Below are 72089 nucleotides of genomic sequence, written 5' to 3'. Positions count from 1 at the left end.
CGGCTGCGCCTACATGAACTCCAAGAAGAGCTAAACCCAAACATAAAACTACTGTTCAATCTCAGCCTTACTAAAGGATATGTGCCCAAAGAGTGGCGTACAGCAACAGTGGTCCCTCTCCATAAAGGTGGTGCCTCAACGGATCCTGGAAACTATCACCCCATAAGCCTGACTAGCTTGGTCTGCAAAGCTATGGAAAGGATCATCATGGACCTCATAAATAAAGATATTGGGGACCTACAGACACTGGATCCTACCCAGTTCGGCTTTGTTAAGGGCAGATCCTGCCTCTTAAACCTGGTTGATTTCTTTGAAACAGTCACCAAGGCCATTGACGAGGGGAAGGTGGTCCACACAGCCTACCTGGACCTCGCAAAAGCCTTCGATACAATACCCCACTCGGGCATTATAGATAAGCTCACCAGCTTAAATATAAACCCCTATGTCACTAGATGGATTGCAAACTGGCTCAAGGACAGAACCCACATGGTTAGAATTGCTGGAGCCATGTCAGACTCCAAACTAGTTACAAGTGGTGTCTCACAAGGCTCAGTCCTGGGACCTCTCTTGTTCGGTTTATATTTCTCCAAGGTACAGGCCAACACGGAAGGACTGTGGCTGACCAAGTTCACAGATGACTGCAAACTAGGCGCCATAATCAACTCTCCAGCCGACACAAGCATCCTCCAAAAGGGCCTCATAGAAACAGACAACTGGTGCCAGAGCCATGGCCTCAAGCTAAATGCCAAAAAGTGTATAGTCATCCCCTTTTGCAAAAACAGTTCCCACAAATTACCACATAGGTGGTAATCCATTAAGTACAGAAGAAGTAATTAGGGACCTGGGGACCCAAGTTGATAGCAATCTCTCATTTGACAACCACATGGCCAAAGTGGTTAGAAAAACATTTTATATAGCCCACCTAATCATGAAGGGATTCACATCTAGATCAGGGGAGGTCATCGTGCCTCTTTACTCATCCCTCATCAGGCCCATCATTGAGTACAATGCCCCTTTTGGGATGTACCTTACCAGACACCTGCAGCAACTGGAAAGACCCCAAAAGTACCTCACCAAGAGGATCAAAGGGCTCAAACAGATGCCATATGCTGCCCTGTTAAAGAAACTCCAGCTCTACTCCGTGGCATACCGCCTGTTCAGAGGCGATCTGTGCCTGACGTATAAAGCCATGTCCAACCCAGAATTAATGGACATGCTGCACCTCAGAAAATCTAAATCCCATCGAGCTATGCGCCGAGACTTGAACCTCAGCACTGAAATAAATAGGACATGCTGGAGGGACAGATTCATAACCCAGAGGCTCCCTTCACTCTGGAATAAAATCCCAGTCCAGGTTAGGCAGAGTCCCTCATTGACTCTCTTCAAGAGGAATCTTGATGAGTGGATGGGAGATCGTAGGTTTACCCCGGGTATCACTTCTGTGTCACTGTTAGACAGAGGCACAGTATACTAACCTCGAAAAAGGGCATAGCAAAATAAATTTAAAATGGTTGGCGAAAGCCAAACACATTCTGGCTAGGCTTATAAATGCCCTAGGGCAGATAGCCTAGTATGAACCTATGAACCTATATACCCCACTTCCTTTATTTTGTAATTTATTTCACATACTATCACATTCAGAACTAATGCAAAGAGTATACAACTCATTAGAGATATCTTTTTATACCACTTTTCATATGTACCTATTGGCTTCACCAGTCACTTACAAGTATTTTTACTTTATTATTACTATACGCTGACATATATAATTTCTTAACTTTTCCACTTTCTTTCATTATTACTCATAAGATTTTATGTCCAATTATATAAAATGCCTCATTAAGGTCTCCTATCATGATTTTGGTTTCTTCCTTTCTATTCATAATATCATTCACAATTTCAATAACTATCATTACTAATTCTTGACGATCTTTATTCTTTATACTATATATAGTATCTTCCTGATGCTTTTCATTTTAGTTTCAAATCTCTTTTGTATTATTTCCATAAAGATCTTATAATCATTACTATTCAATAGTATGTGTCCAGTTTTTTTTAATTGTCTTCTGTCTTCTTTCTTCCATGTGAATTTAAGTATTCCACTGCATAAATTTTTATACATAAAACCTTCATTTAGCCATTCATTCAAAATATTCAGAAATACAGATTTTTTGCCAATTCCCTAAATTTTTATCCATCTCATACCCTGTTCTATCTGGTCCTGCAGCCAAGTCTATATTTACTTGCCTTAATAATTTATCTAGCTCATTTAAAGAAATCACCTTTTCCAACGTTTTATTCTCTTTATTTGTTAATGTTTTTACTTTCCATATTTTTTATACCTTCTTTTTTCTTTAAACATTTATTTTAATAATGTACTATACTATTTGTAATCTTTACTGAGTTCTTTCTATTTCTCCTTTTACATTTTTTATTTCACTCATCACACTACCGTCTTCCTTTACTAATCTGTTTAAGTAACTCAATACTTCTTTTTTTCTTGTAAAAAATATCTTTGCTTATAATTCTTTTATTTTTACTTGATTTCTTTCATATAATTCTTTTTCTTTGTCAAAATACTTTCTATCATTAAGTTCTAAATCGTCCAATGCATCATTATATGTTCTTTTATATTTTTCTTTCTCTAAGTTTCTCACATAATATTGCCCCCGTAAAAAACATTTTTTATATTTTTCCTTAAATATCCTTCACCATTCAGACCATTTTTATAAAATGTTCCTTAATAATAAGATCTTTCCTTAACTAGTCTCATTCCTTCTTCATTCCATGCTTTCTTTATTAGCCTTTTTATTCCTTCATCTATTTTTATATATTCTTTATTTTTAGCCAAGATGGTCAGAATATCCTGTTTCAAGTACCTCCCCTTCTCCTATAACTAAATCTTGTGATATGACAAAATAATTTATTTCAGTTCTACATATACCCCTTTTGTAAGTCCATGAATTTTTGTCCCAAAGTTACAAACTACCACATCTTATAACTTCTAAACATTTTCCTATAGTTTCCTTTCTTTTTATTTTTGCCTGTTAAATTGCAGTTAAAGTATCCTGTTATTATAATATTCATATTTATCACTGCATAGTCTAAAATCTGTTGAAATAAGTGTTCCATTTCTTTGCAGTTTGTATAAGCATATAATGCTATAATTATATATAGTTGCTCTTTCCATTTTAAATCCACAGTGGTAATCTTCCCAGTTTTGCTAAAGTTACAGCTAACATCTTTACTGCATTTCTACAGAATACAGCTATTCCAGAATATCTCTCATTTCCCAAATTCCAGATTGTCTTTCCCCCCATAGTTTCTCAATTCATAATCTTTCTTCATTTGTTAAAAATGGGTGTGTCTTCTAATATAGTTACATCTACATCACATGTATTACACCACTCCAAAATCCCCTTTCTTATTATTATAGTCTTAATACTATTCACATTTACAGAAAGTACTATAAAATTTTCATTTTCCTTTTTCCTTAGATTCATGGTTTCATAATTTCATTGCTAATACTAAGATAACTTTTTTAATAGGCCATTCTAAGCCTAGACAATATATATATATTCACGTTATATCCTCAAAATACTAAAATATCAAAATCCAGTATTTCGAAGCTATAAAGTCCAAACCTGAAAACTATGAAATCTCAGAAGCGTGAAATTCAAAATCTCGCACACCAAAGATTTTGAATTAGCGCTTCTACTCCACACACACACACACACACACACACCGTCCTCCCCACATACAAACACAAGCTCTCTACTACATAAAAGCCCCCTTACACCCCCCATGTGCTGCACCCCCCACACACCCCCTACTTAAATATTGTAACTCCGAGGTCACAATACATACAAACACACACAAAACACCACCATACAAGCTACATTCTCCTCGCACACACACATCACAGCAACAAAACACACTAACACATGCCACAGCCCTACCCAAAACCCTTAACAAATAAACACTTACCTGAATCCACAACCACAATGAAACACCAGAAGTGCTAATTCAAAATCTCCGCTGTGCGAGGTTTTGAATTTCACACTTCTGAGGTTTCGTTGTTTTCAGGATTCCACTTTATGGGCTCGAAATACTGCATTTCGATATTTCAGTATTTCGAGCTTCTAAAGTGAATCCATATATATATATATATATATATATATATATATATATATATATATAAATAAATATATGGGTACATGTCACTTCACCTATAACCCATTTCACCTGAACTCATTTCACTGAGACCAAATCACATAAAGTTAATTTCACCTAAAACTCATTTCACTGACAAGTAGTACTCTAATGCAATTGAAAGGTATATGTCCTTTTCCCCACTGTAGTGCAGTCCTGGAGTTAGTATATATATTAACGGGGGTATGGGGGCGTAGCCCCCCACCTAGTTGTCTTTTACCAAATAATGTAAAAAAAAAAAACAGACAACATAAAACCAAAATAAGTGGGGAGCTATGCCCCCCACACCCACCAATGTGGGGGTTGTGCCCCCCACACCCCCCTTAATATATATACTAACTCAAGGATCGCACTACAGTGGGGAAAAGGACATAAACCTTTGACTTGCCTTATTGCACTAGTTGTCAGTGAAATGAGCTTTAGGTGATTTGGTCTCAGTGAAATGAGTTTAGGTGAAATGGGTTTTAGGTGAAGTGACATGTACTCATATATATATATATATATATATATATATATATATATATATATATATATATATATATATTCTTTTTCATCTATTTCCTTTATTTTTTCTTTTGTACTTATCCCCTTAAATTTTCTTTTTCTCTTTTTCTCCCTTTCACCTTTTTACCAATATGACTGTTTTCTTCCTTTTACAATCTTCCTGTTTGTCGTCTTCATCACTTATTTCACAATCTTCTACTACGTCCTTTCTATGATTTTTCTCATCTAATTTTTCTTCTGTTTCTACTACTTTACATTTTTTGTTCATTTTCTTCTCTTTCTTTTTATTTTTCCTTACTCTTCTTTTCATTTTGCAACCTATCCATAAAATATTCAGAAGTCAGTTTATATTAGGTCTGTGAATATTCACCAATTATTAGATATTAGTTCTATGAATATTCTTCATTCATTAGATATTAGGTCATTAGGTATTAGATATTAGGTCTATGAATATTCACTAGTCATTCGATATTAGGTCATTAGGTATTAATATTGACAAGTAATTAGATATTAGGTCATTAGGTATTAGATATTAGGTCTATGAATATTCACTAGTCATTAGATATTAGGTCATTAGGTATTAGATATTAGGTCTATGAATATTCACCAGTCATTAGATAGTAGGTCATTAGGTATTAGATATTAGGTCTATGAATATTCACCAGTCATTAGATATTAGGAGAAGCACTGTGATAGGTAAGATTCAGGTATGACTTTGCTACATGTACAGCTGGAAAACATTTCTGCTAATTCAGTGCTGTATTTCCTTCAGGAAGGAACTAACAAAGTAGAGCAAATGTATTTTTGTCTTGCTTGAATGACCACAATAGGTCCTTAGAGTGGTGATGGTTCCCCCAGATATTTTTGGAGGAATATCTCACATGCTGAAGATGGCCTGATGTTTATCAGGCCTGCTTGTTATAGCTGCTGTGAGTAATTGTCATGAAAACTCTATGACCCAGCTCCTTAGGCAGTTTTTCATCAGCCACCTATGGCTCATGCTAACATATTTTGTTCCTGGTTACTATAACTATTTGCTTAGTTTTTAGTTATTTTGTATCCTGGTTTCTGAGTTTGACAGGAAAGACTCTGCATTATCTACTAATGTCATAGGATATCCTCATTTTAGGCATTCTGTCAGAGCAGCAGATGATTGATTCTGCCATGAAAATGATGCTGCTGCCAGTGTGGGCCCTGAAAGCAACACCTGTTGACTAACATTCTCTCAAAGAGATGAGAAAAACCCTAATATAAGCCTTCTGTCTCTTTGTGTATGCAACATATTTCTGGATGGCATAACATCTACTGAAGCACTGAAAACATTACATTAAATAGTTCCCTGCCAGAATAACAGGATCTTCTTCTTCTTTCGGCTTTTTTCCGGTTAGGGGTCACCACAGCGGATCATCTTGTCCGCTCATGATTGGCAGTGGAGTTTTACAGTGTTGAGTTGCCAGCCCGGTGCCCAACCTTCCACAGAAGGCACACATACACACGCACTCACACCAAGGGCCAATTTAGAGTGTCCAATCCACCTACAGCATGTCTTTGGGATGTAGGAGGAAACCGGAGCACCCGGAGAAAACCCACGCGACCACAGGGAGGACATGCAGACTCCGCACAGAAGGCATCCCAGCCGAGGATAGAACTGGAGAACCTCTTGCTGTGAGGCGATAACACTAACCGCTGCACCACCACGGCCGCCCACCAGAATAACAGGATATAGGTTTTAATATACTAAATTAATAAGCTTTTATGTCTAAATTCTGGATTACTGGAATTCATTTTAAAGTGTTGAGAAACACAATGTAAAGACTAGGTTTTGATGGTACTGTGGAAGCAAGGCTTTTTTTTATGCAAGAGATACTTAATGTGAAGTAGAACAAGCTAATCTGCATATCAGTAGAAAAGAGATCTTCATACATATGCAGATGAAAGGCTGAGGCAGTCAGACACTGCTCATGGCTTGGTAATGTATTTATTACCCTGACTCCCTAACAGGCTTTTGTAGAGTCATTTAAACTCTAGTATTTTGCATTTTAATTACACACTGACTCCACGCACCACTCTGCCATCTCTGTCTGAGAATAATGTTGCTGTTTACCACCTCCCGGCCCCATTACTATTTACCTTTGGATGTTGTGAAGTTTTATGTCTTGCATTCTTTTTAATGTTTACATTAAAGTACAGGGACAACCCTAAGAGATCCATAAATTATGACAGAACTTCCTATATGTATGTATATCTATATATATATATATATATATATATATATATATATATATATATATCTACATATAAAATTGATGGATGGGCAAGAAGTTGATATCTCTTAGCGGAAACGATTAATAATTATTTTGCTATAATCAAATCCAGAATATTAAAAGTTACCAACAAAAAAGGTACAGCTAAATGAAAGCTATTTTGCAGGGGGTCAAGCCTATCTGCTCTTATACTTCTTATTCATTACTTACTCACCTGAAGATTATACCCCAGGTAATAAGCAACCACCTAACAGATACACCCCACCCCCCATACCTCATTTTCAGCAAGCAGCTACAATAAAAAAAGAATAATAAATGCATACATAAATAAATAAATAAGCATGTGACAAAACTGAAACAAATTCAGTAGCTCTGCAAGAAATATTGCCAAAAGCTGATACAATACTTGCATCAAAACTGCACAAATTAGTACTAGAACAGAAAACTTCAAACTAAGCTTCTTTTGACAAAGTGGAATCTTGTCAGTCCCAGTTGGATAATACTGCATTCCTTTAAATTGTCATTGACTGACCTATTTGCTTCTCTTTAAAGAAAAAGAGATCAATGTGCTACCATTAACAGAAGCTGTGTCAGGGGAAACACTAAGTAATGAATAGTGAGTTGCAAAGGTCATGTTAGGGGCAGTTGCATTGCAAAATGGCACTGCACAAGGGTGTTAACACACCCTTGTTCACCTTGCAAAGGTCAGAAAAAGCTCATGGCTGTACTGCAGTTGAAATGCAGCTTCAAACTAGCACTGTGACATTGTACAAATATATGGAATGATCTACTAGGAAACATAAATTAAGCTGGAATCTCTCTAACAAAGAAGGTGAACATGAGTGTTATTAAGGGTGCATTCTGAAACTGATATTTATCAAACATTTTGTTATGAAAAGGTCACTGCAGCAGTTATGTACTTACCCCTAATGCCATGTGTAACCCTTTGTATACTGACCATCAGATGCTCCAGTTTAAGCCACAGAATTGGAACAGCAGTTGCCACTGTCCTACAAACATACTGTTAGATAGATAGGTGCTTGGCACGTAACTGCCATGTAGGCAGCCTTGAGGAAGCGAACAGATATCTTCTATTTAAAGCACAATGCTATCCCACAACACATTCTGCAATTCTACTGGAACCCACTCAGACCTCCTTTCAGGGGAGTAATGGTGTCCTGGATGTTTGTTCACTCCATATCCTGCTTGGTCATATTAGAGCATGTGCCCATTCCCAGACCTGAGTCAATTGTGGTGCAGGTGAGAATTCAGCCAACTGGACTAACATTTCAGCCACTGAAAAGTGAGTGTTGGGGAACACTGTTAAGAGGTATGGAAAAATAACTATAAGCACATTGATCTCTGAGCAAGTACCTTGCTTTGTGGGTGGAAGGAAAGGATTTATCTTGTGTAGTGTGCCTGACTTCAGAATGCCTGCTCAGTAATGACAGTAGCAATGGTAGAGTACTCTAGTCAGAATACTGTATATCCAGAGTGTAATAATCCATGTTTCATAAGGAGAGGTGTAGAGTGATGCATATCCTGCATGGCATAGTCCATATTCCATTAGGAGAGGTGTAGAGTGATGCATATCCTGCATGGCATAGTCCATATTCCATTAGGAGAGGTGTAGAGTGATGCATATCCTGCATGGCATAGTCCATATTCCATTAGGAGAGGTGTAGAGTGATGCATATCCTGCATGGCATAGTCCATATTCCAGTAGGAGAGGAGTAGAATGATGCGTATCTTTTATGGCATAGTCCATATTTCATAAGGAGAGGTGTAAAGTGATGCATATCCAGCATGGCATAGTCCAAACTCTGTACCTATGAACTACCATATAGGCAGCAATCTACTTAACACCAAATGCGTGATAAGAAACTTTGGGACCCAGGTGGACAGTAGTCTCTCCTTTGATAGTCACATCACCACAGTAGTCAGGAAGTCTTTCTACATGACATCATCATAAAAGGGTTCTCATCCAGGAAAAAAGAGGCCATTGTTCCCCTCTACTCGACACTCATTATACGCATTATAGAGTACAGCACCACTTTTGGAATGTACCTCACAAGACATCTGCAGCAGCTGGAAAGGCCACAGAAGTACTTCACAAAGAGGATTACTGGCATCAAACAAATGCCCTACACTGACCGCCTCAAAAAACTCCAGCTTTACTCTGTCGCATATCGCCTACTCAGAGGTGATCTCTGCCTAACATACAAAGCTATGTCAAACCCAGAGCTGTTGGATATGCTACACCTAAAGAAATCCCAATCCCTCCGAGCTACACGCTCTAGGGACCTAAACCTTGTCACCACAATAAACAGGACATGCTGGAGGCATAGATTTCTGTCCCAGAGACTTCCCATACTCTGGAACAGGCTACCCATCTATGTCAAGCAAAGTTCTTCATTAGCACTCTTCAAGAAAAATCTTGATGAGTGGATAGGAAATAGGAAATACACCCCGGGGATCACTTCTGTGTCTCTGCTCAACAGTGGCACAGGAAAATAACTTTCTTGGGTGGCGTAAGCCAGGGAACCTTGTTGGCTAGGCTTACGTAGGCCCTTGGGCCAATAGCCTAGTACCTACCTATGAACCTATGAACCATATTCCATAAGGAGAGGTGTAGAGTGATGCATATCCAAACAAAATTATCTCATATTCCATGAAGAGTGGTGTTCCACCACAGAATGATTTATATACAGCAGGGTATATCCCATATTCCATAAGGAGGGGTGTACTACACCAAAATTATCTGCATCTGCAGGACATATTCCATATGTCCTGATGGATGCACATCAGGATATATCCCCTATTGCATGAACAATGATGTTCCACTACAGAATAACTTATATCCATCAGGGCATGTCCTGCATTCCATAAGAAGGAATGTACTACACCAAAATGATGTGCATCCAGCAGGGCATATCTCATATTCAATAAGGAATAGTGTTCCACAGGAGAATGCAATATATCCAGCAGGGATATTCCATATTCCATAAGGAATGGTGTTCCACAGGAGGATGCTCTATATCCAGCAGGGCATATCCCATATTCCATAAGAAATAATGTTCCACAGGAGAATACTCTATATCTAGCAGGGCATATCTCATATTCAATAAGGAATGGTATTCTACAGGAGAATGCTCTATATCCAGAAGGGATATCCCATATTCCATAAGGAATTATATTACACAGGAGAATTTTCTATATCCAGCAGGGCATATCCCATATTCCATAAGGAATAGTGTTCCACAGGAGAATGCTCTATATCCAGCAGGACATATTTCATATCCAGCAGGGATATCCCATATTCCATAAGAAATGGTGTTCCACAGGAGAATGCTCTATATCCAGCAGGGCATATCCCATATTCCATAAGGAATGGTGTTCCACAGGAGAATTCTCTCTATCCAGCAGGGCATATCCCCTATGGAATAAGGAATAGTGTTCCACAGGAGAATACTCTATATCCAGCATGGCATATCCTATATTCCGTAATGAATGGTGTTACACAAGAGAATGCTCTATATCCAGCAGGGCATATCCCATATGCCATAAGGAATGGTGTTCCACAGGAGAATGCTTTAAATCCAGGAGAGATATCCCATATTCCATAAGGAATGGTGTTCCACAGGAGAATGCTGTATATCCAGCAGGGATATCCCATATTCCATAAGGGATGGTGTTACACAGGAGAATGCTCTATATCCAGCAGGGATATTCCATATGCCATAAGGAATGGTGTTCCACAAATGAATGATTTTGAAATTGGCTGAAAGGGAATTAATATGGCAATTGAGGTTTAATGCACATTGCCTTCCGGGGCTGAATGACAAGCTATCCATTAAATGTCTGTTAAAACTAAAATCATGTTTTAGATGGGTTGAATTTAATGTGAAGTTATTAATTTCACTAAAATGTAACTTGCTATGTGAGCATTGATGTTTGGATTTTTTATAGTAATGTGATATATATACTTTTTATGTTCATGTTTCTTTAAGGATAGTTTAAATGTGTAATTAATGTTTTAATTAATGTTTTATGGAGGGATATATAAGGGCTTGTTGTAATTAATTATTTGTCTGATGAAGTTTGCTTATGAAGTAAAGGAAAGCGCTAACATTATTTGCAGCTGGTTTGGTGTTTTTTTGGTCTTTTTTGGATTCATTAGTTGTGTTTTTTTGTTTTAATACAACAGAATGATGCATCTCTTTTTTAATTTCTTAAGTCTTTTGGGTTTCTAATACCATGACAGGAATGGACCCCCATTTCTAAATCAAAGTATGATTAAAGTTCATGAAATTAGTATTGTTTCAATCTTTGATGTCAGTGAGAAGTGCTGTTTGCAGCAGCCACAATGTGTCCAGTAATGACTCCTTCTGCAATTCCTATGGAATTACATGTACTGGTAACATATCTAAATATGATTGTAGATTCTTTTTTATAAGACCCATTGCTCGTACTACTATTGGAACTCTCTGAGTATCTTTCTTCCACATTGCTCTCATTTCAGCCTGCAAATCCAGATATTTTATGACTTTGTGTCTCTCTGTATGCAAGACACTGTAGTCACTGGGTGTAGCGATTTTAATGATCAATGCCACTTTTGTCTACTTTTCATGGACCGCTATATCATTTTTTTTTGCATCTATCTTATTGAACTGTTGGTAATGGGTGATCCCATGTGATGTATGCTTATCATTTTCTATGATGCTTTGTGGCTCATGTTTCCAGTGTTTAAGAAGTGTTGGAGAAGTATCTCCAGCAGGGAATGTCCTGTATTCCATAACAAGAGGTTTAGAATGATGGCTATCCAGCAGGGTATATCCCATATTCCATAAGAAATAGTGTAGATGATTTGTATCCAGCAGGGCATATTCCATAAATAGCAGTGCATCACAGTGCAATGGAGTTTAGCCTGCAGGACATATTCAAGAATGACTAATGGGTACCATGGCAGAAGGAAGTCCAACCTGTAGAGCATCTATACGTTCCTTATTATCCATTTAAATTCCATTTGGGCATAATCCATTTTCACCAGAGGTCTTAGGAAAATAGTTTCAACATATACATCACTAGATTTCTGTTGAACACCGAAAATACTATATAATGTCAGTTATATTTGATTATAACAATGATCTCAGCATTCATCTATATTTGAAAGGAAACTTGCCACATTAGGCAGTAAGTACAATAAAACAAGATGTCTACAATAACTTTTTTTTAACTTCAGAGAAGTGATGAGTTACAGACAGTTGTAGTTGAATATTTCTTTAATGACAGATTTAAACTGATGTGTGAAAGTTTTGGGACTAGCTTGGTCTTTTGAAAAATTTAGTGCAAAGTGGTATTGTTTATTAATTTATCATTTGTTAACTGGGAAAGTCCGACTTGGAACAAAGCCAATTTTCAGCGGAGACCCAGGGAGAAATACTCTAGATGCATGTCTTTGTAATGTGGGAGGAAACCGGAGCCCCCAGAGGAAACCCCAACAAATGCAAGGAGGACATGCAGACTCCACACAGAAAGCACCCCAGCCAATAATTGAACCAGAAAACCTCTTGCTGGGAGGTGACAATGCTACCGCTGCACCACTGCACCATCCCCCTTGATATTCCCAATTTTTTTTAATAGTATTACAGAAGGCAGATGGGTAATTTTTATTTTGGTATTGTAGCTGGATATAGTGATTGTTTCACCATGTGTATATGTTGTAAGAATCACTGGATTCACTTTATAATCTTGAAATACTGAAATATCGAATTTCAGTATTTCTAAACTATAAAGTTGAATCTGCAAAATACCGAAACCCCAAAACTGCGAAAGTAAAAATTACGAATGTAAACACACCATACACCACACAACACATACACTAGCCTACTCACACTACAACAAACAAAACACACACACAAACACAAAAACACAAATTAACAAACCTACACTAGAAATAAGCAGGGGGCAAGCCCCCCCTGCACCCCCCCATGTGGGGGGCTGTGCCCCCCCAGCCCTGCTACTTATATATACTAACTCCAAGATCACATCAAACAGAAAAAGACAGTAAACGCACCACTAGACACTCTACAGTCCCCCTCGCACACACACATCACATATATACAAACACCACCACTTTCAACACTTAAACACTCATACTTTTACATGCCTACCCTAACCCACACATACAATTTCCAAACACACTCACATACACTCAAACACCTACCCAAAACCCTTACAAAATAGTCACTTACCTTAAATTCCAGTTAAATCCACAGACTAAACTGTACATCATGTACACAGTACATTCCAAGTTACGTACTGGAACACCATAACTGCAAATTCAACATTTCCGGATTCGAGGTTATGCAGTTTCGCTATTTTGAAAATTTGACTTTATGGTCTTGAAATACTGAAATCTGATATTTCAGTATTTCGAGATTATAAAGTGAAACCGCAGGAACATATATTTGGCCAGGATGTGTATAAGTGTACCATTGTTAAAGTCCAAGGCAAAGTCTGAGGTGTAGATATAGTTAAGTATTATCCAATTAATTGATCGTAGACTGTTTAGGACCGACAATAGAAGTAGTCTATTCCAATTCATAATCAATAAACTGTTAGGTATAGTAGTCAGAGGACTATTTCTTCAGATATAGGACTGAAGTCAGTGAGTTCATTGGTAGCATTTCACTAGTAAGGAAATTTGATGAAGATTCTGTAATGATCTGTTCAAAAGTGCGATCAGTAGAGTTTTTTGGATCAATTCTGATTAAGCAGCTTATTAATTGTTAGTAGCCTAAAACCAGAAATATATAGTTTAGAAAAGATTCAAATGTATGGAGTACTGTATATTAAAAAAAAAAAGATTCAGTCCATATATTTCTAGTTAATCACTGTATATTAATCAGATCAGACAATAGTAGTAGAAGTAGTGAACGTAAACTCATCTTAAGTCAAAAAAAGTAATAAAAAATATATAATTGTACAGAATTACTAAGTATTCGAAAGTAATCCAAGCAAGGCAGGCAGTTTGTTTCCAGTTGAAAATCATTTATTAAGTACACAGACACGCAATCTAGGTAAAACAGAAATAGAGTAATAGTTTCTTCACAAGCTTTCTAAATATATATATATTTTTATCAGGCAAGGGAGTGATTTATTGGGGTCTATATCAGTCCATCGAAATGGCTGATGATCGAACACCACTTGTTCGGGCTGTTAAGTTCGAACACTGATTATCGCAAAGCCACAGAACACCAAATTATTTCCCAGGCAAAGAATTCAATGGGCTGTTTCTGTGGCTTTGCAATTATCAGGACTATGGTAGGAAGTTACAGGTTGGGTTCAGTTAAGTGTGCAATTGTGTGGATGTTAGGGTTAGGACGCGGGTTAGGTGAGTTAGGGTTAGGGAGCGGGTGAGGTGGGTGTGCGATAGTGACAGACTTTAGGGTTAGGGCAGGATAGGTGAGTTAGGGTTAGGACACAGGTCAGGTGAGTGTGCCATAGTGACGGACCTTAGGGTTAGGGTTTGGGTTAAGGTAAGTGGATAGATAGTAGTGTATGTATAGTTTAGTGTAGGGCTAGATGTAGGATTTTAAGTGTATGTGTGTGGATTGCTGGTTTTTTTGGTGTGCTTGTGTTGTATGTGTGTTTCTTGGAACAGCGATTTTTTTTCCCTGGGAAAAAAATCGCTGTTCTAAGACTTCAATGTTTTTGCACTTCGTGGTTAGAAGTTCGAACATATGGTGCTCGAACTTCAGCCATTTCGGTGAACTGATATAGACCCATTTATTGTTCTGTAAAACAAAGTGTTATTGGTAGACATGTTAGATTCACATCCCTTCCCCCATCAGTGTGACATTTGTGCTGGTCCTGCCCTACTTAGTAGATGTCATAATAATATATGCCTTATAGACCGGTGGTAGCAAGTGGAGGTTCCCTTACTGAAGCCACAGCCATTTACCTTTATTGCTTGCTGAAACCTTTAGCAGAAAATAAGTCATACATAAGAGAGTCAATGGATTTTTTTTGAAGAAAATAAAAAAACATTACAGTGGAAGCTGACAGTACTTTATTAACTATTGATGTGGAATCCTTGTACACAGTACTCCCTCACAATTACTGTATAACAGCAGTTATGGAGTCTTTTAAGAAACATAATCAAGGTACACAGGCATAACTGCAAAAGTTAAGCAAGCTAATTAATCTTGTACTGGACTTCAATTTCTTGACTTTTAATGGCAAACACTACAAACAAAAAACTGGTATAGCAATGGGGGCTGCCATGGCTCCCAGCATAGCTAAAATAGCCCTGGGCAAGTGGGAGGAGGACCTTGTGTTAAACAACACAGACTACATGCAGCATATCACATGCTATTTACGTTTTATTGATGACATATTTATTGTGTGGGAAGGTGACAGCTTGCAGCTTGGAGATTTTATCACTTACCTCAATCAAACAACCCCCTTCCTGAAGTTTACCTCTTCCCATAGCTATACTTCAACTACTTTCTTAGATATGCAGGTTTCCAAGGACACCAACAAGAACAAGATCACCACTGATCTAGTCAGAAAACCAATGAGGGTTAACCTATTACTCCACAGTAAAAGTCTACATCCTACAAAAAACAAGTATAATGTAGTGAAGCCCCAGGGCTATAGATTAGCTAGACTTACCACAGAGTTGGAACCATTTTTGAGAAACCTGAACAACTTAGAGAATTATTTTTCTAGTGAGAGGCTATGAATGTCAGATGCTAAAAAACATCCTGGAACCTGGAATAGAACCGAAAAGGACTGAAGCACCTTCACTCAACCTCCCCAGTAGGAGAATGTTAAGAAATTCCACAGAGAATAACAAATGCAAAAATAGCTGTATCCTGACATACACTTTGGATTATCACAGTATCAAAAATGTTATTGAAGAAAACTGGAACATTGTCACAGAAAATACTTTTTTGATTAACATCGTAGGTGAAATCTCATCCTTTGTTTATAAGAAGGCCAAGAACATTAGAAGTTTTGTTGAATTTAAACCTAGACCATATGAGTGAAGCACTAAAAGATGTGAAATCAGTTGTACATTTTGTATATTTATACAGCAAGGTGACAGTTTTTATTGCCCTTATTTAAAGAAAATCATTAAGACCAGTGCAGAGGGTGACTGTAACACTACAAAAGTAATTTACAGGGCACAGTGCAATGAATGTGATGCATTCTATGTGGGCAAGACTGAAATAAAATCAAGCATAGGATTTCATGTCATCTGTCAGAAATCCACTCTAGATGTAAAAATAATGCACTAGCCAAACACCTTTCTCTTCATAAAAGACACACAGGTTTTAAGTTTCTGATCCTGGATCGCATAGATATAGGTGATCTTGAAGGAGACATCCCGAATATTCTAGAGAAACATGAACTCATGTGGCAATTAAAGCTGAACTCTTTTAGGAAGCCTGCACTAAACTACTACTGTTCAATTAAAAGTGTACTGGAACTTAGAAAATTGGCACATTGTTTACATGACTAATTTTATTTTATTTTATTCTACTAGTTGGTTTTAAATACCATTTTAAATCAGTTGTAATTTAAGTGTATATTTTGTTTCCATCATCATACATTTTTTCTTATTATTTTTTTCTTTTTCTGGTTCTCTTTTTTCCTCTTTATTCAAAATGATGTGTAATAACAATACTAACTAATTATACAATAATATTTTTATAAATAGTTTTTAGGGTTCTTGTACACAGACCTGAAGAAGTCTAGAAAGACAAAAGAGATCTTTGTTAACAATAGCTTATGAAAATAGAATATGATTTTTACAATTGATTTTTTTTACATGCAAAGTGTATATGTATCTTCTTCTTCTTCTTCTTTCAGCTTTTGGGGTCGCCACAGTGGATCACCTGTCCGCTCATAATTGGCAGTGAAGTTTTACGGTGTCCAGATGCCAGCCCAGCACCCAACCTTCCACAGAAGACACACACATGAACACACTCATGCCTAGGGCCAATTTAGAGTGCCCAGTCCACCTACAGCATGTCTTTGGGATGTGGGAGGAAACCTGAACACCTGGAGGAAACCCACGCGACCACAGGGAGGACATGCAGACTCCACACAGAAGGCACCCCAGCCAAGGATCGAACTGGAGAACCTCTTGCTGTGAGGCAACAACACTAACCGCTGCACCACCATGGCCACCCAAAAAGTGTATATGTATATATTTTTTTTGATTGCCAAATGGACTAAGGTTGATATATTTCCAGCCATGTAATATATTGTCTTGGATAAAATCACAGACTTAATAATCTACTTAATAATCTGGTTAAATAAGAGGTACCACATCATTATAAATTTTATTTAAAGTACATAAGGGTTATATTATTATGACATCTACTAAGTAGGGCAGGACCAGCTCGAATGTCACACTGATGGGGGAAGGGATGTGAATCTAACATGTGTACCAATAACACTTTGTTTTGCAGCACAATAAACCACTTCCTTGCTTGATAAAAGGTATATATATATTTAGAAAGCTTGTGAGGAAACTATTACTCTACTTTTGTTTTACTTGGATCGCTTGTCTGTGTACTTAATAAAGGAATTTCAACTGGAAACAGACTGCCTGCCTTGCTTGGATTACTTTGGAATACTTAGTAATTCTGTACAATTATATATTTTTTATTACTTTTTTTGACTTAAGACAAGTTTAAGTTTGCTACTTGTACTACAATTGTATGATCTGATTACTATACAGTGATTAACTAGAAATATATGGACTGAAAATCAAATCTTCCACACAGAGAAGTTTCTTACACTGTTTTGTTTTTGGACCCACTATACTTATTTAGTGGGTTGTTTTGAGGTACCACGGAGATTACTTTTTTTTTGTTGTGACTAGTATATATTAAAGACACTTTGGACTATGAGCTCACAGTTTCAATTATCTTAACACCTGTCTAATGTGATTGGTTAAATCTTATTAGCAGATTTAGTAAATAGAGCCAACCAGTGTGAAAATGTTTGTTATCTGCAACCATAATTGTGATTCTGCTGCTGAGATATTTTGTGGTTGACTGGGGTGCATGATAGCAGTAATGGAAATTCTTAACACAATTAGGACACTGCCTGCTTTTTTCCTTTGTGTGATCTTGTCTAAACATGAGATAATTAGGTGTATTCAGATTAGTGTCGGATATATTAGGTTTTAGCTAAGTTTCAGTGATAGCTTATATGCCAGAAATCTATTGTTGCAGCTAGGCTTGCAGTAAGGCTGTTTTTAGTCAGAAGGTTCCATGTATTTCTATTCATATGCACGATGTTTAGCTCTTTAATATGGAAATGTAGAGTCCAGGACTTTTGTCAGGTTTTGACTAACTGACCAGAGATCTTCATTACCTATATAATTTCTTTGCCATTGTACAAGGATGGACATTTACTTACAGGATTGAATTAGGGAGCATATTTATAGTATAAACAACAAAATAATGTACAAGTGCATCAGCCATCAGCTAAACATGTCTTATAGTATGGGCCATCTCATAGTTTAAACATTTTTGGTAATTGAAACAATTCATTCTAGTGAACATGGGAACAGGACAGAAACATTAGAACTAAAATGGATCATTAGAATGAGGGCTAACGGAAGGAGAGGCTTGAATGATAAGATCTCATTTAAAACCTATCCTTAAAGCAAGATGTATTTATAGATAGTAGGAAAAAATCCTGAATTTTAAGTAGCCTTTCTATGTATCTTTTATATTTTATAAACTTTTTATATAATTTTTTATATATTTTTATATATGTTCATGTCTATATATTGATTGATTGCTTAACTGTGTTTGTGACCTCATTGGTTGAATGTGATATAAATGTTGAACTAATGAAGTGTAATTATGTCTGAGGAAGCAGTGTTTGTAACTGCGAAAGTGCTCACAAATAAACGTTTGAAATTACTTTGGAAGAGTGTTTTATGCTACCATCTTCTGCATTGGTTTGGTTCACTATATTGTTTGTTTTTGGATTATATGTTCCAAATTGTGTTTTGACTTTATATGTCAAATCTTGCAAAATCATTCAGGCTAACCTAATAATTTGAATAATATTCTTGGATGTGTGGCTGTTGTTGCATTAACCTAATAATTTGAATAATATTCTTGGATGTGTGGCTGTTGTTGCATTAACCTAATAACTTGAATAATATTCTTGGATATGTGGCTGTTGTTGCATTAACCTAATAATTTGAATAATATTCTTGGATGTGTGGCTGTTGTTGCATTAACCTAATAATGTGCCCTTTAACTAGTCTTTTCTTCATCGTAAAGGGATGTGAACTATTATAATATAAATAAGAATTACTAAGGGTGGATTTTCTGTAGGTGTTAGAATTAAATCCCCCTTAATGGTGGAGATATAAATATCCAAATAATTAATGCTTTCCCTTCCAAAACTGATAAAGAAACTTTAGAAACCCAGAAGTCTAGTCAAGGTATGAACCAAATTTCTCGATGTTCACTGGTTGACCATTCCATAAGACACAGATGTGATCCAAATACCTATAATAGGTCTTGCAGTACTTGTATAGTTCAGATATGAAAACAAAGTTTTTTCCCCAGCTTCACAAAACCAGGCTGGCAAACATGATTGCACCAACCACCCCACAGCCACTCCCTTCATCTGCATCTTTTACTCCTTAGGTTACACATATTGGCTAAAACTTTTATTACCTCCCATATTGGCCTTTTTAGCCAAATTCACCTGACAGACATACCGATATAGCAAACTCTAATCGAGATAATTTCAAGGAAGGAGTGCCTAATGCTAAAAGCCTACGCAACAGAGTCTCGGAAATGGAGGCCTTCTTTAACCTTAAATACATTTGCATTTGCTTAACTAGAGAAACCTGGTTCCATTGTAATAACATTCCTTGTATATCAGAGACGAACACCTATCATACATTCAGATCCACCAGCAATTTTAGGGAATTATCTGTATTTATTTGTAACCCTGTTGTCTCTCACTGATTATGCATGAGACAAATCTGGAAGTTGTTAAAGTCCTACATACAGTCATGAAAATTGCATCATAGCCAACTTTAGATTCTCATCAAAGACCCCTTCAGAACATGCAGAATACCTTAACCAGTTTGAAAAGTTAACAGTCAAGCCAAATACTGTTTCAAGGATTTACTACCAACAACAAATATGACGAGAGATTTCCGAACTTTGTAAATGACAATAGACACGATCAAATTGACCCCTTCCTATCAGAGGTGTTAATCGTCTTCATTTTTTTCTCATAAACATGTCTCCCAGTTACACTACCTTGCCTGTTACCTTTTCCCTAGTCACATCTCACCATTTTGCTGTGATCTCATGATCCTTCAGGCTTTTGGGGTTTTAAGCAGGAGGTGTCAGAAAAGTTACCACTGGGATACCTTGTGGCTCCTAATAACTCCTCTACATTCAGAAATGATTCCAAAACCAATTATTTACTATTTGCTGATTTTGATAATCACAAATCATATGGCTCCCAAGCAAATCTTTTTAAATGATGCTGCTGTCTACTGCTCTGAACTTTACTCCCTCTTGGATAGATACAGTGGGGTGTTCGTACCAATCCAGCACTGAAGTTTACTCCACCTTGGATTGATACACTGAGGCATCCATACCAGTCCAGTACTGAATTTTACTCCCTCTTGCATAGATACATTGGGGTGTCAGTACCAATCCAGTGTAAGTATAATGGCAAGTTTAATCCATGTGATGGAACCACCACATCAACAAACTCTATAATAATAAAAAAAAAAATCTCCTAGCCACCAATAAAAGATGCCCACTTCTTCATTACAAAGTGATTTAAAACTAAGCCTCTCAAACTTACCATTAGGAAATATAAGGCTGGTTAGGAACTTACAATTGCAAGTAATTCAAAAGATAACCATAAGGCATACTTACAAAGAAGCTTATAAGTAACGTATAATTCTGTGCTGGACTTATCTCCAATGGTACCTTATTCTTGTCCCAAGGACATTGCTAATACTCTTGTGCATATATTCTTTATCAACTTCACTGCACCCACCCTTGCCTCTCTTTCCTTTAGCCCCCCCCCCCACACACACACACATACACACACACATACCTCTCTTGAGATCAATTTAGACCAAGTCATTTTGGCTGTTTCCAAAATTAAAAAAAACACACTACTTCCATGAGTCCTGACAGTATCCCTGCATGCCTGCTGAGATGTGTAAAGTTCCATCTTGCAAAACCCCTCAGTCACCTCTACAACCTCAATCTTTTCTCTGGTAATGTCCCTTAGTTGTGCAGAATGGCAGTTGTGGTACCCTTACATAAAGGAGGCCCCTCTACTGACCCTGGGAATTAAAGGCCTGTTAACCTTACTGGTGTTATTTATAAGGCTTTAGAACGTGTTGCTGCTGAACTTATAAACAATGATAAATGTGACCTCATCCCTAAAATCACATCAGTTCAGCTTTGTAAAAGGCAGATCATACCTGTTTAACCTAGTTGAGTTATTTAAAAAGGTTACTGACGTCATGGATAAGGGGCATATAGTCCATGCTTAGCTGGACTATGCCAAAGCCATTGACACTATCCCACATGCTAGGATTATTGAAAACTCTCCCAACTCAGCATTAACCCATTCATAGGTCAGTGGATTGGTGTTTTTCTGACAGAACCCATACCATTAAGGTCAGGGGTATTTTCTGTAGAAGAAAAGTGCCACCAGCGTTGTCCCTCAGGGGTCTGTTCTAGGTCCCCTCCTGTTTGGTATATAATTTTATGATATAAAAGCTGATATCAAGATACTATGGCCAACCAAGTTTGTTGATGATTGCAAATTGGGGCGGTTATGAAATGTCATTCCGATCCTCAAATTCTCCAGCAGACAGTAGATCAAACAAATGCTTGTTATATTAGTCTTTGAGTTATTCTCAACACCAAGAACTGTAGCATCACAACTGCTTAACATACAAATGATATTTTACTGAATAGCCCCACTTTATTCATGGTTAAGATGTTTAACTCACATGCAAATGATACAGGGTTTGATTCTCACTAAAGGAAATTGGCTTGACTTAAAATGGCTCATAAAGGTAGTTAGCCTAGCTATTACCTATGAATCTAAGAATTTATGAAGGGGATAGAGATAATATTGGTAGTGGGGATAACTGAACTCTGTCTTAAGAAAATATTACTTCTCAGAAAGAGTGGTGCCCGAGACAGAGGTATAGTGTAGATCAACAGTAGAATGCAAGGATATATGGAAGAGAGAAAAGAAAAGAAATGGAGCAGGTGGAGATTTATTTATTTTTTAGTCTTTGATAACCAGGAAAGTCTGACTGGGCAAAGTCCAACTTTACATGATGTTAAATTCCATGTATAAACCATTTATAATGCAAACACTTCATGCACGATATTTCTACTTTAGATATAACTTGTAAGACATGGACAAGAAAGATTACAGTGTAGATGTTAGGAATGCTGGTCATGGCTGAAAAAGGTCTTTAGACCAGCCCACCTACCCAGTTAGCAAATAGCAAATAAAATAAATAAATACAATTTAAGCAGGGAGTGGGAAACATTAGTCAGTAGATAGACAACAGTTAAAGCTAAGAAAGGGAGAGATGCGTTGTATAGCTGATGAGTCAAGCTCAGCATGAGTAAGAATATCATGGCACATACTGACATAGAGTCTGCTTATACAAGACTGGTGGAAGGTATTTGAAGGAGACTAATATAATGGGAAGGTCAGAAAGAAAATGAAATGTAAAGTGGGGATCAAGATAGGAATGTAATTGAGGAGGAGTGGTAGAATGTTTTCATTGTTCTGTAGAAAGAATAGAGGTTAAGATCAGACAAAGGAACATGGAGTTACCCAGGTGAGAAACATGCTACTGACCACATGTGACTTAGTTTTAGTAATAATTTGAAGGTGGAAAGTTTTGTGGTCTGTTTTTGGTATGTGGGGATGGTGTTTTAGAGTTTAGACATGTAATAGGAGTATACTGAGTCCTGCCGAGTTATTATTGTTTGTTTTAATTACTAAGAGCTTATTGGTTGAGCTAGGGTATCTACCTGGAAATTCAGTCTCTATTTCAATAGTGTAGCTAGAATTTGGAATAAAATTTCTATATCAGTTATTTCTACCACACACCTTCATCTTTTCAAACCATAAAAGACTTCCTCTCTGCCTCCTGGCTTTACCTCTGTTCCTCATCTGGGATATAGCTCTCTAACACCCTTCATCACCTTTCTTATACCTCCTTTAAAGCAATAAAACCATTTAAATTGCTTATCCCATTCCAATACCTCACTTTATTGTACTTTTTAAACTACTGTGCCTTCTAATTAGGACAGCCAAATTAATGTTTCATCACTACATCTCTGTTAATACTCAGACTTGCTTATCTCCTCTAATACCATGCTCTACTGTATTTCTTAAATTACTCCCACCTATCTTGTACACCACTCTACTAAAGTCTCAGTACAAGGCTTGTAAATTTAACATTTGTGAATATTGATACAAATTTTATTAAAACTATTATGTTATGTATTCACTGAAACTGCATTATAAAATTTGTAATTGTATATATTGAGTGCATTAGATATGATACCTTGGAGCTGTTTTCCCTGTGCTTCTGGTAAAAAAGGTTACCTCTGCCCAGTTGGACTTTCCCTGTAAACATGTCAATAAACAAATAAATAGTGCTGCAGGGTATCTTTCAGTGCTGTTTTTTTTTTTTTTCTGGTGCATGTATGACATTGTCTGCGATACTAAGCTGTGAGTTTGAAAAAGCTGGGTAGACAAAGCCAGTTTACTTGTTTCATGGTTTGGCAATGATGAATTCTTTATACATAAGCCTGGTAGCAAATTTCTTTACTTTATTGTTACAGAGAGTTTAGCTTTATGTGTAATATTTAGGTTTGTAAGAATAGGTGTGCTATATTATATGGATGGAAGATGGTAGATAGATGTTATTTATTTATTTATTTATTTTACATCTGTTGACCGGGAATGTCTGACTGAGCCAAAGCCCTTTTTCAGTAGAGTCCCGGGGAGAAAAGCTCCAGTATTTTACAGATTACATTTAGTCATTATATAAATATTGTACAAACAAAAAGTGTCAAAGCAGTTTGATGTCAACATCAGCATGTTTTTAAGTAGTAGTAAATTTAAAAATCTTGGTAGAAGCTGTAGCATTTGAGTAAGGTATAATTTTTACAATTTGTCAATAGAGGATGACAGTACAGTATTTGAGTGAAGAAAGGAAAACATTCGTCTGCAGAGTGTAATCAAGGTGGGTTTGAGCAGTGGCAGATCCATTGCCCTTTGAGATGTTCTTTTAAAGTTAATTTAAATTGTTTAGAATGTTTGAGTGTTCGAATTTCAAGAGGAAGTTTGTTTCATTCAATAGAGGGATAGTAGCTATATTAGTTGTACCCTGCTTTAGACTTAGGCTTATAGATGTTTAACAGGTCTTGGGAAGAGCTGCGGAGGTTTCTTGAAGGGGCATAGTGTGAGATTACGGAGTGTAAGGCTGGACAGAAAGATGACTGGTATAGAACAGAGTGAATGGTTTGAAGCTGAGTGAGAAGAAGGAGGTTAGGCAGTTCAAGTCAGTTTAGATATTTAAGAGATAGACAGAGGTGAGATCTATAGGATTGTTGAGCTGCAAATCTAGCTACTTTGTGGTATGTAGTCTCAAGTCTAGTAAGGAGAGAGGAGTTAAGGTTTGTAAGGATTTGTGAGCAATATGTTAAGCAGGGGAGAAGGTAAGCATGTTCATAGGTTCATACTAGGCTATCTGCCCTGGGGGATTTATAAGCCTAGCCCGAGTGTGTTTGGCTTTTGCCACCCTTTGATTTGAGTTTGCGGTGCCCTTTTTAAGGTTAGGTTACTGTGCCTCGGTCTAGTAGTGACACAGAAGTAATCCCCGTGGTAAACCTACGATCTCCCATCCACTCATCAAGATTCCTCTTGAAGAGAGTCAGTGAGGTGCTCTGCCTAACATGGACTGGGATTCTATTCCAGAGCGAAGGGAGCCTCTGGGTTATGAATCTGTCCCTCCAGCATGTTCTATTTATTTCTGTGCTGAGGTTCAAGTCCTTCGAGCACGTGGTTTTGAGGGATTTAGATTTTCTGAGGTGGAGCATGTCCATTAATTCTGGGTTGGACATAGCTTTGTATGTCAGGCATAGATCGCCACGAAGTAGGTGGTATGCAACTGAGTAGAGCTGGAGTTTTTTTAACTGGGCACCATATGGGATCTGTTGGAGTCCCTTGATCCTCTTTGTGAGGTACTTTTGGGGTCTTTCTAGTTGCTGCAGGTGTCGGGTAAGGTACATCCCAAAAGGGTCATTGTATTCTATGATGGGCCTGATGAGGGATGAATAAAGGGGCACTATTACCTCACTTGATCTAGATGTGAATCCTTTCGTGATAAGGTGGGCTATGTAGAAGGTCTTTCTAACCACTTTGGTGATGTGGTTGTCGAAGGAGAGATTGCCATCAACTTGGGTCCTCAGGTCCCTAATTACTTCTTCCGTACTTAATGGGTTACCACCTATGTGGTAATTTGTGGGCACTTTGTTTTTGCCAAAGGGTATGACTATACACTTTTTGTCATTTAGCTTTAGGCCATGGCTCTGGCACCAGTTATCCGTCTCTGTGAGACCTTTTTGGAGGATGTTCATGTCAGCTAGAGAGTCAATTATGGCACCAAGTTTGCAGTCATCTGCGAACTTGGTCAGCCATAGTCCTCCCGTGTTGGCCTGTACCTCGGAAAAGTATATGCTGAACAAGAGAGTTCCCAGAACAGAGCCTTGTGGGACACCACTTGTAACCAGTTTCGAGTCTGACATGGCTCCAGCAATTCTGACTCTGTGGTTTCTGTCTTTGAGCCAGTTAGCAACCCATCTTGTGACATAGGGGTTTATATTTAAGCTGGATAACTTATCTATGATGCCCGAGTGGGGTATTGTGTCAAATGCCTTTGCGAGGTCAAGATAGGCTGTGTGGACTACCTTCCCTTCATCTATGGCCTTGGTGACTGTTTTGAAAAAGTCGACCAGGTTCAAGAGGCAGGATCTGCCCTTGACAAAGCTGAATTGGGTAGAATCTAGTGTCTGTAGTTCCCCAATGTCTTTGTTTATGAGTTCCATGATGATCCTCTCCATGGCCTTGCAAATAAGGCTAGTCAGGCTTATGGGGCGATAGTTACCAGGGTCCGTTGAGGCACCACCTTTGTGGAGTGGGACCACTGTTGCTGTACGCCATTCTTTTGGTACATATCCTGTAGTGAGGATGAGATTGTACAGCAGTTTTACATGAGGGTTTAGTTCTTGTTAGAGTTCATGTAGGACGCAACCCGGGACTCTGTCTGGTCCTATTGAAGGAGTGTTTTTGAAGAGGGCGGCTTTCACCTGAGCATCTGAGATGTTAGGGAGGCTGCACTCTGCTGGGATAGATATTTGCTCTTTTGGGGGGGGGAAGTTTGCACTGAACCTGTCTGCCAGGATGTTGGCAATGTCTGTGGGTTCAGTGTATTTTTTGCCGTTTAGAATCAACTCTGAGCATATCTGGGAGTTGCATCCCAGGTTCCTAACATAGCTAAAGAAAGCCTTGTGATTATCTTTAGTGTCCTGTGCAATTTTTCTCTCAAAGCTGGCCTTGGATGATTTTATGAGGGATTGTAATTTTTTGCTAGTACTGATCAGAGATGCCTTCCCTTTTAGGGATTTTGCTCTATCATGTAGTAGCTTCCTCCTTCTGTTGTACAACTTATTTATGGCTGGGGTCCACCAGACTGGACGCCTGCCTTTGGACGATTGGGTCTTGGTTTTGTTTGGGATAGCATGATCCATACATTCCTGGAGGTGTCCATAGAATGTGTTTATATAGGATTCTGTGGTTTGGGCTGTAGTTTCCACTGGCCCGGGGGGCTTGAAGGATTCCACCTCGGTTTTGAGAAGTGTGAAGTTCACTTTTGAGAAGTTTTTCACTGTGGTTTTCTGGGCTGGGGGTGGGGTTGGGTTTTGGATATCCAGTGAAATTAATTTATGGTCTGATCTTAATTCTTGCTTCCTGAGTGAGAAATTTTTTTATTTCTATATAATAGACCTAATTTAAGGTGAGTTTTCCCGATACAGTTATTTATATGGAGATCAAATTTTAGTCGATCATCAATAGTGATACCGAGGAGTTTTGAGCTAGAATCCACTACTATAGAAGTATTGTTAAGTGAATGGATAGTAAAAGAATTCTTTATGTGGTTGGCTGTTTTAGGGACGAATAGTAGGAGTTTTGTTTTTTTAGGGTTGAGGATGAGTTGGTTGTTGGGCAGCCATGGTTCCACTGAGTTAAAGGAAGACTGGGTAGCTGATAAGAGTTTGGCGGGAGAGTTTGCTATAGTTATGACTTTTGAGTCATCAGCATATTGGATAATAGAGGAAAGTGGACAGGAGGTATAGAGCAAGTTGGTGAAGATATTGAAGAGTAGTGGTCCTAATATGGATCCTTGAGGGACACCCATTTTTATTGGAAGGGGAGTAGATAAGGCAGTGTCCCATCTTACTGATTGGAATCTATCTTTTAGATAGCTTGAAAACCAAGCCACTGTATTTGGGGAGAAGTTGAGGTCAGACAGTATGTTTAATAGCAGAGAGTTGGAAACAGTATCAAAGGCCTTTGAGAGATCTGGGAAGAGACAGGAGACAAGTTTATGGTCATCTCTGGCCAGGGAGATAGTATTGAGAAAGGATAGAAGAGCAGTATAAGTGCTGTGTTTTGGTCGAAAACCATGTTGTGTAGGAGTGAGTAGGTTTTCCTTAGAGAAATGTTCCATGACTTGAGTATGTATGCATTTTTCTAGGATTTTTGACAGGGGAGAAAGGATGGCAATGGGCCTGAAATTAGAGATTTCAGTGGAGTTACCTCCTTTGTGGATAGGTAGGGTGTAGAATTGTTTCCAGATTGATGGTACTTTAGATTCAGAGATTGAGCAGTTTATAATGATGGAGATGGGGTAGGCTAGTGAGTGTGCAGCTATCTGGAGAAAGTATGATGGGATGTTATCAGTGGATACAGAGCATGGTTTAAGTTTAGAGAGCAGGGTTCTGATGTAAGTTGTAGAGACAGGCTTAAGGGAGAAGACTTTAGGTGGGGCAGTTGAGGAGGAAACTGGGCCTTTGGGGTTCTTTGTATTGGAGCTATTGGGGTTAAGAAGTTTGGATACTGATTCAACAAAGTAAGTATTGAAAGTGTTGGCAGTCTCCACTGGTGTTTTGTCTGGGCTAGGGTTGGGGGAGGTAGGGGTTCCAGGTTGAAGTATTTGGTTAATAGCATTCCAAAAATGTTTTGGGTCAGATTTTAGTGATGTAGGAGGGTTGTAATATAATGCTTTTTATCTTTAATGATAATTTTTTTGCCAGGTTTCTTTGTTCTTTATATCTTTGCAGGTCAGTTGGGACTTTTGTATGTATCCATGAGAGTTTGTGTCTTTTTTGTTACCCAAGGGGATATTTTTGCTTTTGTCCTAATTTTACAGGGAGGGGCTAATGAGTTTATGATGTTAAGAAAGGTAACGTTGAAGGCTATGACATCTTCGTCTAGGGGGAGCTGGGAGAGGAAGTCCCAGCATACTCTGGAGATGTGGGTGTTAAATGTGTCTGTGTTGAAGTTAGAGAGATTATGTCTAGTAATATATCTATGTGGTTTAGGGAGGTGGTTTGTATATCTGAGTACCTTTATGGGTGTGTGGTCACTTAGGGAATCAGGTTGAGTTTCTGGATTGTGATATTTAGAGGGAGCTGATACTAGTATCCAATCAATGAGGGTATTGTGGGAGTTATTTGAATGTGCTGGTTTGGTAATTAACTGAGTGAAACCATATAGATCTATATGGTATGGGGATCCTGGGTTATTGAGGGTTAGCCAATTAATATTTGTGTCCCCAAGGAGGATTGTTTTATTTGGGTTATTCAAGGAGAGATGGGAAAGAATGCTTTCCAGCAGTGGGATATTTTCACCGGGTGGAATGTAGGTGGCTACTATAGTAATTGTGGTGTAGTTATTGATTATGTGGTTAACTGCAAGTGTTTCTGCTGGGTGGAAAGATGGGATTGACTGTGTTAGGTGAGAGATAATAAGATTATTGGAATAGACTACAGTTACTCCCCTACCCTTTTTGTTTGTGCAGTCAAGACGAAGTATGTTATAGCCAGGGGGGAGAATTTCTTTATCAAGGTGGTGTGGTTTAAGCCAGGTTTCTGTAACTACAATAACATCTGGGGCATGATTTTCTATCCATGCATGAAACTGACTTACTTTGTTGAGGATGCTATGGGTGTTATTAGAATAGAAGAAGATTTGTTTATGATGTGAGGTTTGATGGGCTGGGGTGAGAGAGGGGGTTTTGGATGGAGCTGAGGTTAATACATGGACCAGGATTTAGGTGTATGTCACCAGATGTCAGTATTGTGGTGGGGGAGAATTTAGTCTTAGATGTAAGTGGGTAGTATCTAATATACTTTGTCCTGTTTTTTGAGGGTAGAGAGTAAGAAGGGGATATTTTAATTTTGGGAAGTTGTGTGTTAGAGGGTAGAATAGAAGGAGAGATAGTTATTGTATTTTTTGAGTGATTGTAATCATTTCAGATAGGGTTGGTGGGATGTTTATGGAAGGAGGGTAATGGACCATAGGGTGCAGTGAGAAGAAGTAAGAGGATTAGTGGAAATAGCAGGAGTTTAATGAGCAATAGGGTATGCATAGTGAAATTGGATATAAGAAAGGTTTGTGTTGGAGTGGGTGGAGAGGGGGGAGGGAGAAAATTAGTGAGGTAGAGGTATAAGAGATTAGAGCAGGAGTAGGAATAACTAATTTGTAAAAGGCTGGAATATTAAGGGTTAGCAGAAGAAGTTAACATATGAGAGAAAGGAGGTGGAAGAGGGTGTAATTTAGAGAGGGATAGTTAGTGGAGTTAAAGATAGGAGGGTGGAGTGTGGAAGTGGGAGGTGGCTTGAGGGTAGGTATAAAGGAAATTATATGGGGGCGTGGGTGGGAGCAGGGCTACACCAGAGACAGAAGAAAATAGCCCTAGAAAAAGCTATCTCTAAGTAAGGGTATCTTGTCTGTAAGTAAGGATATATTTTATATGTTAGAAAAAAAAAGGTTCTTCAGATGTCCGGGGTATGTAGAATTCTATATCTTGCTGCACTTGTTATTTTACTTCGCACTATTTCTTGGGGCAGTACAAGAAATAGGTGTGGGGTTTTAGCAGCAATAGGTGGCTTGGAATAGGAAATCACTTTGTTAGTAGGTATATATAGAGTTAGTGTTGATAGATGTTAGTGTTCCTCTTGCACTATTTGTCAGGTAATGTTTGATTCTATATATGGAGCACAATTTCTGCCGTGTTTATTTTTAATGGCTTGCAATATATGTTGGCCAAATTTGAATTTTTTGTTAATTAGGATGTGCAGAAGTTTTGTTTGTTCTACTGTTTCAATTTTTGTGTTGTTGAAGGAAAGCAGCAGGCTCAGATGAGATCACACAAGTTATGATAAAGATACTGGGTGAGATAGGGAAGGAATGGCTCCTGAGGGTACTTATAGCAGTGTGGAGAGAAAGGAGTATCCCTAATGAATGGAGAATAAGCATACTAGTGCCACTGTACAAGAACAAAGGGGACATCCGCAACTTTAGGCAGTACAGAGGTTATCAAATGCCTGTCAAATTGTATGAAAACTCTGGAGAGGACGATTGATAAATGAATATGCAGAGAGTAGAAAGTAAAATAGGAGATGAACAGTTCAGATCAGGATGCAGCTCTACGGACTCAATGTTTCTAGTGAGGCAGAAAAATGGTATTGATGAGGAAAGAGGCAAACTGGGCATTCCTAGACTTGGAAAAAGCATAGAACAAAGTCCAAATAAGGGTGATTTGGGCAGTCCAGCAGTTGTGTGAAGTCCCAGAAACATTGACAGAATTAGTACAGGCTCTGTGCAAGGACTCAGTGACTCAATAATGAGCAGTATTTGGACTAACAAAGGGATTTCTAATGAGAGAGTGTGTGCATCAGGGTTCAGCTCTAAGCGCACTACTGTTCATACTGGTGGTGGACTATATTAGCATTAACAGAACAAAGGGGACAGATTAGCAAATCACTGTATACAGACAGTGTGGCATTACATGCAGACTCTGAGCAAGAACTTCAGCAAAGGGTAGGGGAATATAATGCAAAACTGGAGGCACATGGGATGAAACTGAGTACAAATAAGAAAGTTGTAATGACAGCAAATGGGGAAATTAGCCATAGCACGTCTGACTTTTGCAATGCTGCACAACAATTTATAGTGGATGACATCATCAATGGATGTTTGAGAGAAAATGCTGTGAGGTCTGAATGGAATAGATGTGTAGGTATGTACAACTGTTAAAATATTGGTACTCCATGGGATTGTACCGATGACTGTAGGATCTATATTTATACTCTTCTGACTAGACAGATACACACACCAGTTGAATGCAGTGGGATTATAACCCCTACCTAACTATATATAGCAGCTAGAAAACTCAGTACTTAATGCAAGCACCATGGCACAAGCCCTTTTACAATGCTGCAGGACAATTTGCAATGAATGACATCATTATTGGATGTTTGAGAGAAGATGCTGGGAAGCCTTTATGAAATGGATGGCTAGGCCTGTATGACTGCTAAGATAGTAAAGATCTGCAAGTTACCTGATTGATGAGCATGCAAAGTGTAGCATTTGCTGTTTTATTTCCAATGAGCAGGTATACCTTAAAAAGACAGCTTTACAAACTATGTGCAAACAGCTGTCCACATTACTACAAGTAATGAAAAATCTAAATGTGTATTCTTAGCATAAATATTTACATGGAATATAACAATGCATTTTTTATTTATTTCTATATGTAGTTGATAGTATTTGGGAAAATACTGAGAGACCAAGTTTCAAGGTGCCAGTAACACATGACTACTGCATAAATATGTGTTCTTTCCTTCAAAAGTGCCTTACTTTTGTGTTTTTACATGTAATTTCATGAGATGAAAACACACTTCTCTGCTTCATTGAGAAAATTATGACTTATTTTGGTTTGCTTACCTCCGCGCAAACACATTAAATGGAGAGGCAGAGGAGTCAGCAGTGTGGATAGTACTTAATGTAAAACATGCACCTGCTGCTTAGTTGACTCTGTGGCAGCAGATGTAAAAGCATTGAGAGATTTTGTTCTGAGCCCAGATGATACAGGGTTCGAATCCAGGTATACCTAATAGTTTTAACCTTGCACTTATAATGCAAGGAAATAATTCTTTATTCCACATCCATTTTGTGTTACTGTAGCGCAACATGTTTAAGCAGCATTGCATGGGGGTAACTGCACCACTGAAGAGCCATTCATTGTCCCACAACATTGCTCCAAACTCCACTCAAACACAGAAGACAAAAAGTGAAGGACATTTTTTTCTCTAATATGTGTGATGTGTGATTCTATTTTTGACTAGAATAAAGGTGTTAAAATGGGGTAGATAGGAAAGTGGTGAAATGGGTAGCAAGCAGTGGGAAGAACAAAGGAAATGCAATATAGGAATGTGCAGGAGCGAGGTAAGAAAGAACCACAGCTATCCACTGCAACAGTGTAAAATGAAGATATCTATAGAGTATTGACTGAATTGGGACTGTCACCTCAAGAAAGAGGGGTGACACCAACTTAGTCATGTTGTATCCTTAACTGGAACAAATCAAGTACTTTGAGCAGACTCCTGTGCGAAGTGGAGAGCTATGTATGTCGTGATATTATTTTTGTGGGACACATGCACATTTTTTATTTTTATTTTTTCCTTCATTAAGAGGGGAATGTTGGGTAAGAGATGGACATATTTCTGGGTCAGGTAAGTGAGGTAGGTGAGGAAGTAAATGCAGACAAACAGGACAAACAAGACAAGGTACAGGGATGGTGATGGACACACAGGTTGAAGACACCATGATTGGGGATAGGGAGGGGACATTGGAGGCCCATGCTTGTCAAACAATGGGACATTGAGAATTTAGTCCTCACCTGCAGGACTATCATCACTGTCCCCTTACTCTGCTGACCGTTGGAGTGTTGATGCCTTCTCCATTGGACCATAAAAGAGAGCAAGCTCTCCACCTGGTGTAGGTATGCAGCAATGGTGTTGTGCATGACTCTAGACACCAAGCTTGGCAACTCCTGGCAGGTGATAAAATTCCCAACCTCTGCCACTACTCCAGGACGGTACCACAGTACAAGCCACTAGGGTAGTATTAACTGATCTGGAGGGCCCAGGTAGTGCAGGAGCAGCAAAGGCTGTACTGCTAGTTTAGGTCCCAAATATGCTGAGTGTCAGTGCAGGCTGAGCCATGGGTTTGGCCTACCTCCCTGTGCTGTAAAGCATGTTGTGATTTGTTGGAAATGGGTGGCATGGAAATATTTTGACCACACATAAAAAATAAAAAAGAGACAGATATAAGGGTAAGAGAAAAAAGGAGATAATTAGTACCATCATATGTGGCATCCAATGCATTACCACAATAATAAAGTATTTATCTCTACTTTTACATTTAAGTATACTTCTTAGCTATTAACTATAAGTAATGATTGCTCAAAGTAATCCTTGCAATGTGCATATACTGCACATATGTTTGATCAAATTATAAAGATTACGTTAACAGCCACTTCAGCTGAAATTATGTAATTTTTTAAGTGATTTTACTATATATTTGTTCTTGTGGTATTTGAACCGCCAGTGTCTGACCAAAGTATTAGACTTGACTCCTACAGTTGGCTTGTGCTATAGACTGAAACATGCTTGCTTGCTTTTACAGTTAAGATATACATGTTTAATTTTCTACTACTGTATAGAAGAGCAATACTTTACCGAAAATAATAGTTATGTTGTGCTGCATACATAACCCTTGCTTCCCCCAGTCTCTCTACATGCTGAGCATGGGTCTCCCTATTTGCCATTATCTCCTGGTTGGCTGTGGATCAAAAAGAAGAGAACAAGACAAGAGCATTAAGCATACCAGTCTTGCATATATGCAGCTGCCTATCTAGTTCTAATTCCAATATCTGTATATTTACATAACTGTGGGATGTCAGCAGTCCTAAACTCATCTAGACACTGGTTAACTGCTTGTACCTTCTGAAGTCATTATAGTGGTGCCTACACTGTTTTCCAGTGCATATAATGCCAGTCACACTGGAGACAGCCTTGGCCCGACTATTCCATACTTCAGTCTTGTACTGGGAGCCGGCATATTCCCCATGCAAGAGCCTTTGGCTGTGATAGTTTGCAAAGGTGCAGCAAAGATTCTGGGCTCCTCAACACCCCACCTCATGCTCCCTAAATTGGGCACCTTCCCTTCTACCTCCAGATATGTCTGATCAGGGAAAACAGCAACAGATAATATTGCTTTCCTACCATTTCCTATCACATTTACTGCTAGTGCACAAACTCAAGCAATTATGCCAACCTTGTTTGTGGGATGTTAACTGAAGAGCAACAGTGTCAAACAGAGAGGAAAGCAGTTTTTGAAACAGGAAGGTTAATCTGACAGTTGAGATTAGTTGATGGGATGGTTGCTGTTGTAAGTCATACTTGATTCTACATTGGAGACACTTTTTGTGTGGATTTACACATTGATAAAATCAATTTGTAGAATGTGGAATTCAAACCTATGAATTAGAAACAAATCATCTTCTTCAACATAGGTGATTTTTCATTCTTGCCAAAGAAGAGGTGCTTGTTGGACATTCTCATGAATTATATATAAATACACATGACAGAGTGAGCAGTTAACCATGTATGTATGTATGTGACCTAACAAGGTCCTGGTTTATACATTCATGTGTGTTTGCATTCAGGTCTGAAGACCATGCACTGCCAGAGAAGACAATTACAATTATAGAGTCAGAATAGTCGGTATACCCTCTGTCACACACATAATTCATATGAGCTCCACTGGTATACTTAGTTATCATTAGTTATAATTATGTTTAATTGTTTTACTCATTTTTTTTAAAAGTGAGCGGACAAGCATTAATAAAATTATGATTGTGATAGATTAGAACCCTGGCTCACATCTATTGTGAACATTAACTTATACCAGTTGCCACAAGGAAGGTTGGATTACAAGTGTATGCTTTACAGTGATTACTGTGCACAGTGTCCATTGCACCTGAGACCTTGTTTGTCATAGCTGCTCATTACTTAGAAATATACATTAAAGAGCTGACTGTTTAAACATGTATGTGTGTGACATGACACTTCAGAAAATAAATGTGTAGTTGTAGAATCAGAATTCTACATGTAATATATATCTGATATCCTGTGTATGCTCAATGCACCTGCTGTAGACAGTTATTTCTATGTCTGATTATTGTTTTCATGTTAATTTTAATATAAAGTAAACTGTAACAACAGAAATAAAACTTTGGTCTTTGCTGGATTAGTGCCCAGGATCACCTGTATTGCAGCCCTACACTTACACCTGCTTCTACAGGAATAGCTAAGAAACAGCTGTATATTTTCAGAATCACCACTTAATGCCGCGTAGTGGGTTTGCATGGCAGCAAACCATAGAAGATACAGTGTATCTGTTTTGTAATTGTCTACTGTCTGCTTCCTGTCTGCAAATGTTCTAGACCTTCAGGTGTTGGGGAAGGTTGCTAACCACCACACAATCCCACTTAGCGGGTTTGCGAGCGCAATAAGTCCTTTTTGAAATTGAGAATATCTGTATCCTGTCTGTAGGTGTTCTATCTGCTTCATGTGTTGGCCATTAGGCCAGGTTTGTGTGAAGTTAAGCAACATGCAAACATGGCAAGCAAAGCTCACCTTGTTTGACCCTTGTGAATAGTGTTTATTATGCTGCATCCTTAAAAGACAAATGTGGGACTTGAACTATGATCTACAGATAGTATATACGAGGTGGATCACTGTATTCAGCAGGTGTGCTACACAAACACATGATTCACAGGGGTAGTTTATGCATTGGTTATCACAGAAGTACATTACAAGACATTTATTGTCTCCATTTCCCATGTTTGTGCTAAGCTGCCACCATGAAAATAGTGGTATTAAAAAAATAAATAAACAACATTACAAAATAAATGTTGGTACACATTAAAGATTTTTACACAAGTCTGGATTTGAACTGTCACACCAATAAACCTACAAAACATAGTAAGGGTGTCTTATCCCTGTTTGCCACAGAAACAGCTTTGCAGCAGGAATGAACATCAGTGTGATACAAGCAAGTTCCATATCATCCACAGTACTAACAACACATATGGCACTTGTACACTGTCATATGTTTGTACATGTGTTAATTTCAGATGTAGTGCAGTGACTGATCACACAACCATTTATGACTATTGTTTGCAGCATGCAGCTCTGTCTTATCATAGGATTATAGGAAGTAAATAGGCTATTGTCCCTGAGGCCCTTACAAGCCTAGCCAAGAATTTAGCCCATGTTCCAACAAGTCAGCACCCTATGCCACAGTCCAGCAAGGACACAGGTGGAATCCCAGGGGTGTATTTTCTGTTCCCCATCCGGTTATCTAGGTTGCACTTAAAAAGGATTAATGAGGTACTCTGCTTTAAATGGAGAGGGAGTCTATTACACAAAATAGGGGAGTCTCTAGGACACAGATCTGTCCTGCCAACAAGTCCTATTGACATCACAGATTAGGTTGAGATCAAGAGTGCAGGTTACTCGAGTGGAGCTTGACTTGCGGATATGCAGCAGTCCCATCAAAGTGGGATCTGAGATTACTTTGTATGCCAGACAGAGGTAACCTCTGAGGAGTCTGTAGGAGACTGAGTAGAGGGACAGGGCTTTTAGCCTATCTGTGTAGGGTAGATGTTTGAGGGCCTGGATTCTCTGGGTGAGGAAACTCTGTGTCTCTCCAGCTGCTGCATGTGCTTTGTGAGGTATATGCCAAAAGGGACATTGTACTCAATAATGGGTCTTATAAGGGAAGAATACAGAGATGTTGTGACCACCTTGTCCCTAGATGAGATACCCTTACTAATGAATTTAGCCATGTAGAAAGCTTTCTATACAATGAAGGCAATATGGTGGTAAAATGTCAGTTTGGTATCAACCTGGATGCCCAAGTCCCTCATGACTGATTGAGTGCTTAGTGCCTTATTATCAATGTGATAATTTGTGGGGTTGTCACTCTCCCCAAAAGGATGAGGATGCATTTTCTGGCATTCATTTTGAAGCCATGTTTCTTCATGTCTCTAGCCTCTGCCACCAAACATGGCACACTCATACAATACGCAGATGACTCAACCATCATCTGCTCAGCCCAATCCCTACCCAAACTGCAAAAAGTCACACAGGAAGCCTTTTCCTCTGTTGAAACTTGGTTATTTGATGCCCAATTAATACTCAACCCAAACAAAACTAAACTAATCATCTTCCAACCCACCAAACATACTCAAAACAACTCTCACTTTAACATCACAGCAAAAGACAACGCCACTATATACCCAACTGAACACACCAAATTGCTAGGAGTGAAAATAGACAATAAACTAAAATTTGGCATTCACATATCCATGACCATAAAAAAGTCCACAAAAAACTAGAAGCGTTATACAGAAATAAGCAACTTCTCACCAAAGCATTAAAGATTTCAATAGCAAATTCCCACCTTATCTCCACCCTACTTTATGCCTCTCCAATATATACCAACCTAAGGCAATGCGATCTAAACAAGCTAGAGACCTGCTACAACAAAATCGGCAAATTCACCACAGGGGAATCCTACTGTAGTCACCACTGTCTCTCACTTGCTGAAGTGGGCTGGCTTGAACTCCTTCAGTGGTATCAACTCACTTGCCCACAAACTAGTAAACCATCCACTAAATGTCCCATCCCTCCAGAATCTACTCCAACCCTATCGCACCACCAGACCACTAAGATCCAGCAACTAAAATCACTTGCAGATCACTAAAGCCAATAATTCTGCTGGTGAAGCACTATTCTCTTGCGCCATAACCAAATTATGGAACTCCCTTCCACCCACAATTACCTCCATACCATCATGCACCCACTTCAAAACATTACTAAAAGCGCACCTAAAAACATGCTGGCTATGCCCTTGCAACTCCCACTCTAATATCACACACCCCATTCAACCACTACCTTTCTTTCCACTCCACTAACTACCTTGATTATAGCAATCTCAGATGCTCATAAACCTAATACTTATTATACAGCAGGAACTTTTTATTGTAACATTTGTTAATGTCTGTTATGTACTTCACAGATAAAGATTCTAGTTGTCTACTGATGTACTATGTTCTTCATCTGTAAATATGTTGTAAGTAATTGCTATGTTAAATTGTTAATTGCTATGTAAGCCAATGTAACTACTGTCTGTTTATTTTAACTGTTGAGCTTTTCTCCCCGAGCCTCCACTGAAAATGGACCTACGTCCAGTCAGACACTCCTGGTCAACAAATGTAAATAAGTAAATAAATAAATGTTTATCTTTGCATGGTGTTTATTATTCTCTTATCTGAGCAGTAATCTAAGACATGCAGTGTGTAAGGCATGTTGTATCATTGTCCTTAAACTGAATGAGAATATTAAATGGCAATAATATACAGTTTTCAACAAAGGCAGAGAAGTTTGGATATTACTGAATATAAACTGAGAAATGTGTGCTGCTTACTTATGTTTAAAACCATGATAGAATTACTTGTACACTTTGTAAGTGTAACCTGGCTGACACACCCACTGAAAGTAAGGGAGTCTGAATTGCTGTTGTGTTTTCCTTCTCCCTACCAATAATCATTTACATTTGCAATCCATTAGCAACAAACACTGAGGCAGTGCCTGCACTATGTTTACACGGCTACATGGAGCCAATAATTTGGGATTCAGCAATTCTAATGAGTTCAGCCCTCAATTGCATCTTCATCATGCTCACAGGCCTGATTCTACACTGTAAAAAGGTAACCGTGTAGCTAGGGAACCTGAAGGTGAGGAGACTTGTGTATGGGGACAACAGAAAAGATTGCAATTACTTTGGATTTATCTTGTCAGAAGACTACTGATCTTGATAAATTATGATTGATTTTTTCAATTATATATATATATATATATATATATATATATATGGGTCTACTTCATTTTGTTGAAAACTCATTTCACTGAATGTCAGCTTCCTGTGACCAATTCATTGAAAGCTCACTTCACTGAAAACTCATTTCAGTGAAACTCATTTTATTGAAAGTTATATATGGCCTTTTCCCCACTGTAGTGTAATCCTGGCATTAGTATATAAAGTAAGGGGGGTGTGGAGGGCACATGCAGTAGACTCATATATATATATATATATATATATATATATATATATATATATATATATATTTATAGACATTGGTCATTAGCAAATGCAACTTTTATCTGTATGCATTTCTTAGAAGTTTACTGATGACATAGGCACTTTTGTCAGGGTATTTTATTTTCTCAAATACATGACCGTATTAACTTTCATCACAAGTGTTACTGTCACAACTGTTTATTTTTACACTCTCCTATATTATTTCAGTTTAATGTAAATGTTCTATATTGTCAATGACACAGGGGGTTAGCCTTCTAAGATGGCCCATAGATACTTGTAGGGGAGTGCTGGGCATAGTTAGAGGTGACTGGTAATTGCATAAAAATGACTGCTCGGTGGTAAATGTATAGTCATGTTTTTATAGGTTCTTAGGTAGGTACTAGGCTATCGGCCCTAGGGCCTATACAAGCCTAGCCAAAAAAGTACCCTGGCTTTTGCCACCCAAGAAAATTATTTTCCTGTGCCCCTGTCGAGCAGAGACACAAAAGTGATCCCCGGGGTGAATTTCCTATTTCTCATCCAATCACCAAGATTTTTCTTGAAGAGTGTTAATGAGGAGCTTTGTTTGATATAGATAGGTAGTTTGTTCCAGAGTATGGGAAGTCTCTGGGACAGGAATCTATCACTCCAGCATGTTCTGTTTATTGTGGTGACAAGGTTTAGCTCCCTAGAGTGTGTAGTTCAGAGGGATTGGGATTTCTTTAAGTGGAGCATGTCCAACAGCTCTGGATTTCACATAACTTTGTATGTTAGGCAGAGATCGCCTCTGAGTAGGCGATATATGATGGGGTAAAGCTGGAGTTTTTTGATACGATCTGCTTAGGGCATCTTTTTGAGGCTAGTAATCCTCTTTGTGAAGTATTTCTGTGGCCTTTCCAGTTGTTGTAGATGTCTTGTGCGGTACATACCAAAAGGGATGTTGTACTCTATAATGGGTCTAATGAGTGAAGAGTAGAGGGGAACAATGACCTCTTTTGTCCTGGATGAGAAACCTTTTACGATGAGGTGTGCCATGTAGAAGGATTTCCTGTCTACTGTGGCGATGTGATTATCAAAGGAGAAACTACTGTCCACCTGTGTCCCATGGTCTCTTATCACACTTTTGGTGTTAAGTAGACTACCACCTATGTGGTAGCTCATGGGTACAGAGTTTTTACCAAGGGGATGGCCATGCACTTTTTGGCATTGAGCTTGAGGCCATGGCTTTGACACCAGGCATCTATCTCAGTGAGGCCCTTTTGTAGGATGTCCACATCGTTAGGAGTTTCAATTATGGCTCCTAGTTTGCAGTCATCTGTGAACTTCATTAGCCAAAGACCTTCTGTGTTAGCCTGTACTTCAGAAAAGTAGATACCAAGCAGGAGAGGACCCAGGACTGAACCCTGTGGTACTCCACTTGTCACTGGTCTGAAGTCGGGTTTGGAGTCTGCTACTTTCACAGTGTGGGCTCTGACAGTGAGCCAGTTGGCAACCCATCTTGTGACATAGGGATTCATACCTAGTTTAGTGAGTTTATCTATAATTCCAGAGTATGGGATGGTGTCAAAAGCCTTGGCGAGATCTAGATAGGCTGGGTGAACCACCTTACCCTCATCTATGGCTTTCGTGACTGCTTCAAAGAAGTCAATCAGGTTTAGGAGACATGATCTGCCTTTTACAAACTCAAACTGGGTGGGGTCCAGAGTCTGGAGATTACCACTGTCTTTGTTTATAAGTTCCATGATGATACATTCCATGGCCTTGCAGACCAGGCTCGTTAGGCTAATGGGGCAGTAGTTCCCAGGGTTCGTGGTGGCTCCCCTTTGTGGAGTGAGATAACTGTCACTGTGCACCATTCAGTGGGCACAAAGCCTGAGGTGAGGCTATGATTGAACATGGTGCTTAAGTGGGGTGCCAGTTCATTCTGTAGTTCATGTAGAATGCAGCCTGGGATGTTGTCAGGTCCCATGGATGCTGTGTTCTTGGCTTTGGAGAGTGTGCTTTTTACCTGTGCAGCCGTGATTACAGGAACTTTGCATTCTTCTGGTATAGAGATTGGCCCTTTAGGGGGTGAGGGGGGGGTTAAAGTTAGCACTGAACCTATCTGCCAGGATGTTGGCAATATCAGTTTGATCTGTATATTTAGTGTCATTGTGCTGTAACTCAGAGCAGATCTGAGTGTTGCCAGTGAGATTCTTAACATATCTATAGAATGCTTCTTACTGAGGCTGACCAGGGAGTTCTTCCAGTCATAGGATTTTACTATTTTTTGCAACAGTTTCTTTCTTCTGTTGTAGAGTTTGTTTGTGGCAGGGGACCATCAAATTGGCTTCCTTTTTTTGGAGGATAGCATCTTGGTTCTGTTAGGGATAGCACGATCCATGCACTCATCTAAGTGCTTATAAAGTGCATTTGTGTAGGATTCAGCAGTCGTACCTCTGTTGTCCATCTACATGGGTGTTGTGAAGTTTACCACTTCTGTCTTAAGAAGTGTGAATTTGGCTTTGGAGAAATTTTTTACAGTGGTTTCCCTAATGCTGTGTGAGGGCAGGATGTGGATGTCTAGGCTGATTAGCTTGTGGTCGGATCTGACCAATGAGGAATTGACCTCTGGTGTGGAACACTGGTCCTCCATGTTGGTAATGACCAGGTCTAGGATATTGCTGCCCCTGGTGGGGGTGTGGATAAGTTGATCCAAGGCGCTGGAATTTATGAATTCCAGAAAACATTGAGCATACGAGTTGGTACATGAGTAGTTTTCCCAGTTAATGGTGGGGTAGTTGAAATCACCCATTATTAGGGTGTTGGTTATAATATTTTCCAGTGTATCAAGAAATGAGGAGTGGGAATCCTGCGGCATAGTGGGGGATCTGTAGCAAGTTACAATTTGGATTGCGGTCTTGCCCAGAGTTAGTTGCACTTGGATATTCTTGGATACATTATACTGAGCAACTAGCCTGGAGGTGTGGATATCCTTAATGAATATGGACACACCTCTACCTTTAGTGTTTTGGTCCAGGTTAGGTGGCCGAAAGGTGTGGTATGAATTATAGCCTGGTCATGCAGGGGTGCTCTCTGGAGCCTTGAACTTGGTCTCTGTCACTGCACAGATGTCGATGTTCTCCATTTTAAGGAGTGCCTTGAGTGAATGCATTTTGAGGTTTAGACTTCTAGCATTTGGGGCAGTTTATTTGAAAGCACTTATAAGAATTGACAGATGTCTTCTTCCTTGTTTGGTACACAATATCATTTTCCAGTTGTTTTGGAAGTGGGGGAGCTAAGTTCCATTTCTGTGCTGACACAATAAAAAAATGTTTTTACAGAGCTTTGCTTTGCTATTGTTAGTCCTTGTTTTGGATCAAACCTTGGTTTGTGTGTGTCTGTGATATGTTACAACCACATGATCGTTTTTATATTTGAATAGCTTTTGTTTCTCCAGTGGGTAATATTGAAAATGTAGTAATATTTGTTATATTTAAGCAGGACCCTATATCACTATGTGGGTTGCAAATTGGATCACAGATAGAACCCACAGTGTGAAAGTAGCGGACTCCAAGTCAGACTGCCAACCAGTTGCAAGTGGAGTCCACAGGGATCAGTCCTCAGAAGGCATCTACTTCTCAGAAGTCCAGGTCAACACGGAGGGAGTCTGGCTGACCAAGTTGACAGACGACTGCAAGCTGAGAGCCATTATTAACTCCCCAAGTGATGTAGACATCCTACAGAAAGGCCTCACTGAGACCAATGACTGGTGTCAAAACCATGACCTTAAGCTTAATGCCAAAAAATGCGTCATCATCCCCTTTTGGAAAAACTCAGTTCCCACTAATTACCACATGGATGGGAGCCCACTGAACACTGAAGGCGTTATAAGAGATCTGGGGACACAGGTTGACAGCAACCTCTCCTTCGACCACCACATTGCCACTGTGGTCAGAAATGCCTTCTCTGTGGTACATCTCATTGCCAAGGTTTTTGCATCCAGGAAGAAAGAGGTCATCAGCTCTCTCTACTCTTCCCTCATTAGGCCAATCATCGAGTATAATGTCCCATTTTACATGTACCTCACTAAACACCTGCAATAGCTGGAAAGCCCACAAAAGTACCTCCCAAAAAGGAACCTAGGCCTTAAACACATGTCCTACATGGACAGGCTAAAAAAACTCCAGATATTCTCTGTCTCATATTGTCTACTAAGAGGCAGTCTCTGCTTGACTTACAAAGCCATGTCTGACCCAGTTCTGTTAGAAACGCTACATCTAAAGAAATCCCAATCCCTCTGCACCACACATTCCAGAGACCTCAATCTCATTACCACAATCAACAGAACATGCCGGAGGGACAGGTTCATAACCTAGAGACTGCCCATGCTCTGGAACAGACTTCCCATACATGTCAAGCAGAGCACCTCTCTGGCCCTCTTCAAAATAAATCTTGATGAGTGGATGGGAAATAGAAAGTTCACCCCGGGAATCACTCCAGTGTCTCTACTTGATAAGGCACTGAGAATTAACATCAGGCGGTGATGCCAGGGCACTTATGGGCTAGGCTTGTAAAGGCTCAAGGGCTATTAGCCTAGTACACACCTATGAACCTATGTGATATTTATGTGTGGTATCCTTCTTTTGTGTGAGCAAGGTGCCACATAGGTGGTTAGGGTTGCTCGGAGGAGAACTTCCTCCCATCTGCCACCTGATCCTGGAGTGTCTTTCTGTGCCACTTGACATATATTTAGGGTCATCATGAAGGCATAAGTATGTTCCAGTAGGGTCTGAGGAAATACTTAGGGTTGTAGATGTGGCAGAGGCTGACATGTGACTGCCTCCACCATGTTACCAATTCAGTGGACCAGATAAATGACACATTGGAATGGGTGGTATCTGTGATGGAATGTCTAATGGGAGGGGACAACATCCTCATGGAGATAGGTCAGCCACATCATCTGATGTAGATTGACATGGCCATGCCTGATCACCCTCCCATAGTGACACTGCTTCTCCTACTCCATCAGTGGTTGAGGTGTCCAGACACAGACATGTCAGGCTATGGGGTCATGATCATGGGCATACTCATGAGGAGATCTTGTCCAGTAGACATCAGTCACTTTTAGGTAGCAGCAGTGCATCTGACCATGGACATGCATGTGCCAGTGCACCTCCTGACAGATACTGTTCTCGTATTTGAAGATGAACTGTCACCTCTACCATGCATGGCTCACACCTGTCCGACATACCAGAATGTAAAGCTAGCACAGTGCTTGGCTGTGTTTTTGCAGACAGTCACACACCAATTTCACCTGGAGTGCCCATACAGACACACACACATAACCATTATATGAGTCAGTCATGAGGTTTACAGCTCATTCTGCCTCAATGACCATTTGATACTTTATCCAAATGTCTGCTTGTCGGTCTTTCTTACTCACAAATGCACACTACCTTTTGTGTCAGCCTAGGCCTCTTGCACCCCAAAACAGCACATTGTGCAAGTGATGATAACTGTGCCATAGCCTTGATTTTCTGTCTCGTGGATTCAGGGGTACATAAGTCTTTTGTCTGATGCTCAGGGTGCATAGCTGACTTAGTGCTTAGTACATATGTGTTTGTGATTCTGTTTTGCAAATTGTACTGCTTTCTTACAGGTTTTGTAATGTGTACATCCGTCCCAACCTGCTAAAATAACACAGCTGGGCAATGCCATAAATAAAAATAGGACAAAGGCCCAACAATGGGAAAAGTTTTTAAAAATTGTGGTCTTCCAAACTTAAGACAGTTAATAGAATGACAGGTTTTGCATTACTTTTTTTTTGTTTCCTCTGAGGGATATGAAGTCTGAAACGGAAATGTGTGTCATTATTTTCTAACTTAACTCTTTAATGATTTGCTAGTACAAAAGTATGAGGCCAAGCTCTGGGCTTTATTTGAAAATCGGTACATTTAGAGGTATAAATCTATGAATCTTTGATGCATGAGGCCTGTTAGTTGATACAAGATACATGTATTCACATCAGTCAGTGCTGTCCCATCTTAATGTAATTGCTGTAAAATTGACCCACCTTATACTTACTTACATTACCAAGTAACAGAATGTATGGATATGCCATTCATTTGTAGTCTTAGACATTTATTTTTCTATTCCAGGTTTAGCACTTACCTCGGAAATCTGGCAGTTGCAAGAGTTTTAGTTCAGGGCTGTCTCTGTCTGATGCTATCAGTACACAGCCATTACATGGGTAACTAAAGGTTGTGATTCCTGGAAACAGTTGCGAGTTTTGCCCCTGGTCTGAAAGTAAGCCTTTGTTCAGTGTCCTAGCTGTGGGTTTAATTCCTCAGAGTTTGTTTGTGGTAGGGGACCATCAAATTGGCTTCCTTTTTTTGGAGGATAGCATCTTGGTTCTGTTAGGGATAAGCCAATGATCCATGCACTCATCTAAGTGCTTATAAAGTGCATTTGTGTAGGATTCAGCAGTCGTACCTCTGTTGTCCATCTACATGGGTGTTGTGAAGTTTATCACTTCTGTCTTAAGAAGTGTGAATTTGGCTTTGGAGAAATTTTTTACAGTGGTTTCCCTAATGCTGGGTGAGGGCAGGATGTGGATGTCTAGGCTGATTAGCTTGTGGTCAGATCTGGCAAACGAGGAATTGACCTCTGGTGTGGAACACCGGTCCTCCATGTTGGTAATGACCAGGTCTAGGATATTGCTGCCCCTGGTGGGGGTGTGGATAAGTTGATCCAAGGCGCTGGAATTTATGAATTCCAGAAAACATTGAGCATACGAGTTGGTACATGAGTAGTTTTCCCAGTTAATGGTGGGGTAGTTGAAATCACCCATTATTAGGGTGTTGGTTATAATATTTTCCAGTGTATCAAGAAATGAGGAGTGGGAATCCTGCAGCATGGTGGGGGATCTGTAGCAAGTTACAATTTGGATTGCGGTCTTGCCCAGAGTTAGTTGCACTTGGATATTCTTGGATACATTATACTGAGCAACTAGCCTGGATGTGTGGATATCCTTAATGAATATGGACATACCTCTACCTTTAGTGTTTTGGTCCAGGTTAGGTGGCCAAAAGATGTGGTATGAATTATAGCCTGGTCATGCAGGGGTGCTCTCTGGAGCCTTGAACTTGATCTCTGTCACTGCACAGATGTCGATGTTCTCCATTTTAAGGAGTGCCTTGAGTGAATGCATTTTGAGGTTTAGACTTCTAGCATTTGGGGCAGTTTATTTGAAAGCACTTATAAGAATTGACAGATGTCTTCTTCCTTGTTTGGTACACAATATCATTTTCCAGTTGTTTTGGAAGTGGGGGAGCTAAGTTCCATTTCTGTGCTGACACAATAAAACAATGTTTTTACAGAGCTTTGCTTTGCTATTGTTAGTCCTTGTTTTGGATCAAACCTTGGTTTGTGTGTGCCTGTGATATGTTACAACCACATGATCGTTTTTATATTTGAATAGCTTTTGTTTCTCCGGTGGGTAATATTGAAAATGTAGTAATATTTGTTATATTTAAGCAGGACCCTGTATCACTAGGTGGGTTGCAAAGTGGATCACAGATAGAACCCACAGTGTGAAAGTAGCGGACTCCAAGTCAGACTGCCAACCAGTTGCAAGTGGAGTCCACAGGGATCAGTCCTCAGAAGGCATCTACTTCTCAGAAGTCCATGTCAACACGGAGGGAGTCTGGCTGACCAAGTTCACCGACAACTGCAAGCTGAGAGCCATTATTAACTCCCCAAGTGATGTAGACATCCTACAGAAAGGCCTCACTGAGACCAATGACTGGTGTCAAAATTATGCCCTTAAGCTTAATGCCAAAAAATGCGTCATCATCCCCTTTTGGAAAAACTCAGTTCCCACTAATTACCACATGGATAGGAGCCCACTGAACACTGAAGGCGTTATAAGAGATCTGGGGACACAGGTTGACAGCAACCTCTCCTTCGACCACCACATTGCCACTGTGGTCAGAAACGCTTTCTCTGTGGTACATCTCATTGTCAAGGGTTTTGCATCCAGGAAGAAAGAGGTCATCATCTCTCTCTACTCTTCCCTCATTAGGTCAATCATCGAGTATAATGTCCCATTTCACATGTACCTCACTAAACACCTGCAATAGCTGGAAAGCCCACAAAAGTACCTCACAAAAAGGAACCTAGGCCTTAAACACATGTCCTACACAGACAGGCTAAAAAAACTCCAGATATTCTCTGTCTCATATTGTCTACTAAGAGGCAGTCTCTGCTTGACTTACAAAGCCATGTCTGACCCAGTTCTGTTAGAAACGCTACATCTAAAGAAATCCCAATCCCTCTGCACCACACATTCCAGAGACCTCAATCTCATTACCACAATCAACAGAACATGCTGGAGGGACAGGTTCATAACCTAGAGACTGCCCATGCTCTGGAATAGACTTCCCATACATGTCAAGCAGAGCACCTCTCTGGCCCTCTTCAAAATAAATCTTGATGAGTGGATGGGAAATAGAAAGTTCACCCCGGGGGTCACTCCAGTGTCTTTGCTTGATAAGGCACTGAGAATTAACATCAGGCGTCATGATGCCAGGGCACTTCTATGGGCTAGGCCTGTAAAGGCTCAAGGGCTATTAGCCTAGTACACACCTATGAACCTATGTGATATTTATGTGTAGTATCCTTCTTTTGTGTGAGCAAGGTGCCACATAGGTGGTTAGGGTTGCTCGGAGGAGAACTTCTGCCCATCTGCCACCTGATCCTGGAGTGTCTTTCTGTGCCACTTGACATATATTTAGGGTCATCATGAAGGCATAAGTATGTTCCAGTAGGGTCTGAGGAAATGCTTAGGGTTGTAGATGTGGCAGAGGCTGACATGTGACTGCCTCCACCATCTTACCAATTCAGTGGATCAGATAAATGACACATTGGAATGGGTGGTATCTGTGATGGAATGTCTGATGGGAGGGGACAACATCCTCATGGAGATAGGTCAGCCACATCATCTGATGTAGATTGACATGGCCATGCCTGATCACCCTCCCATAGTGACACTGCTTCTCCTACTCCATCAGTGGTTGAGGTGTCCAGACACAGACATATCAGGCTATGGGGTCATGATCATGGGCATACTCATGAGGAGATCTTGTCCAGTAGACATCAGTCACTTTTAGGTAGCAGCAGTGCATCTGACCATGGACATGCATGTGCCAGTGCACCTCCTGACAGATACTGTTCTCGTGTTTGAAGATGAACTGTCACCTCTACCATGCATGGCTCACACCTGTCCGACATACCAGAATGTAAAGCTAGCACAGTGCTTGGCTGTGTTTTTGCAGACAGTCACACACCAATTTCACCTGGAGTGCCCATACAGACACACACATAACCATTATATGAGTCAGTCATGAGGTTTACAGCTCATTCTGCCTCAATGACCATTTGATACTTTATCCAAATGTCTGCTTGTCGGTCTTTCTTACTCACAAATGCACACTACCTTTTGTGTCAGCCTAGGCCTCTTGCACCCCAAAACAGCACATTGTGCAAGTGATGATAACTGTGCCATAGCCTTGATTTTCTGTCTCGTGGATTCAGGGGTACATAAGTCTTTTGTCTGATGCTCAGGGTGCATAGCTGACTTAGTGCTTAGTACATATGTGTTTGTGATTCTGTTTTGCAAATTGTACTGCTTTCTTACAGGTTTTTGTAATGTGTATATCCGTCCCAACCTGCTAAAATAACACAGCTGGGCAATGCCATAAATAAAAATAGGACAAAGGCCCAACAATGGGAAAAGTTTTTAAAAATTGTGGTCTTCCAAACTTAAGACAGTTAATAGAATGACAGGTTTTGCATTACTTTCTTTTTGTTTCCTCTGAGGGATATGAAGTCTGAAATGGAAATGTGTGTCATTATTTTCTAACTTAACTCTTTAATGATTTGCTAGTACAAAAATATGAGGCCAAGCTCTGGGCATTTTTTGAAAATCGGTACATTTAGAGGTATAAATCTATGAATCTTTGATGCATGAGGCCTGTTAGTTGATACAAGATACATGTATTCACATCAGTCAGTGCTGTCCCATCTTAATGTAATTGCTGTAAAATTGACCCACCTTATACTTACTTACATTACCAAGTAACAGAATGTATGGATATGCCATTCATTTGTAGTCTTAGACATTTATTTTTCTATTCCAGGTTTAGCACTTACCTTGGAAATCTGGCAGTTGCAAGAGTTTTAGTTCAGGGCTGTCTCTATCTGATGCTATCAGTACACAGCCATTACATGGGTAACTAAAGGTTGTGAGTGTTGCCTGGCTTCAATATTACTGTATTTATGTGTGCAGGATGATGGTTTTAGCCCCTTGGGTGCTGAAAGTGAGTGCTATCCATTGCCTATTGTTCAGTGTGAGGGCATATTGTGCACTCCTATGCATGCCTACACCCACAGTGGTTGCTGATCCCACTTGCCCGTGGTGGTGGGATGTGTGGTCCTTCCCCTTGATGTTCTTGCTAAAGCTGTTTTCGCAGGATAATGTTGTGAAGCATGACACATACAGTGAATATTTCAGCACATCTACAGGGATTGAACTGCAGAGCTCCCCCAGATGTATCTAAGCACCAGAACTGTGACTTCAGCAGGCCAAGCACATGCTGTATGATATTTCTTGTTTGAGCATGTGCCTCATTATAGAATTCTTCAGTTGGTGTGTGTAAAGTTCTGATGGGCCTCATCAGCCACAGTTCTAGTGCATTACCTGCATCCCCCTATGACCCTGTGGGATAACTCCCTAGTAAATATCTCATACAGTTAACAGTTTTGCCAGATATGTGAGTCTTGGTTGCCAGCACACATTCATGATGATTCCTTCAGTATTACACACAACCTGGCAGTTAATGGAGTGGAGCCTTTTATATTTATGTACACCCTTCCCTGTTCCCCAGGTGCTGCTTTTATTTCTACATGTGTACAGTCTATGGCACCCAGAAGATCAGGGTAGTGTGCTACAGGGTAGAACTCCTGCATAATTCTGGCTCTGTCCTCAGGTGTACAGGGATAATATATGCACTTACTGGCATTTTGTACCATAGCATTCAGGAATTGATGTAGGTTCCTAGATGCTGATACCAGTGACACCCCCAGCATGTCCCCTGTTGATCTCTGGAAGGTTCATGTAGCTAACATTCTAAGTGCTACACATGCCTTAGTCTCCACTGGTATTGTTTCTCCTCGGTTTGCCCTTGATCTCAGTTGAGGGCACCAAAGGTTGCAGAGTTCCTGTAATGTGTTTCTGTTCACCCTGTAGCACTCTACAATTTCCACCTCATGCAGGTTCTGAAGAGTTAAATGGGGTCTAAACACCCTTCTCCTTCTGCTGTTGTCTATTAGCAGCAGCAGCTGCATAGACTTGGGCCTGTTGCACAGACACATGAATAGGAGCCCCTAACATTCATTCTATATAGACTAGTTTCTGGTGCTGTTTTCTAATAGGTTTTGTAATTCACAAGGATAACCAGCACTGAGTCTGCACATTTGTTTTATAACTTGTTTAATAGCCCCATCCATCTTGGATTGGTTGATTAGCATGCAGTTCTGCTGCTTATGTTGTAATTAACATGCCAAGATGTTTAAAGTGTGTGTAGGGCTCTACATGGCATGTAGACCCCTTACTGAATACAAAATGGTGTAGGCTTTATTGAATCCGCCTCTAAGCCTTAATTTCCTTAGTCAAAATAATGATTTACTGGTTGTGTTAGGTGTTTATTACAAGCACTGAATGCCTATATATTACAGTTCTAATTTTCTCAATAATATTGATAGGTGGTTTGTTAAGGCATGGCTGGAGAGAGATGATAAAAACTGGCTCTATCTGATTCTTTCTTAAAGGGAAAATATGATAGTTCTAAGGTTTTTATGACGGGTTAATGTGTGTTGAACAATCTTGGCATGGATGCCACTGAATGAAGTGACAACTGAGGAGATGATGAGAGGAGTGTTAGTGACAGAGTTGTGGAGTGTTAGTGACTGATTAGCTGATGTCTTCCATTTTGGTTATAGTGCATGAGACATGGGGCTTCTATAACTAATTTGCAGGGGAACATATTTGTGGATGTAGCTGTTTAATGGAATTGTTATGATGTATATAGTCCTCCTTCCTACAAGGTACATAATAAGAGTTTTTTTAGATAAAGATAAAATTCTATTAATCTTAGCACAGTAAAGTTTACAACAAATTGGATTCTCTGCCGTTAGAAATTCTGAGGATGACAGAATTATAGGCTAGGTAACATTACTGTGATTAAAAATAAGAGTATGCTACAGGTGTACCTAGTCAGCACATTGGGCTATATATTTTTAAGAGGGTGTACAAAAACGAAAGTATAACAATGGCCTTCTTTCCCACAAAAAAAGAGTAAAACATAATAATGCATTAGCTAATTGTCTTGCCTGGCTGTGACTGAATTTATCAGGAAACAAGTTCCCATAAAAAGTCAAGTACCTTAGAACTATATAATTCTGATATGATCGGGGTGTGGCATTTATGCTAAATTATGGCCTGCTTAAGAAAGGTTTAGAACAGAGATATGTATTTCAGTTAATATGCTGTTTGTGGAAATCCAAGATGACTTCTGAGACAAATCATGTGTTTAAGGGTATTGACTAGGCACTCATTTGTCACAGGTATACTGACAAATTATAACTCTAAGGTTGAAATGCTTTTATAATTATTAACATCATGAAGAAGGTGATGAGAAGAGCCACAGTTTATATTAATAATATACAGAATCATACTAGAAAATTAGAAAATAGTGTTTTAAAATTATGTTGTTTTACTAAACCTGATTAATCATTAGTAAATAGTGATGAAGGTTAATTTATCAACACTTGTAGTCAGCACTGTTTACTTTACATCTGCAGGAAATTGTTGGTGTTAAAATGAAAAAAAGGTGGTTATCTCACTGAATACCATTTTGGTGATCTTGAATTGAATACTTATACATTTCAAAAATTAGATTAATATCTAGTTTCACGAAGAGCTGAGAGTTAGAAGTATTGTAGTATTTATAAATTAAATTACTTTAGAGGTGTGATTGGGGAAACTGGGATCAGAACCCAGCAGTTAAGTTACCGTGCGATAGCAGTGCAAACGAAATGTATTTGTATGCTGGGTACTGGAGGTATTATGATTTAATGTTGCTGCTATATATCTTCTTCTTTCCATACTGAGATTCTATAAATTGAAATATGTATAATGTATCTTTAAATTTTATACTTAAGAAAATGTATACGTGTAATATAAACTTTTAGACATACAAAGTTAGCAGATATATTAGTGATTAATAGAAGATTTTGGAGATTTTTCAGTTTATCAGGTTGCTGTTTATGAGGTAGAAGTTGCATTATCAATATCAGCAAAGTTTTTTTACGAATGAACCATTTGATAAATGATTATTCTGTTACTGCAGACAAAGGTAAAATTATGGTGACATTACACAACTCAAAATACGTTTTGATTTTGATTTTTTCTGTTTTATGTCCAACTCAGTCATGAAACTGGAATGCACATGTATGCATTTTACCTGTTTTAACCTCATTAAAAAGGTATCTTGAGGCACTGTTTTAATGAAATTGAATACAATAAAGCTCATAATAAAAACAGGTGATTGAATGGTGGAAATAGTATCAGAACCTTTTATAGTTGCCCACAGTGTTTGAACATGGGAGATGTTTATAGGTATCAAAACCATAAGCTTCAAAATTGTTCAGAAGACTGTGTGAATGCCCAACATGAATGTAGCAAACATCAATACAACTAGATTTTACCAAGATAAACCCTTTAATCTTTACTGGCTATATGGAGCAATACAACTTTAGGTCCCATGTGGACGGATGAGGTGCTTCTGTGTATGTAAAAGGAACCCTATACCCTTATCTGCCTTACTTAGTAGCATATGTCATGGCTTAGTGGTAAATCTCCCTGTCTAGGGTGTGCAGGGTTCCTGGTTTGAGCCTTAGAAGAGCTGTTTATTGTATCTGTCATGGCTTAGTGGTAAATCTCCCTGTCTAGGGTGTGCAGGGTTCCTGGTTTGAGCCTTAGAAGAGCTGTTTATATGTCAATTGGAGTGGTTATTCTGGTTGCACTATAATGCTTTATAAAAATAAGAACCATAACTAATGTCCTCATTCTTGGGTTTTCTACAGGAACTAGTTCCATTATTTGTAGGAGATCTAAACTTTCCTTTTAGAGAATGAGACCACCTAACCTCCACATGTACAAAAGGTCTCTTTGTTGAATTATACCTTAAAATTAGGATATAATTAAATGGCCAGAAAGCCATCTGGAGAACCACCATCTAAGGTGCTGACTTAGTCACAGAACATGTACAAACCTGAACTACATTAGACCTTGAGGTACCTTTTAAACATTTAAACAGTACTGCGTTGTCACTGTTAAGAAGTATTGTCTGCTGGGATTATGATAGAATAGAATTTTGTTGAGATCTAAAGGAGGAAATTGATTCCAGCACTCATTGACTTTTATATGAGCCAAAACGTGTTATCTAACTTGCCATCCTACTGATACATTTATTCAAAGGTGTGAAAAGAATGCAACCATTAATGTTAAACTTGTTTGGTAGAAAAAAATCCATTTAAGGACTCCACAGTAAATAGCACCATCACTGACATAAATTCAGATATTTTCCAACTGATGTATTAAAAGATAAAATATGTTTTTATGAGAATTCCTTAGGAAGTAACATCACAGTGTATTTCTGTAAGGTAAAATTCTCTAAGTTTACTGCACCATCATTTCTTGTTCTTGCTGGAGAGTTCCAGGCTCCAGTAATCCATCTTGCTATCCAGTGATCTCACATTAGCTAGCAGTATAGTTGGTACTACAGGCCTATAGGGGGTTGCTTTTCAATACCTGCTCTTCAACCTCTTTTCCTTGTTCTCTGACATCTCTTTCTCTTTTTCCTTGTCCAGCATATTCCAGAAACCTGTTCTACCAGTTTCAGGCACTTTAGTGTGTGAAGAGTTACAATACCCAGCTGTTGTAGCTCTTTGCAAGTAGTAGGCTCATATACTCTAGAGACTTTAGACATTCAACCAGCAACATGTAGATGGTGACTGTTTAATTTCTAGTAACTTCTGTCTGCTATTAGTTATTGTACCTTTGGCTTTATATTAGAGAAGTACCTCTCACCCAGTTGTGTGCAGAACTGGGCATGTCCAAAATGACTGGTAGGGGAAATGGGTATGAAAACAGCCGATGACTGACATGTATGAAGATTCCGTATGACATCATGCATACATCGGTAGTGCCTCTTGCATATTGCTAAAGTTGAACTTCACACAAGAAAGGATTAAAACAAATGCAAATGCAGACTGTTTTACGTACTTCAGGATTTCTTTAAATTTATTAACCTGTGTGATTTGCAATGTTAACTAAGCTAACTGAGCAGGAAAGTCACATGGCTTAATGAACTATAAAGCAAAGACATCCTGTAGTATGTTGTATGGTATGTAATCCTAAGGTGTCCCATTAGCGATGTTTGCATGAAATCAACTCTATACATAGGCTGGATCTCTTGTATATTGTGACAGCTGAACAGCACTCAAGAAAAGAAACGCGCAAGTGCAACTACAGAGTGTGCTACATAGTGCAGGATTTCTTTAAAACATACTCCAATATGGAAGACCAAAACTTACCAAGTGCAATATTACTTCAATTAAAGACTGCTTTTGTAGCTGCCAATCACTCACATGTTGCTACTAAGTCTTGCCTCCTTGCGGATTCTCAGATGAAGTCGTACAGCTGGTCAGTGCCTACCTTGGAGAGAGAATGTTCACGATGCATACTGTTCACTCACTTTGCCCACTATTTATAGATGTAGAGTTATTATCAAATCGCATCAAATTTAAAAAAAAATGTAAATCCACTACAAGATGATTTTAGTGCTTCTATGGAACTGGCTTGAATAGCAGCAGCATTGTTGGCTTACATTAATAGGATCTCTAGTTTGGTTATTGGCTGGAGTACCTTCTATGCAGAATCGGCATGTGTCTCTGCACTCTCATGAGTTTTACTCAGATTTCCTCCTATACCCTAAAGACACAGGTAGGTGGACTGGTGACTTTAAATTGTGTGTGTGTGTGTGTGTGTGTGTGTGTGTGTGTGTGTGTGTGTGTGTGTGTGTGTGTGTGCACACAAGAGTGTGCCTGTGTGTGTTTGTTTGTGTGTGTGTGTGTGTGTGTGTGTGTGTGTGTGTGTGTGTGTGTGTGTGTGTGTGTGTGTGTAACATGGAAGGAAGGTATGGCACTCTACTTTAGGTTTATGTTCATCGATTAATACTAGGCTAACTGTCCAGCTCATAGTCTTACCAGATACTACAAATGCTGGCTTTGTATTAACAGTTATGCTGACCCATTGCTGGGCAGGAACATGACCTTTACTTCCTGGTAACAGCCGTCAAAGCTATTTTCAATGTGCGATCCTTGCAATGCACAACATAGAAATCAATATTCATGGCAGCACACACATGAATGTTTAGTAATTTAAACATGGGAGCAGGAATTCTTGGGGGGAGGCGTGGTTTGGGCGGGACTTGCTTCTGTGCATCCTCTGAGGTACTTCTCTAATATAAAGCTTTTAACTGGAAGTGCAGAAACTGATTTTTTTTAGATTTTCTGTGCAAAAGAAGACAAAATACACATATCTTTAGAATGAGCTGACACAGCAACAGCCACACAGGGTGCAGCCATTTTTTTTTTTTTGGTTTGGTTTTTTGAAGGTTTTAGCAAACCTTCCAGAATTTAGATATGACTTTGATGCTGAATCTACTGTACAAAAAATTAAAAATGAAGATGTTTTCTGGCTTTTGCTTTAGCAAAGTAAAACTAATGCTTGCATGGCACCAAACTCGATTCCTGAGTTTTTAAATTGATATTGTTTCTGTTATATTTATTTTAAATAAATGTACACATTTCCTGTAACCCTATGTCTTGCCGAGCAGAAGTTTTCCCATTAAAGAAGACTGATAATAAAATGCTGTCGGTGACTAAAGGTGAATTCGTTTTGCTCTTTACCTAATACAGCTCCTGAGTTTTTCCTTAAGCCAGCACCATGGTATAGAAGGTTAAAACTATGTCTGCAGTCCAGATAACTCGGTTTGATTAGTGGCTCCAGGCACCTAAGGCACTGGATTCCGACTACAGTCCATGTGACTCAGTTTGATTAGTGGCTCAGGTACCTGAAGCACTGGACTCCAACTACAGTCCAACTGACTCAGTTTGATTAGTGGCTGTGGGCACCTGAGGCACTGGACTCCAACTACAGTCCAGGTGACTCAGTTTGATTAGTGGCTCAGGTACCTGAAGCACTGGACTCCAACTACAGTCCAACTGACTCAGTTTGATTAGTGGCTGTGGGCATCTGAGGCACTGGACTCCAACTACAGTCCAGGTGACTCAGTTTGATTAGTAGCTCTGGACAGCTGAGGCACTGGACTCCAACTATAGTTCAAGTGACTCAGTTTGATTATTGGCTCTGGGCACCTGAGGCACTGGACTCCAACTACAGTCCAGGTGACTCAGTTTGACTAGTGGCTCAGGTACCTGAAGCACTGGACTCTGACTACAGCCCGGATGACTCAGTTTGATTAGTAGCTCTGGACAGCTGAGGGACTGGACTCTGACTAAAGTCCAGGTGACTCAGTTTGATTAGTGGCTCGGGCACCTGAGGCAGTGGCACAAGTGAATGAGAGTGCCCATCCTGGGCATGATGCATCTTGCATCAGATTTCCAGCATAGGCTGAAGGCACGCAGGGTAAGAATTTGCTAAGGGAGTCTGGTGCATTAGTTGAGTCAGGATGGAGATAGGATGATACACCATAATGCTGCATTGCACATCCATCCCAAGGACATTATGGGTGTGTGTGGAGGAGATAGACTTAGGGTATAGACAAAAAAAAAATCCACTTCCCACAGCAGTATGAGACTGCATCAGGATCCTCAATTTCCTTACTGGCTCTAGATGTGGATGGGCATAGCCTGCAAGGAGAGTAAGGTAGGTCCATTAGCCTATTGAATGGTCAGTGGACCTGTTGGCAAGTTGATGGTCAGCTGCAGGAGCAAAATTATCATAAAAAACAGCCTTTATGCCTAACATAGCAAAAAAACTAATCTCAAACAATAAGTTTCTCAGTTTTCTTCTTTTAGTATTCTAACAAGAGAGAGTATTTAATGCATTATCTTGATGTTCATTCTCACATTTCTGTCTTTTCAGAATAAAATACATAAGCAAAGATGATCAGTTGTTTGTTTTCTTCATTCCAAACAAACTGGGGAAAAAGGTGCCAAAGTTAGTGTCTAGACAGTTATCTAATGGCAATATTTTCTGCTATACAAAATGTAGTAAGAATTTATAAAGTAAATGCAAAACACATTCTTCAAGAGCCAATGATATTTCACGGAGTAAGAATTCTTCAGCTATAAGGCACTTGAAACAGGATGTGATTTCAAGGTCTGGGTTTATTGCCAGGTTCAGTGCACTCTATGGAATTCTGTCTTGATACTATCCAGGAGGTTCTAGTGGGGGACTCTGTCCAGGGATTGAAGTGGACAGCCTAGATCATGCAAGATGCAAGAGCTAGGTACATAAAACTAGAGTTGCATGATCCATCTCTGTCACCTTTAACAATCCTGTCCACCTGTTCCTTTCCATGTGCAATTCCTGGCTTTGAAAAGATGTAGCAATGTGACTCTGCAGTCCTCATATACTAGAGATTCCTCTGCTTCCATAGGGCAGACTCATATGGAGGGGAAGGGGGAGCATGGTGCAGTATGAGAGCTTTACGGGAGGAGTTCTGGAGTCAGTCCTAAAGATGCCAAATAACCTGCTGTCTGCAGCTAACCAGCCCTGAGGTTGAATTGGACATCAGGCAGGGATCATGAAGATCTACCTTTATGGTAAATGCATGTATCTTGCTTTTGCATTTAGGGGAAAAATTAATATTGATGCCATTATGCTGTTAATAATTCCATCCTGAATCAAACAGAGACATATAAAGACCATACTAGTGGGTAATACATTATCATTATTTTGTAAAATTAAAGATATCATTAGACATGTTTATTGCATCACAAGGTATATTTTGAACACAGTTCAACTTGGAAGCTAGTGTTTCTTACCACCAGGCATCTAAACTTAATATGTCCAATTTTTGGAATATGACACACCTTTTTGCAGCTATTTCAAGCCAAACTATAGCAAATGCAAAATAATTCAAAGTTTTTTTCAGCAGGAAAACTTGGCTACTAAAACGAAAATGTTATTGCATCACATTATACTCCCTGTATCTGTTTTAGGGGCATCCTACCGTAGTCACCACTGTCTCTCACTTGCTGAACTGGGCTGGCTTGAACTCCCTCACCTCCTTCAATGGTATCAACTCTCACTCGCCCACAAACTAGTAAACCATCCACTATACGTCCCATCCCTCCAGAATCTACTCCAACCCTATTGCACCCCCAGACCACTAAGATCCAGCAACAAAAATCACTTGCAGATCACTAAGGCCAATAACTCTGCCGATGAAGCTCTATTCTCTTGTGCCATAGCCAAATTATGGAACTCCCTCCCACCCACAATTTCCTCTGTACCATCATGCACCCACTTCAAAACTTTACTAAAAGCACACCTAAAAATATGCTGGCTATGTCCTTGCAACTCCCACTCTAATATCATCCACCCCATCCAACCACTACCTTTCTTTCCACCCCACTAACTACCTTGATTATAGCAAGCGCATTTGCTCGTAAGCCTAGTACTTATGATACTGCAAGAACTTCTTATTGTAACATTTGTTAATGTCTGTTATGTACTTCACAGATAAAGATTCTAGTTGTCTACTAATGTAGTATGTTCTTCATCTGTAAATATGTTTGTAATTAATTGCTATGTTAATCAAATTGTTAATCACTATGTAATCCAATGTAACTACAGTCTGTTTATTTTAACTGTGGAGCTTTTCTCCCCAGGCCTCTGCTGAAAATGGACCTACGTCCAGTCGGATACTCCTGGACAACAAATGTAAATAAATAAATAAATAAAATAAATAAATAAAAAGAAGGCCTGATTTATAGGGCAGAAGATTATGAATAATGACCAATCACAAAGCCTGTTTATGTGTAACTACACAAAGGCTGTCATCACAATACTAGAAATCAGGGTTTTACATTTGCAATTATCCAGTACCAGTCCAAGCTTTTTCTCAACTATTGCGGCTTTACTCTGGCATATATTATGCCTCAGTTTACATGAAACTTCTTCACTGATCACTTTCTAGTCTGTTCTGGAAAAGCGTGCATGAAACTTGAAGCATAAATCTACAGGCCAATGTTTCAGACTGTATGATAGTTTCCATGTGAGGCTTAGAATTTGCTTGTCAGCTATATTATAACTATAACAAAATCATTCATAAACATTAAATCTATAGAGTGCAGACTGAGAGGGTTATTTTTGAACAGTAAATTATAACACTGTTATGTGGTGACTGCATGCTGCAGGGGAGGAGTGTTGTGTGACAGTAACACATGAACTGCTGTTGTCTTTCTGCTTTGTAATATATACATAGTATTTTCTTGTAGCACTCTATTTGAAAGCTAGACGGAGGTACTATATCATTATCTGCAGTGATACTTCAGTAGATGTATTTCTCCTTTACTTGTTAAGTCATATTTTACATATGTTACAGCTGTGCCACAGTACTGTTTATACACTACATCTCTATTTGAAAGCTAGACGGAGGTACTATATCATTATCTGCAGTGATACTTCAGTAGATGTATTTCTCCTTTACTTGTTAAGTCATATTTTACATATGTTACAGCTGTGCCACAGTACTGTTTATACACTACATCTCTATTTGAAAGCTAGACGGAGGTACTATATCATTATCTGCAGTGATACTTCAGTAGATGTATTTCTCCTTTACTTGTTAAGTCATATTTTACATATGTTACAGCTGTGCCACAGTACTGTTTATACACTACATCTCTATTTGAAAGCTAGACGGAGGTACTATATCATTATCTGCAGTGATACTTCAGTAGATGTATTTCTCCTTTACTTGTTAAGTCATATTTTACATATGTTACAGCTGTGCCACAGTACTGTTTATACACTACATCTCTATGTGAAAGCTAGACGGAGGTACTATATCATTATCTGCAGTGATACTTCAGTAGATGTATTTCTCCTTTACTTGTTAAGTCATATTTTACATATGTTACAGCTGTGCCACAGTACTGTTTATACACTACATCTCTATTTGAAAGCTAGACGGAGGTACTATATCATTATCTGCAGTGATACTTCAGTAGATGTATTTCTCCTTTACTTGTTAAGTCATATTTTACATATGTTACAGCTGTGCCACAGTACTGTTTATACACTACATCTCTATGTGAAAGCTAGACGGAGGTACTATATCACTATCTGCAGTGATACTTCAGTAGATGTATTTCTCCTTTACTTGTTAAGTCATATTTTACATATTCAACAAAAATGTGTAGCAATCTCAGTCAAAAAACCAATAATCCAAAAGGAGAGATGCAAAGGAATCCAAAAGCACTGAGCGTACTTCACTTTCTTTTAATCCACAAAATAAAACAGACAAACACGTCAACACATTAACGCTATTCTTATACACCAAAATCGCGTTTTCGTCCCTGTTATTGGGACTTCATCAGACAAAACTGAAACAACTCAATTTGATTTAAATACACATTCTTTGATCAATTAACCTATCAAATTGAAATCCATTTGTTCAAATGAGCAAATCCCCATTCCCAAATCCATCATGAATATTCATGAACTAATACATTATTAATGTCTATACCCTAAAAACTAATACAATCATTAAACTATCCTGAAAAACTTCATTTCTGTCATTTTTATTTCAACTAAAAACATTTAACTCTTTTTCAAAAGTTTATTTGTGAATCTTGTGTTTTATTTGACTTAAAAATAATTGTTTGACATTATTTATTTACAAAAATGCTGTGTGTATTTAAAATACTAAGCTCCCTCTAGTGTATGAAACCTGCATTTCTTTGAAAAAATATTTTATTCCATTTATAAATAAATATCTATAAAAAAATGTTAATAAATACTTAAAACTTCTAAAATTTGACCATATATGTTATTGTACCCCAAATTATTAACTTATTAACAACCCTTCAATATGTTAAATATATGTATATATGTATTAAAAAATTCAAACTTTATTAGATTTTATCTTTAACAATGGTCCTATGGAAATGGTTTCATTTAACCCAGGTTTTCTACTAGCGTCCAGGTGGACCTGCCACCATAATTCTCTACTTTCCAAGATTTCTTCCCATGGACCTCCCCTGACATCTGGTTTTATTTGTTCTAAAACAAAAAATAAAAACTCTGCTCCTACACAACTTTTTGAATGCTTATATAATGCATTTGTCTCCTTAGCTTTACTGATTTCATAAAAATGCTCATAAATACGCCTTTTAAATGCCCGCTCAGTCTTCCCAACATAAAATGAATGACATTTTTGGCAGACAGATATATATACTACCCCTTGTGTATTACAATTGTATGTGTATTTGTTTCTTATATTTTTATTCCTACTCTCAATGAATATCTCCTGTGTATTCATAATGTGAGGGCATTGAGAACATTTTCCACATTTGAATATATCTATCCTGTTATTGACTTCTTTTTTAATGTGACACATCCTTTCTAACTTATTTCTTATAATTGGTGGATTCCTGAATGTTATTTCTGGTTCTATCTTTTTTATCTCTTCCATGTCAGAAAACAATAGGAATTTATCCCATTCTCTCTTAAATATACCTTTTTTATTTTGGTTGAAAGCATTAAATTCAACTACCAGTCATTTTTTGTATACTTCTTCCACTTCTTCCTTTTTACTGGATCCACCAAAATTCCTATTCTCAACCTGTCCTTTTATAGGTTGAAATTTATTTAGTCTCCCAATTTCTACTTCCTTTCTTATCTCTTTAATAAATTGTATTGGGTAACCTCTATCTTTAAACATTTTTTCTAATTTGTTACATTCTTCCAAAAAGTCAATATCTCTACTCTTCATCCTGGAATTTCTCACAAACTGCCCTTTTACAATATTTTTCTTAAAATGTGCAGGATGGAAACTATCGTAATGTAGGTAGGAATTACAATATGTATCCTATCTATACACTCTAGTTTCGAATTGATTATTTTCCTTAAAAACTTCTACATCTAGGTAGTTTATAAAATCTGTATTAATGGCGTATGTAAAGCTTAAAAAGTTTGTAGTGGAGCTAATATATGTAATAAATTCTAAAATTTTTTCTTTTCCTCCAGTCCAAAAAATTATGTCATCAAGAAACCTATGATAAAGTAGCCAATACTGGCTGAAACTAGAATTTAAAACATATTTCTCCTCCCACTTGGAGAGTACAATATTGGCAAAAGTGGGGGCACATGCTGCCCCCATAGAAACCCCTGATATTTGTTGATAGTATTCCCCATTAAAAACCAAATAATTATTCTTTAATATAATATCCATTAATATTACTGTCGTAATTTTCTCCTCGTGTGTCAATTTAATATCAGAGAATACCATTTCTTCAAAGTATTCCATCCCTTCTTTATGGGGAATACTAGAAAAAAGATCAACGATATCAATTGTAGTAAAAATTAAATCTTTCTTATAAACTGCTGGTGTGAGTTCTCTGAGGAAATCCCAGGAATCCCTTAAAATTACTTTATTATTTACCCATATATGTTTAACCTTGTAATCCACATACTTAGCTAGAGGAACAGTTTTTGCACCTTCAGCAGTAACTATGGGTCTAAAGGGGGGGGTCTACCTGATTTTTATGAATTTTGGGAATCCCAAACATTGTTGGGACCCTTGGATTCTTCACTTCAAAATACTTAAAAGTCTTATTGTCAATCACTTTCTCTATTACTAAATCTTGCAACAATAAATCAATCTTTTTGTATGCTACTAACATCTCATTTTTTGAAACCACTGAATACTTCCTTTCGTCATTCAGTATAGCATGCATTTTAGCTTCATATGCCATTTTTTCCATGATGACAATTCCCCCTCCCTTGTCAGGTCTCATTATCCTTAATGTGGGATTCCCTTGTAATTCTTCCAATACCTTGAACTCACCCTCATTCAAGTTGTTCTTATATCTTTTTTTACTACTATACTTTCCTTCCATCTTCCTTATTTCTTTTTCCAACACATTTTCCAGGTTTCTTAATTGTGGAACCAGGGGAGGATTAAAAATAGAACTCCTAACAAATTCTACCTTTTTATATTATTTCTATCAAACCCAGCCTTAGAGGCTAAGATAGACAAATTAACTTTTCTCATGAATAATTTAACATCTAAAATGGTATTTGTTACTTCACCTCTTTTCACTGGGTTATATTTTAAACCTTTACTTAAAAGGCTAAAATGCTCTTTATCTAGTATAATATCACTAAAATTATAAATTGTGAACACATCATATGTACATATAATGTTGTTCTCCACTAATACCTCTTGTTCAGTGTCATTATTAATTCCAGAGACAGGGGTATCTAATAATGAAATCTCCCCCTCCGTCTTCTCGCCCCCCTCTTTGGAAAATTTCCCAACCTATTTCGGGGTTGTGGTTGCTCTTGAAATTTTCCTTATAAAGGTGGAAATTCTTCTTCGTAATCTTGTTCTATCCTTCTATTATCCAGTTCTTTATTATCATAAGATCTATTCCTATCATTAAAAAATGCAGGTTTCAGGTAGCTAATATTGTCAGCATATTCTTTAATGTCCCTATTTAATTTAATATTTTACATATGTTACAGCTGTGCCACAGTACTGTTTATACACTACATCTCTATTTGAAAGCTAGACGGAGGTACTATATCACTATCTGCAGTGATACTTCAGTAGATGTATTTCTCCTTTACTTGTTAAGTCATATTTTACATATGTTACAGCTGTGCCACAGTACTGTTTATACACTACATCTCTATGTGAAAGCTAGATGGAGGTACTATATCATTATCTGCAGTGATACTTCAGTAGATGTATTTCTCCTTTACTTGTTAAGTCATATTTTACATATGTTACAGCTGTGCCACAGTACTGTTTATACACTACATCTCTATTTGAAAGCTAGACGGAGGTACTATATCATTATCTGCAGTGATACTTCAGTAGATGTATTTCTCCTTTACTTGTTAAGTCATATTTTACATATGTTACAGCTGTGCCACAGTACTGTTTATACACTACATCTCTATTTGAAAGCTAGACGGAGGTACTATATCATTATCTGCAGTGATACTTCAGTAGATGTATTTCTCCTTTACTTGTTAAGTCATATTTTACATATGTTACAGCTGTGCCACAGTACTGTTTATACACTACATCTCTATTTGAAAGCTAGACGGAGGTACTATATCATTATCTGCAGTGATACTTCAGTAGATGTATTTCTCCTTTACTTGTTAAGTCATATTTTACATATGTTACAGCTGTGCCACAGTACTGTTTATACACTACATCTCTATGTGAAAGCTAGACGGAGGTACTATATCACTATCTGCAGTGATACTTCAGTAGATGTATTTCTCCTTTACTTGTTAAGTCATATTTTACATATGTTACAGCTGTGCCACAGTACTGTTTATACACTACATCTCTATGTGAAAGCTAGACGGAGGTACTATATCACTATCTGCAGTGATACTTCAGTAGATGTATTTCTCCTTTACTTGTTAAGTCATATTTTACATATTCAACAAAAATGTGTAGCAATCTCAGTCAAGAAACCAATAATCCAAAAGGAGAGATGCAAAGGAATCCAAAAGCACTGAGCGTACTTCACTTTCTTTTAATCCACAAAATAAAACAGACAAACACGTCAACACATTAACGCTATTCTTATACACCAAAATCGCGTTTTCGTCCCTGTTATTGGGACTTCATCAGACAAAACTGAAACAACTCAATTTGATTTAAATACACATTCTTTGATCAATTAACCTATCAAATTGAAATCCATTTGTTCAAATGAGCAAATCCCCATTCCCAAATCCATCATGAATATTCATGAACTAATACATTATTAATGTCTATACCCTAAAAACTAATACAATCATTAAACTATCCTGAAAAACTTCATTTCTGTCATTTTTATTTCAACTAAAAACATTTAACTCTTTTTCAAAAGTTTATTTGTGAATCTTGTGTTTTATTTGACTTAAAAATAATTGTTTGACATTATTTATTTACAAAAATGCTGTGTGTATTTAAAATACTAAGCTCCCTCTAGTGTATGAAACCTGCATTTCTTTGAAAAAATATTTTATTCCATTTATAAATAAATATCTATAAAAAAATGTTAATAAATACTTAAAACTTCTAAAATTTGACCATATATGTTATTGTACCCCAAATTATTAACTTATTAACAACCCTTCAATATGTTAAATATATGTATATATGTATTAAAAAATTCAAACTTTATTAGATTTTATCTTTAACAATGGTCCTATGGAAATGGTTTCATTTAACCCAGGTTTTCTACTAGCGTCCAGGTGGACCTGCCACCATAATTCTCTACTTTCCAAGATTTCTTCCCATGGACCTCCCCTGACATCTGGTTTTATTTGTTCTAAAACAAAAAATAAAAACTCTGCTCCTACACAACTTTTTGAATGCTTATATAATGCATTTGTCTCCTTAGCTTTACTGATTTCATAAAAATGCTCATAAATACGCCTTTTAAATGCCCGCTCAGTCTTCCCAACATAAAATGAATGACATTTTTGGCAGACAGATATATATACTACCCCTTGTGTATTACAATTGTATGTGTATTTGTTTCTTATATTTTTATTCCTACTCTCAATGAATATCTCCTGTGTATTCATAATGTGAGGGCATTGAGAACATTTTCCACATTTGAATGTATCTATCCTGTTATTGACTTCTTTTTTAATGTGACACATCCTTTCTAACTTATTTCTTATATTTGGTGGATTCCTTAATGTTATTTCTGGTTCTATCTTTTTTATCTCTTCCATGTCAGAAAACAATAGGAATTTATCCCATTCTCTCTTAAATATACCTTTTATATTTTGGTTGAAAGCATTAAATTCAACTACCAGTCTTTTTTTGTATACTTCTTCCACTTCTTCCTTTTTACTGGATCCACCAAAATTCCTATTCTCAACCTGTCCTTTTATAGGTTGAAATTTATTTAGTCTCCCAATTTCTACTTCCTTTCTTATCTCTTTAATAAATTGTATTGGGTAACCTCTATCTTTAAACATTTTTTCTAATTTGTTACATTCTTCCAAAAAGTCAATATCCCTACTTGTCATCCTGGAACTTCTCACAAACTGCCCTTTTACAATATTTTTCTTAAAATGTGCAGGATGGAAACTATCGTAATGTAGGTAGGAATTACAATATGTATCCTATCTATACACTCTAGTTTCGAATTGATTATTTTCCTTAAAAACTTCTACATCTAGGTAGTTTATAAAATCTGTATTAATGGCGTATGTAAAGCTTAAAAAGTTTGTAGTGGAGCTAATATATTTAATAAATTCTAAATTTTTTCTTTTCCCCCAGTCCAAAAAATTATTATGTCATCAAGAAACCTATGATAAAGTAGCCAATACTGGCTGAAACTAGAATTTAAAACATATTTCTCCTCCCACTTGGAGAGTACAATATTGGCAAAAGTGGGGGCACATGCTGCCCCCATAGAAACCCCTGATATTTGTTGATAGTATTCCCCATTAAAAACCAAATAATTATTCTTTAATATAATATCCATTAATATTACTGTCGTAATTTTCTCCTCGTGTGTCAATTTAATATCGGAGAATACCATTTCTTCAAAGTATTCCATCCCTTCTTTATGGGGAATACTAGAAAAAAGATCAACGATATCAATTGTAGTAAAAATTAAATCTTTCTTATAAACTGCTGGTGTGAGTTATCTGAGGAAATCCCAGGAATCCCTTAAAATTACTTTATTATTTACCCATATATGTTTAACCTTGTAATCCACATACTTAGCTAGAGGAACAGTTTTTGCACCTTCAGCAGTAATTATGGGTCTAAAAGGGGGGTCTACCTGATTTTTATGAATTTTGAGAATCCCAAACATTGTTGGGACCTTTGGATTCTTCACTTCAAAATACTTAAAAGTCTTATTGTCAATCACTTTCTCTATTACTAAATTTTGCAACAATAAATCAATCTTTTTGTATGCTACTAACATCTCATTTTTTGAAACCACTGAATACTTCCTTTCGTCATTCAGTATAGCATGCATTTTAGCTTCATATGCCATTTTTTCCATGATGACAATTCCCCCTCCCTTGTCAGGTCTCATTATCCTTAATGTGGGATTCCCTTGTAATTCTTCCAATACCTTGAACTCACCCTCATTCAAGTTGTTCTTATATCTTTTTTTACTACTATACTTTCCTTCCATCTTCCTTATTTCTTTTTCCAACACATTTTCCAGGTTTCTTAATTGTGGAACCAGGGGAGGATTAAAAATAGAACTCCTAACCAATTCTACCTTTTTTAAATTATTTCTATCAAACCCAGCCTTAGAGGCTAAGATAGACAAATTAACTTTTCTCATGAATAATTTAACATCTAAAATGGTATTTGTTACTTCACCTCTTTTCACTGGGTTATATTTTAAACCTTTACTTAAAAGGCTAAAATGCTCTTTATCTAGTATAATATCACTAAAATTATAAATCGTGAACCCATCATATGTACATATAATGTTGTTCTCCACTAATACCTCTTGTTCAGTGTCATTATTAATTCCAGGGACCGGGGTATCTAATAATGAAATCTCCCCCTCCCTCTTCTCACCCCCCTCTTTGGAAAATTTCCCAACCTATTTCGGGGTTGTGGTTGCTCTTGAAATTTTCCTTGTAAAGGTGGAAATTCTTCTTTGTAATCTTGTTCTATCCTTCTATTATCCAGTTCTTTATTATCATAAAATCTATTCCTATCATTAAAAAATGCAGGTTTCAGGTAGCTAATATTGTCAGCATATTCTTTAATGTCCCTATTTAATTTAATATTTTACATATGTTACAGCTGTGCCACAGTACTGTTTATACACTACATCTCTATTTGAAAGCTAGACGGAGGTACTATATCACTATCTGCAGTGATACTTCAGTAGATGTATTTCTCCTTTACTTGTTAAGTCATATTTTACATATGTTACAGCTGTGCCACAGTACTGTTTATACACTACATCTCTATTTGAAAGCTAGACAGAGGTACTATATCATTATCTGCAGTGATACTTCAGTAGATGTATTTCTCCTTTACTTGTTAAGTCATATTTTACATATGTTACAGCTGTGCCACAGTACTGTTTATACACTACATCTCTATTTGAAAGCTAGACGGAGGTACTATATCATTATCTGCAGTGATACTTCAGTAGATGTATTTCTCCTTTACTTGTTAAGTCATATTTTACATATGTTACAGCTGTGCCACAGTACTGTTTATACACTACATCTCTATTTGAAAGCTAGACGGAGGTACTATATCATTATCTGCAGTGATACTTCAGTAGATGTATTTCTCCTTTACTTGTTAAGTCATATTTTACATATGTTACAGCTGTGCCACAGTACTGTTTATACACTACATCTCTATTTGAAAGCTAGACGGAGGTACTATATCATTATCTGCAGTGATACTTCAGTAGATGTATTTCTCCTTTACTTGTTAAGTCATATTTTACATATGTTACAGCTGTGCCACAGTACTGTTTATACACTACATCTCTATTTGAAAGCTAGACGGAGGTACTATATCATTATCTGCAGTGATACTTCAGTAGATGTATTTCTCCTTTACTTGTTAAGTCATATTTTACATATGTTACAGCTGTGCCACAGTACTGTTTATACACTACATCTCTATTTGAAAGCTAGACGGAGGTACTATATCATTATCTGCAGTGATACTTCAGTAGATGTATTTCTCCTTTACTTGTTAAGTCATATTTTACATATGTTACAGCTGTGCCACAGTACTGTTTATACACTACATCTCTATGTGAAAGCTAGACGGAGGTACTATATCACTATCTGCAGTGATACTTCAGTAGATGTATTTCTCCTTTACTTGTTAAGTCATATTTTACATATGTTACAGCTGTGCCACAGTACTGTTTATACACTACATCTCTATTTGAAAGCTAGATGGAGGTACTATATCATTATCTGCAGTGATACTTCAGTAGATGTATTTCTCCTTTACTTGTTAAGTCATATTTTACATATGTTACAGCTGTGCCACAGTACTGTTTATACACTACATCTCTATTTGAAAGCTAGACGGAGGTACTATATCATTATCTGCAGTGATACTTCAGTAGATGTATTTCTCCTTTACTTGTTAAGTCATATTTTACATATGTTACAGCTGTGCCACAGTACTGTTTATACACTACATCTCTATTTGAAAGCTAGACGGAGGTACTATATCATTATCTGCAGTGATACTTCAGTAGATGTATTTCTCCTTTACTTGTTAAGTCATATTTTACATATGTTACAGCTGTGCCACAGTACTGTTTATACACTACATCTCTATTTGAAAGCTAGACAGAGGTACTATATCATTATCTGCAGTGATACTTCAGTAGATGTATTTCTCCTTTACTTGTTAAGTCATATTTTACATATGTTACAGCTGTGCCACAGTACTGTTTATACACTACATCTCTATTTGAAAGCTAGACGGAGGTACTATATCATTATCTGCAGTGATACTTCAGTAGATGTATTTCTCCTTTACTTGTTAAGTCATATTTTACATATGTTACAGCTGTGCCACAGTACTGTTTATACACTACATCTCTATTTGAAAGCTAGACGGAGGTACTATATCATTATCTGCAGTGATACTTCAGTAGATGTATTTCTCCTTTACTTGTTAAGTCATATTTTACATATGTTACAGCTGTGCCACAGTACTGTTTATACACTACATCTCTATTTGAAAGCTAGACGGAGGTACTATATCATTATCTGCAGTGATACTTCAGTAGATGTATTTCTCCTTTACTTGTTAAGTCATATTTTACATATGTTACAGCTGTGCCACAGTACTGTTTATACACTACATTTGCCTCATTTACGTTTTGCTACCTATATGCTACAGTTCTTTTTCCTTTTTACATATAATATATTGTTGTATTGTTTTCATAAAGTAACACACTGTGAGCTGAGAGACTGCCCAGTGCCTGCACCCTGGAGATTCTGTTAGGTGCACAAAGTACCAGTGATTTTCTCATGCCGTGCTGATAACAAAGTGACAAGCATTCTCGGACAGGCCAACTCCACCACAGCGTATAAAACTGGTCACTCCAGTGCATCAGTAGGTTGTTCACGGGACATACAGGGTTGGTTGTATGATCATTATATTGGGATATGGAAGTAGCAGGGCTTTCTGTCATAATGCTGGAGAGTATTAACAAGTACATAATGCACAGCAGCCTTTTTATTGTTACAGGCACATGAGCTGTGCAATGCAGGCTCTGTTTTCACCCTTGCACAGTGTTTTTTTTTCCTCATGGCTGTATGTCCATGGTGTTAGAATAGTTAAGAAGACAGGTTGTGGACAAAATCAGCCATGTTAAGGATTAGAGAGGACTTGTTCCCTTCAAAAAATGTTTTTTTTTTCATTTATATCCACAGGTGTTTTGTTTTTGACCAGATGCCACATTTATATCCACAAGTGTGTTGTTTTTGACCAAGTGTCACATTTATATCCACAGGTGTGTTGTTATTGATCATATGTCACATTTATATCCACAGGTGTGTTGTTTTTGACCAGTTGTCACATTTATATCCACAGGTGTGTTGTGTTTGACCAGATGTCACATTTGTATCCACAGGTGTGTTGTTTTTGACCAGATGTCACATTTATATCCACAAGTGTGTTGTTTTTGACCAGATGCCACATTTATATCCACCGGTGTGTTGTTTTTGACCAGACGTCACATTTATATCCACAAGTGAGTTGTTTTTGACCAGCTGTCACATTTATATTCACAAGTGTGTTGATTTTGACCAGATGTCACATTTATATCCACAGGTGTGTTGTTTTAGACCAGATGCCACATTTATATCCACAGGGTTGTTGTTTTTGACCAGATGTCACATTTATATCCACAGGTGAGTTGCTTTTGACCAGATGTCACATTTATATCCACAGGTGTGCTGTTTTTGACCAGATGTCATATTTATATCCACAGGTCTGTTGTTTTTGACCAGATGTCACATTTATATCCACAGGTGTGTTGTTTTTGACCAGATGTAACATTTATATCCACAGGTGTGTTGTTTTTGACCAGATGTAACATTTATATCCACAGGTGTGTTATTTTTGACCAGGTGTCATAGTTATACCCACAGGTGTGTTGCTTTTGACCAGACATCACATTTATATCCACAGGTGTGTTGTTTTTGACCAGATGACCAGATGTCATATTTATATCCACAGGTGTGTTGTTTTTGACCAGACGTCACATTTATATCCACAGGTGTGTTGTTTTTGACCAGATGTCACATTTATA

The sequence above is a fragment of the Protopterus annectens genome, chromosome 15.part0, assembly GCF_019279795.1.
Source record: "Protopterus annectens isolate FY-2018-M chromosome 15.part0, PAN1.0, whole genome shotgun sequence".
In the NCBI taxonomy this organism is placed as follows: domain Eukaryota; kingdom Metazoa; phylum Chordata; order Ceratodontiformes; family Protopteridae; genus Protopterus; species Protopterus annectens.
Note: the sequence above shows the minus strand (reverse complement) of the source record.